We start from the raw sequence: 72,089 nt of genomic DNA, 5'->3' as shown, positions 1-72,089 counted from the left end.
CTGAGTCGTTAAGTCATCGTTAGTCGTTACATGTAAGTGTTGTTTTGAAACCTTTAGGTTAACGATCTTGTTAAATGTTGTTAATCCAATGTTTATAATATCAAATGAGATTTTAAATTAATATATTATCATGATATTATCATGTATGAATATCTCTTAATATGATATATATACATTAAATGTATTTACAACGATAATCGTTACATATATGTCTCGTTTAAAAATCATTAAGTTAGTAGTCTTGTTTTTACATATGTAGTTCATTGTTAATATACTTAATGATATGTTTACTTATCATAGTATCATGTTAACTATATATATATCCATATATATGTCATCATATAGTTTTTACAAGTTTTAACGTTCGTGAATCACCGGTCAACTTGGGTGGTCAATTGTCTATATGAAACATATTTCAATTAATCAAGTCTTAACAAGTTTGATTGCTTAACATGTTGGAAATATTTAATCAAGTAAATATCAATCTCAATTAATATATATAAACATGGAAAAGTTCGGGTCACTACAGTACCTACCCGTTAAATAAATTTCGTCCCGAAATTTTAAGCTGTTGAAGGTGTTGACGAATCTTCTGGAAATAGATGCGGGTATTTCTTCTTCATCTGATCTTCACGCTCCCAGGTGAACTCGGGTCCTCTACGAGCATTCCATCGAACCTTAACAATTGGTATCTTGTTTTGCTTAAGTCTTTTAACCTCACGATCCATTATTTCGACGGGTTCTTCGATGAATTGAAGTTTTTCGTTGATTTGGATTTCATCTAACGGAATAGTGAGATCTTCTTTAGCAAAACATTTCTTCAAATTCGAGACCTGGAAAGTGTTATGTACAGCCGCGAGTTGTTGAGGTAACTCAAGTCGGTAAGCTACTGGTCCGACACGATCAATAATCTTGAATGGTCCAATATACCTTGGATTTAATTTCCCTCGTTTACCAAATCGAACAACGCCTTTCCAAGGTGCAACTTTAAGCATGACCATCTCTCCAATTTCAAATTCTATATCTTTTCTTTTAATGTCAGCGTAGCTCTTTTGTCGACTTTGGGCGGTTTTCAACCGTTGTTGAATTTGGATGATCTTCTCGGTAGTTTCTTGTATAATCTCCGGACCCGTAATCTGTCTATCCCCCACTTCACTCCAACAAATCAGAGACCTGCACTTTCTACCATAAAGTGCTTCAAACGGCGCCATCTCAATGCTTGAATGGTAGCTGTTGTTGTAGGAAAATTCTGCTAACGGTAGATGTCGATCCCAACTGTTTCCGAAATCAATAACACATGCTCGTAGCATGTCTTCAAGCGTTTGTATTGTCCTTTCACTCTGCCCATCAGGTTGTGGATGATAGGCAGTACTCATGTCTAGACGAGTTCCTAATGCTTGCTGTAATGTCTGCCAGAATCTTGAAATAAATCTGCCATCCCTATCGGAGATAATAGAGATTGGTATTCCATGTCTGGAGACGACTTCCTTCAAATACAGTCGTGCTAACTTCTCCATCTTGTCATCTTCTCTTATTGGCAGGAAATGTGCTGATTTGGTGAGACGATCAACTATTACCCAAATAGTATCAAAACCACTTGCAGTCCTTGGCAATTTAGTGATGAAATCCATGGTAATGTTTTCCCATTTCCATTCTGGGATTTCAGGTTGTTGAAGTAGACCTGATGGTTTCTGATGCTCAGCTTTGACCTTAGAACACGTCAAACATTCTCCTACGTATTTAGCAACATCGGCTTTCATACCCGGCCACCAAAAATGTTTCTTGAGATCCTTGTACATCTTCCCCGTTCCAGGATGTATTGAGTATCTGGTTTTATGAGCTTCTCTAAGTACCATTTCTCTCATATCTCCAAATTTTGGTACCCAAATCCTTTCAGCCCTATATCGGGTTCCGTCTTCCTGAATATTAAGATGCTTCTCCGATCCTTTGGGTATTTCATCCTTTAAATTTCCCTTTTTTAAAACTCCTTGTTGCGCCTCCTTTATTTGAGTAGTAAGGTTATTATGAATCATTATATTCATAGATTTTACTCGAATGGGTTCTCTGTCCTTCCTGCTCAAGGCATCGGCTACCACATTTGCCTTCCCCGGGTGGTAACGAATCTCAAAGTCGTAATCATTCAATAATTCAATCCACCTACGCTGCCTCATATTCAGTTGTTTCTGATTAAATATGTGTTGAAGACTTTTGTGGTCGGTATATATAATACTTTTGACCCCATATAAGTAGTGCCTCCAAGTCTTTAATGCAAAAACAACCGCGCCTAATTCCAAATCATGCGTCGTATAATTCTGCTCGTGAATCTTCAATTGTCTAGACGCATAAGCAATCACCTTCGTTCGTTGCATTAATACACAACCGAGACCTTTCTTTGATGCGTCACAATAAATCACAAAATCATCATTCCCTTCAGGCAATGACAATATAGGTGCCGTAGTTAGCTTTTTCTTCAATAACTGAAATGCTTTCTCTTGTTCATCATTCCATTCAAATTTCTTCCCTTTATGCGTTAATGCAGTCAAGGGTTTTGCTATTCTGGAAAAGTCTTGGATGAACCTTCTGTAGTAACCAGCTAGTCCTAAAAACTGGCGTATGTGTTTCAGAGTTTTTGGGGTTTCCCACTTTTCAACAGTTTCTATCTTTGCCGGATCCACCTTAATACCTTCTTTGTTCACTATGTGACCGAGGAATTGAACTTCTTCCAACCAAAATGCACACTTTGAAAACTTAGCGTACAATTCTTCCTTCCTCAATACTTCTAACACCTTTCTCAAATGTTCACCGTGTTCTTGGTCATTCTTTGAGTAAATAAGTATGTCATCAATGAAAACAATGACAAACTTGTCAAGGTATGGTCCACACACTCGGTTCATAAGGTCCATGAACACAGCTGGTGCATTAGTTAAACCAAACGGCATGACCATAAACTCGTAATGACTGTAACGTGTTCTGAAAGCAGTCTTTGGAATATCATCTTCTTTCACCCGCATTTGATGATACCCGGAACGTAAGTCAATCTTTGAATAAACAGACGAGCCTTGTAGTTGATCAAATAAGTCATCGATTCTCGGTAGTGGGTAGCGGTTCTTGATGGTAAGTTTGTTCAACTCTCAGTAGTCGATACACAACCTGAATGTACCATCTTTCTTCTTGATAAACAAAACAGGAGCTCCCCACGGTGATGTGCTTGGTCGAATGAAACCACGCTCTAAAAGTTCTTGTAATTGGCTTTGCAGTTCTTTCATCTCGCTGGGTGCAAGTCTGTAAGGAGCACGAGCTATTGTTGCAGCTCCTGGTACAAGATCTATTTGAAATTCAACGGATCGATGTGGGGGTAATCCCGGTAATTCTTTCGGAAATACATCGGGAAATTCTTTTACAATGGGAACATCATTGATGCTCTTTTCTTCAGTTTGTACTTTCTCGACGTGTGCTAGAACAGCATAGCAACCTTTTCTTATTAGTTTATGTGCCTTCAAATTACTAATAAGATGTAGCTTCGTGTTGCCCTTTTCTCCGTACACCATTAAGGGTTTTCCTTTTTCTCGTATAATGCGAATTGTATTTTTTGTAACAAACGATCTCTGCTTTCACTTCTTTCAACCAGTCCATACCAATTATCACATCAAAACTCCCTAACTCTACTGGTATCAAATCAATCTTAAATGTTTCGCTAACCAGTTTAATTTCTCGATTCCGACATATATTATCTGCTGAAATTAATTTACCATTTGCTAATTCGAGTAAAAATTTACTATCCAAAGGCGTCAATGGACAACTTAATTTAGCACAAAAATCTCTACTCATATAGCTTCTATCCGCACCCGAATCAAATAAAACGTAAGCAGATTTATTGTCAATAAGAAACGTACCCGTAACAAGCTCCGGGTCTTCCTGTGCCTCTGCCGCATTAATATTGAAAACTCTTCCGCGGCCTTGTCCATTCGTGTTCTTCTGGTTCGGGCAATTTCTAATAATGTGGCCCGGTTTTCCACATTTATAACAAACTACATTGGCATAACTTGCTCCGACACTACTTGCTCTGACACTACTTGCTCCGCCATTACTTGTTCCGACACCATTTGTTCCTTTCGTTCTATTAACCCCTGGTCCGTAGACCTCACACTTCGCCGCGCTATGACCATTTCTTTTACACTTGTTGCAAAATTTGGTGCAGAACCCCGAGTGATACTTTTCACACCTTTGGCATAGCTGCTTCTGATTGTTGTTGTTGTTGCGGTTATTATTGTTATTGGGATGATTGTTGTAGTTGTTGTTGTTGTTGTTGTTGTTGGGCCATTTGTTGTAGTTGCGATTGATGTTGCGATTGTTGGGATAATTGTTGCGATTATTGTTGTAATTGCTGTTGTTGTTGTATTGGTGATTCTTATCACCGTTTTCCTCCCACTTTCTTTTGACTTGCTTCACATTGGCCTCTTCAGCAGTCTGTTCTTTAATTCTTTCTTCAATCTGGTTCACTAGTTTGTGAGCCATTCTACATGTCTGTTGTATGGAGGCGGGCTCGTGTGAACTTATATCTTCTTGGATTCTTTCCGGTAATCCTTTCACAAACGCGTTGATCTTCTCTTCCTCATCTTCGAATGCTCCCGGACACAATAGGCACAATTCTGTGAATCGTCTTTCGTACGTGGTAATATCAAATCCTTGGGTTCGTAACCCTCTAAGTTCTGTCTTGAGCTTATTGACCTCGGTTCTGGGACGGTACTTCTCGTTCATCAAGTGCTTGAATGCTGACCACGGTAGTGCGTACGCATCGTCTTGTCCCACTTGCTCTAGATAGGTATTCCACCATGTTAACGCAGAACCTGTGAAGGTATGCGTAGCGTACTTCACTTTGTCCTCTTCAGTACACTTACTTATGGCAAACACCGATTCGACCTTCTCGTTCCACCGTTTCAATCCGATCGGTCCTTCGGTTCCATCAAATTCCAAAGGTTTGCAGGCAGTGAATTCTTTGTAGGTGCATCCTACAAGATTTCCTGTACTGCTAGATCCAAGGTTATTGTTGGTATGTAACGCAGCCTGTACTGCGGCTATGTTTGAAGCTAGAAAAGTACGGAATTCCTCTTCATTCATATTCACGGTGTGTCGAGTAGTCGGTGCCATTTCCTTCAAAATAGTCAAATGGAACAAGTTAATCATACAGAATATTAAGAGTAGTTAATAGTATTTCGTAGCATAATATGAACTCATTTATAAAAGCTTTTTCTTCATATTAGCGTTTTATAAGTTTAAATTCGGGTAGTACCTACCCGTTAAGTTCATACTTAGTAGCTAATATACAATTCAACAACTACAATTCTATATGAAAAACTGATTATAATAATATTTCGCGTTCAAACTTTTACACAATATTTTACAAACTTACAATACCGCTTATTTTACATATAGCATGAAATATAGCACACAATAAATTTGATACAAGATGGTTGTGAAGATAATTCTAGCTAGTACACAAGTTGTTCAGCAAAGGCAATAAAGACACGTAATTCATACGTCCAGAAACAAGTCATGCATTCTGGTTTTACTAGGATTACTTCCCATCCTTGGTCTTGTGGAACATAACCGTTATGGCCGTTGATAAGACAGCGTGTTGTAACGTCGTCAAAGGGACGAGGGTTACGTAATGTCCAACAGTCCCGTAATAATCTAAAAACCTCATTTCTTACCCCAATTACCGACTCCGTCACTTGTGGGAACATTTTGTTTAATAGTTGTAGCCTTATGTTCTTGTTCTCACTTTGGTGAGAAGCGAACATTACTAATCCGTAAGCATAACATGCTTCTTTATGTTGCATGTTAGCAGCTTTTTCTAAATCACGAAGTCCAATATTCGGATATATTGAGTCAAAATAATTTCTTAACCCATTGCGTAAAATAGCATTTGGGTTCCCCGCAATATATGCGTCAAAGTAAACACATCGTAACTTATGGATTTCCCAATGTGATATCCCCCATCTTTCGAACGAAAGCCTTTCATAAACCAAGGCATTCTTGGAACGTTCTTCGAATGTCTTACAAACTGATCTCGCCTTAAATAGTTGTGCCGAAGAATTCTGACTGACTCTAGACAAGATTTCATCAATCATGTCTCCGGGTAGGTCTCTTAAAATATTGGGTTGTCTATCCATTTTGTGTTTTTATACTGTAAAATAGACAAGAGTTAGATTCATAAAAAAAAATACTTATTAATACAAGCAATTTTTACATATATCATAAAGCATAAGCACACTATATTACATATATTACACCACACGAATACAACAATCTTATTTCGACTCGCTTGTTTCTTCTTCTTCGGTTTTGGTTCGTTTTGCCAAGTTTCTAGGGATATATGATGTTCCCCTAATACGAGCCGTCGTTTTCCACATTGGTTTAGAAAAACCTGGTGGTTTAGAGGTTCCCGGGTCATTGTTACAACTTAAGGACTTCGGGGGTTGACGATACATATAAAGTTCATCGGGGTTGGAATTAGATTTCTATATTTTTATGCCCTTTCCCTTATTATTTTCTTTTGCCTTTTTAAATTCAGTTGGGGTAATTTCTATAACATCATCGGAATTCTCGTCGGAATCCGATTCATCGGAGAATTGGTAATCCTCCCAATATTTTGCTTCCTGGGCAGAAACACCATTGACCATAATTAACCTTGGTCGGTTGGTTGAGGATTTTCTTTTACTTAACCGTTTTATTATTTCCCCCACCGGTTCTATTTCTTCATCCGGTTCCAATTCTTCTTTCGGTTCCGATTCTTCTTCCGGTCCCGACTCTTCTTCTGGTTCCTCTTCGGGAACTTGTGAATCAGTCCACGAATCATTCCAATTTACATTTGACTCTTCATTATTATTAGGTGAGTCAATGGGACTTGTTCTAGAAGTAGACATCTATCACATAATATCAAACGCGTTAAGAGATTAATATATCACATAATATTCACATGTTAAAAATATATAGTTTCCAACAAAATTTGTTAAGCAATCATTTTTCAAGTAAACACGGTCGAAGTCCAGACTCACTAATGCATCCTAACAAACTCGATAAGACACACTAATGCAAAATTCTGGTTCTCTAAGACCAACGCTCAGATACCAACTGAAATGTCCCGTTCTTATTGATTAAAAACGTTCCATATTAATTGATTTCGTTGCGAGGTTTTGACCTCTATATGAGACGTTTTTCAAAGACTGCATTCATTTTAAAACAAACCATAACCTTTATTTCATCAATAAAGGTTTAAAAAGCTTTACGTAGATTATCAAATAATGATAATCTAAAATATCCTGTTTACACACGACCATTATATAATGGTTTACAATACAAATATGTTACAACAAAATAAGTTTCTTGAATGCAGTTTTTACACAATATCATACAAGCATGGACTCCAAATCTCGTCCTTATTTAAGTATGCGATAGCGGAAGCTCTTAATAATCACCTGAGAATAAACATGCTTAAAACGTCAACAAAAATGTTGGTGAGTTATAGGTTTAACCTATATATATCAAATCATAATAATAGACCACAAGATTTCATATTTCAATACACATCCCATACATAGAGATAAAAATCATTCATATGGTGAACACCTGGTAACCGACATTAACAAGATGCATATATAAGAATATCCCCATCATTCCGGGACACCCTTCGGATATGATATAAATTTCGAAGTACTAAAGCATCCGGTACTTTGGATGGGGTTTGTTAGGCCCAATAGATCTATCTTTAGGATTCGCGTCAATTAGGGTGTCTGTTCCCTAATTCTTAGATTACCAGACTTAATAAAAAGGGGCATATTCGATTTCGATAATTCAACCATAGAATGTAGTTTCACGTACTTGTGTCTATTTTGTAAATCATTTATAAAACCTGCATGTATTCTCATCCCAAAAATATTAGATTTTAAAAGTGGGACTATAACTCACTTTCACAGATTTTTACTTCGTCGGGAAGTAAGACTTGGCCAATGGTTGATTCACGAACCTATACCAATATATACATATATATCAAAGTATGTTCAAAATATATTTACAACACTTTTAATATATTTTGATGTTTTAAGTTTATTAAGTCAGCTGTCCTCGTTAGTAACCTACAACTAGTTGTCCACAGTTAGATGTACAGAAATAAATCGATAAATATTATCTTGAATCAATCCACGACCCAGTGTATATGTATCTCAGTATTGATCACAACTCAAACTATATATATTTTGGAATCAACCTCAACCCTGTATAGCTAACTCCAACATTCACATATAGAGTGTCTATGGTTGTTCCGAAATATATATAGATGTGTCGACATGATAGGTCGAAACATTGTATACATGTCTATGGTATCTCAAGATTACATAATATACAATACAAGTTGATTAAGTTATGGTTGGAATAGATTTGTTACCAATTTTCACGTAGCTAAAATGAGAAAAATTATCCAATCTTGTTTTACCCATAACTTCTTCATTTTAAATCCGTTTTGAGTGAATCAAATTGCTATGGTTTCATATTGAACTCTATTTTATGAATCTAAACATAAAAAGTATAGGTTTATAGTCAGAAAAATAAGTTACAAGTCGTTTTTGTAAAGGTAGTCATTTCAGTCGAAAGAACGACGTCTAGATGACCATTTTAGAAAACATACTTCCACTTTGAGTTTAACCATAATTTTTGGATATAGTTTCATGTTCATAATAACAATCATTTTCTCTGAATAACAACTTTTAAATCAAAGTTTATCATAGTTTTTAATTAACTAACCCAAAACAGCCCGCGGTGTTACTACGACGGCGTAAATCCGGTTTTACGATGTTTTTCGTGTTTCCAGGTTTTAAATCATTAAGTTAGCATATCATATAGATATAGAACATGTGTTTAGTTGATTTTAAAAGTCAATTTAGAAGGATTAACTTTTGTTTGCGAACATGTTTAGAATTAACTAAACTATGTTCTAGTGATTACAAGTTTAAACCTTCGAATAAGATAGCTTTATATGTATGAATCGAATGATGTTATGAACATCATTACTACCTTAAGTTCCTTGGATAAACCTACTGGAAAAGAGAAAAATGGATCTAGCTTCAACGGATCCTTGGATGGCTCGAAGTTCTTGAAGCAGAATCATGACACGAAAACAAGTTCAAGTAAGATCATCACTTGAAATAAGATTGTTATAGTTATAAAAATTGAACCAAAGTTTGAATATGATTATTACCTTGTATTAGAATGATAACCTACTGTAAGAAACAAAGATTTCTTGAGGTTGGATGATCACCTTACAAGATTGGAAGTGAGCTAGCAAACTTGAAAGTATTCTTGATTTTATGTAACTAGAACTTGTAGAATATATGAAGAACACTTAGAACTTGAAGATAGAACTTGAGAGAGATCAATTAGATGAAGAAAATTGAAGAATGAAAGTGTTTGTAGGTGTTTTTGGTCGTTGGTGTATGGATTAGATATAAAGGATATGTAATTTTGTTTTCATGTAAATAAGTCATGAATGATTACTCATAATTTTGTAATTTTATTAGATATTTCATGCTAGTTGCCCAATGATGGTTCCTACATGTGTTAGGTGACTCACATGGGCTGCTAAGAGCTGATCATTGGAGTGTATATACCAATAGTACATACATCTAAAACTGTGTATTGTACGAGTACGAATACGGGTGCATACGAGTAGAATTGTTGATGAAACTGAACGAGGATGTAATTGTAAGCATTTTTGTTAAGTAGAAGTATTTTGATAAGTGTATTGAATTCTTTCAAAAGTGTATAAATACATATTAAAACACTACATGTATATACATTTTAACTGAGTCGTTAAGTCATCGTTAGTCGTTACATGTAAGTGTTGTTTTGAAACCTTTAGGTTAACGATCTTGTTAAATGTTGTTAATCCAATGTTTATAATATCAAATGAGATTTTAAATTATTATATTATCATGATATTATCATGTATGAATATCTCTTAATATGATATATATACATTAAATGTCTTTACAACGATAATCGTTACATATATGTCTCGTTTAAAAATCATTAAGTTAGTAGTCTTGTTTTTACATATGTAGTTCATTGTTAATATACTTAATGATATGTTTACTTATCATAGTATCATGTTAACTATATATATCCATATATATGTCATCATATAGTTTTTACAAGTTTTAACGTTCGTGAATCACCGGTCAACTTGGGTGGTCAATTGTCTATATGAAACATATTTCAATTAATCAAGTCTTAACAAGTTTGATTACTTAACATGTTGGAAATATTTAATCAAGTAAATATCAATCTCAATTAATATATATAAACATGGAAAAGTTCGGGTCACTACAGCTATAACCCATAATTTCCTTAACTTCGACTCATTCAAAAAAACTATCTTGAAATCACTCGGACAGCACTCCGTCGTAATATTTTATGTATACTAATAATATCTTGAAATAATACAGAGCAAATATATATATATATATATATATATATATATATATATATATATATATATATATATATATATATATCGATTGAGAGAGTTTAGAGAAATATATTTTCAAGTTTCTATGAAATAATGAAACCTACTGAATTCTATTTATAATAGATTTTTGAATTATTAAAGTGAATTATTAAAGTATGAATTATTAAAATGAATTATTAAAGTGAATTATTAAAGTATGAATTATTAAAGTGAATTATTAAAGTATGAATTATTAAAGTGAATTATTAAAGTATGAATTATTAAAGTGAATTATTAAAGTATGAATTATTAAAGTGAATTATTAAAGTTAAAGTAAAGTAAAAGTAAAGTAAAGGTAAAGTTAAAGTATAGTAAAAGTATAAAAACTATGTATGTATAATACGCGTATAATGAAAATGTCCCGTTCTTATTGATTAAAAACGTTCCATATTAATTGATTTCGTTGCGAGGTTTTGACCTCTATATGAGACGTTTTTCAAAGACTGCATTCATTTTTAAAACAAACCATAACCTTTATTTCATAAATAAAGGTTTAAAAAGCTTTGCGTAGATTATCAAATAATGATAATCTAAAATATCCTGTTTACACACGACCATTACATAATGGTTTACAATACAAATATGTTACATCGAAATCAGTTTCTTGAATGCAGTTTTTACACAATATCATACAAACGTGCACTCCAAATCTTGTCCTTATTTTAGTATGCAACAGCGGAAGCTCTTAATATTCACCTGAGAATAAACATGCTTTAAACGTCAACAAAAATGTTGGTGAGTTATAGGTTTAATCTATATATATATATCAAATCGTAACAATAGACCACAAGATTTCATATTTCAATACACATCCCATACATAGAGATAAAAATCATTCATATGGTGAACACCTGGTAACCGACATTAACAAGATGCATATACAAGAATATCCCCATCATTCCGGGACACCCTTCGGATATGATATAAATTTCGAAGTACTAAAGCATCCGGTACTTTGGATGGGGTTTGTTAGGCCCAATAGATCTATCTTTAGGATTCGCGTCAATTAGGGTGTCTGTTCCCTAATTCATAGATTACCAGACTTAATAAAAAGGGGCATATTCAATTTCGATAATTCAACCATAGAATGTAGTTTCACGTACTTGTGTCTATTTTGTAAATCATTTATAAAACCTGCATGTATTCTCATCCCAAAAATATTAGATTTTAAAAGTGGGACTATAACTCACTTTCACAGATTTTTACTTCGTCGGGAAGTAAGACTTGGCCACTGGTTGATTCACGAACCTATAACAATATATACATATATATCAAAGTATGTTCAAAATATATTTACAACACTTTTAATATATTTTGATGTTTTAAGTTTATTAAGTCAGCTGTCCTTGTTAGTAACATACAACTAGTTGTCCACAGTTAGATGTACAGAAATAAATCGATAAATATTATCTTGAATCAATCCACGACCCAGTGTATACGTATCTCAGTATTGATCACAACTCAAACTATATATCTTTTGGAATCAACCTCAACCCTGTATAGCTAACTCCAACATTCACATATAGAGTGTCTATGGTTGTTCCGAAATATATATAGATGTGTCGACATGATAGGTCGAAACATTGTATACGTGTCTATGGTATCTCAAGATTACATAATATACAATACAAGTTGATTAAGTTATGGTTGGAATAGATTTGTTACCAATTTTCACGTAGCTAAAATGAGAAAAATTATCCAATCTTGTTTTACCCATAACTTCTTCATTTTAAATCCGTTTTGAGTGAATCAAATTGCTATGGTTTCATATTGAACTCTATTTTATGAATCTAAACAGAAAAAGTATAGGTTTATAGTCGTAAAAATAAGTTACAAGTCATTTTTGTAAAGGTAGTCATTTCAGTCGAAAGAACGACGTCTAGATGACCATTTTAGAAAACATACTTCCACTTTGAGTTTAACCATAATTTTTGGATATAGTTTCATGTTCATAATAAAAATCATTTTCTCAGAATAACAACTTTTAAATCAAAGTTTATCATAGTTTTTAATTAACTAACCCAAAACAGCCCGCGGTGTTACTACGACGGCGTAAATCCGGTTTTACGGTGTTTTTCGTGTTTCCAGGTTTTAAATCATTAAGTTAGCATATCATATAGATATAGAACATATGTTTAGTTGATTTTAAAAGTCAAGTTAGAAGGATTAACTTTTGTTTGCGAACAAGTTTAGAATTAACTAAACTATGTTCTAGTGATTACGAGTTTAAACCTTCGAATAAGATAGTTTTATATATATGAATCGAATGATCTTATGAACATCATTACTACCTCAAGTTTAGTAGGTAAACCTACTGGAAGTGACAAGAAATGATCTAGCTTCAAAGGATCTTGGATGGCTTGAAAGTTCTTGAAGTAGGATCATGACACAAAAACAAGTTCAAGTAAGATTTTTACTCGAATTAAGATAGTTTATAGTTATAGAAATTGAATCAAAGTTTGAATATGAATATTACCTTGAATAAGAAAGATAACCTACTGTATATAACAAAGGTTTCTTGATCTTAGATGATTACTTGGAATGGATTAGAAAGCTTGGAAGTAAATTAGTAAACTTGAAGGTATTTTTGAAGTGTTCTTGAAGTGTTCTTCCTATGATGATTATAGCTTGATTCTTGAAGTGATTTTTGATGAAGATGATGATTAACTACTGGAAAAATACGTTCATAATAGTGTGTGTGTGTTGAGAGAGAATTAGAAGTGAAATGGAGTGAATGATGAGTGGTAATTGGTGAGTGGTGAGTGGGGTTAAAAGGAGTTCTAGTTAGTTGACTAGCTCATGGTAGAAGTTAAAATTGTTTAGTCATACATGACATAATCAAGAGTGGAATCCCATGCTAGTTCCTATTGGTATATACCCATAGTAAGTACGTTTTGAAGCTGTGTATAATACGGGTAAGAATACGACTAGAATTCTTGATGAAAGAAAAGAATGGGAAAGTAACTGTAACCATTTTCGTTAAGTATGAGTGTTTTGATATATGTCTTGAAGTCTTCCAAAAGTATTTTAATACATCTAAATACACTACATGTATATACATTTTAACTGAGTCGTTAAGTCATCGTTAGTCGTTACATGTAAGTGTTGTTTTGAAACCTTTAAGTTAACGATCTCAATTAATGTTGTTAACCCATTGTTTATTATATCTAATGAGATGTTAAATTATTATATTATCATGATATTATGATATATTAATATATCTTAATATGATATATATACATTTAAATGTCGTTACAACGATAATCGTTACATATATGTCTCGTTTCGAAATCCTTAAGTTAGTAGTCTTGTTTATATGTATATAACTCATTGTTAATATACTTATGGAGATACTTACTTATCATAATCTCATGTTAACCATATGTATATCCATATATATATATCGTCATGTCGTTTTTACAAGTTTTAACGTTCGTGAATCGCCGGTCAACTTGGGTGGTCAATTGTCTATATGAAACATATTTCAATTAATCAAATCTTAACAAGTTTGATTGCTTAACATGTTGGAAACATTTAATCATGTAAATATCAATCTCAATTAATATATATAAACATGGAAAAGTTCGGGTCACTACCGTACCTACCCGTTAAATAAATTTCGTCCCGAAATTTTAAGCTGTTGAAGGTGTTGACGAATCTTCTGGAAATAGATGCGGGTATTTCTTCTTCATATGATCTTCACACTCCCATATGAACTCGGGTCCTCTACGAGCATTCCATTGAACCTTAACAATTGGTATCTTGTTTTGCTTAAGTCTTTTAACCTCACGATCCATTATTTCGACGGGTTCTTCGATGAATTGGAGTTTTTCGTTGATTTGGATTTCATCTAACGGAATAGTGAGATCTTCTTTAGCAAAATATTTCTTCAAATTCGAGACGTGGAAAGTGTTATGTACAGCCGCGAGTTGTTGAGGTAACTCAAGTCGGTAAGCTACTGGTCCGACACGATCAATAATCTTGAATGGTCCAATATACCTTGGATTTAATTTCCCTCGTTTACCAAATCGAACAACGCCTTTCCAAGGTGCAACTTTAAGCATGACCATCTCTCCAATTTCAAATTCTATATCTTTTCTTTTAATGTCAGCGTAGCTCTTTTCGACTTTGGGCGGTTTTCAACCGTTGTTGAATTTGGATGATCTTCTTGGTAGTTTCTTGTATAATCTCCGGACCCGTAATCTGTCTATCCCCCACTTCACTCCAACAAATCGGAGACCTGCACTTTCTACCATAAAGTGCTTCAAACAGCGCCATCTCAATGCTTGAATGGTAGTTGTTGTTGTAGGAAAATTCTGCTAACGGGAGATGTCGATCCCAACTGTTTCCGAAATCAATAACACATGCTCGTAGCATGTCTTCAAGCGTTTGTATCGTCCTTTCGCTCTGCCTATCAGTTTGTGGATGATAGGCAGTACTCATGTCTAGACGAGTTCCTAATGCTTACTGTAATGTCTGCCAGAATCTTGAAATAAATCTGCCATCCCTATCAGAGATAATAGAGATTGGTATTCCATGTCTGGAGACGACTTCCTTCAAATACAGTCGTGCTAACTTCTCCATCTTGTCATCTTCTCTTATTGGCAGGAAGTGTGCTGATTTGGTGAGTTTATCAACTATTACCCAAATAGTATCAAAACCACTTGCAGTCCTTGGCAATTTAGTGATGAAATCCATGGTAATGTTTTCCCATTTCCATTCCGGGATTTCTAGTTGTTGAAGTAGACCTGATGGTTTCTGATGCTCAGCTTTGACCTTAGAACACGTCAAACATTCTCCTACGTATTTAGCAACATCGGCTTTCATACCCGGCCACCAAAAATATTTCTTGAGATCCTTGTACATCTTCCCCGTTCCAGGATGTATTGAGTATCTGGTTTTATGAGCTTCTCTAAGTACCATTTCTCTCATATCTCCAAATTTTGGTACCCAAATCCTTTCAGCCTTATACCGGGTTCCGTCTTCCCGAATATTAAGATGCTTCTCCGATCCTTTGGGTATTTCATCCTTTAAATTTCCCTCTTTTAAAACTCCTTGTTGCGCCTCCTTTATTTGAGTAGTAAGGTTATTATGAATCATTATATTCATAGATTTTACTCGAATGGGTTCTCTGTCCTTCTTGCTCAAGGCATCGGCTACCACATTTGCCTTCCCCGGGTGGTAATGAATCTCGAAGTCGTAATCATTCAATAATTCAATCCACCTACGCTGCCTCATATTCAGTTGTTTCTGATTAAATATGTGTTGAAGACTTTTGTGGTCGGTATATATAATGCTTTTGACCCCATATAAGTAGTGCCTCCAAGTCTTTAATGCAAAAACAACCGCGCCTAATTCCAAATCATGCGTTGTATAATTTTGTTCGTGAATCTTCAATTGTCTAGACGCATAAGCAATCACCTTCATTCGTTGCATTAATACACAACCGAGACCTTGCTTTGATGCGTCACAATAAATCACTAAATCATCATTCCCTTCAGGCAATGACAATATAGGTGCCGTAGTTAGCTTTTTCTTCAATAACTGAAACGCTTTCTCTTGTTCATCATTCCATTCAAATTTCTTCCCTTTATGCGTTAATGCAGTCAAGGGTTTTGCTATTCTGGAAAAGTCTTGGATGAACCTTCTGTAGTAACCAGCTAGTCCTAAAAACTGGTGTATGTGTTTCGGAGTTTTCGGGGTTTCCCACTTTTCAAAAGTTTCTATCTTTGCCGGATCCACGTTAATACCTTTTTTTGTTCACTATGTGACCGAGGAATTGAACTTCTTCCAACCAAAATGCACACTTTGAAAACTTAACGTACAATTCTTCCTTCCTCAATACTTCTAACACCTTTCTCAAATGTTCACCATGTTCTTGGTCATTCTTTGAGTAAATAAGTATGTCATCAATGAAAACAATGACAAACTTGTCAAGGTATGGTCCACACACTCGGTTCATAAGGTCCATGAACACAGCTGGTGCATTAGTTAAACCAAATAGCATGACCATAAACTCATAATGACCGTAACGTGTTCTGAAAGCAGTCTTTGGAATATCATCTTCTTTCACCCGCATTTGATGATACCCGAAACGTAAGTCAATCTTTGAATAAACAGACGAGCCTTGTAGTTGATCAAATAAGTCGTCGATTCTCGGTAGTGGGTAGCGGTTCTTGATGGTAAGTTTGTTCAACTCTCGGTAGTCGATACACAACCTGAATGTACCATCTTTCTTCTTGACAAACAAAACAGGAGCTCTCCACGGTGATGTGCTTGGTCGAATGAAACCACGCTCTAAAAGTTCTTGTAATTGGCTTTGCAGTTCTTTCATCTCGCTGGGTGCGAGTCTGTAAGGAGCACGAGCTATTGGTGCAGCTCTTGGTACAAGATCTATTTGAAATTCAACGGATCGATGTGGGGGTAATCCCGGTAATTCTTTCGGAAATACATCGGGAAATTCTTTTGCGACGGAAACATCATTGATGCTCTTTTCTTCAGTTTGTACTTTCTCGACGTGTGCTAGAACAGCGTAGCAACCTTTTCTTATTAGTTTTTGTGCCTTCAAATTACTAATAAGATGTAGCTTCGTGTTGCCCTTTTCTCCGTACACCATTAAGGGTTTTCCTTTTTCTCGTATAATGCGAATTGCATTTTTGTAACAAACGATCTCTGCTTTCACTTCTTTCAACCAGTCCATACCGATTATCACATCAAAACTCCCTAACTCTACTGGTATCAAGTCAATCTTAAATGTTTCGCTAACCAGTTTAATTTCTCGATTCCGACATATATTATCTGCTGAAATTAATTTACCATTTGCTAATTCGAGTAAAAATTTATTATCCAAAGGCATCAATGGACAACTTAATTTTGCACAAAAATCTCTACTCATATAGCTTCTATCCGCACCCGAATCAAATAAAACGTAAGCAGATTTATTGTCAATAAGAAACGTACCCGTAACAAGCTCCGGGTCTTCCTGTGCCTCTGCCGCATTAATATTGAAAACTCTTCCGCGGCCTTGTCCATTCGTGTTCTCCAGGTTCGGGCAATTTCTAATAATGTGGCCCAGTTTTCCACATTTATAACAAAGTACATTGGCATAACTTGCTCCGACACTACTTGCTCCGCCATTACTCGTTCCGACACCATTTGTTCCTTTCGTTCTATTAACCCCTGGTCCGTAGACCTCACACTTCGCCGCGCTATGACCATTTCTTTTACACTTGTTGCAAAATTTGGTGCAGAACCCCGAGTGATACTTTTCACACCTTTGGCATAGCTGCTTCTGATTGTTGTTGTTGTTGCGGTTATTATTATTGTTGGGATGATTGTTGTAGTTGCTGTTGTTGTTGTTGTTGTTGTTGTTGTTGTTGGGCCGTTTGTTGTAGTTGCGATTGATGTTGCGATTGTTGGGTTAATTGTTGCGATTATTGTTGTAATTGCTGTTGTTGTTGTATTGGTGATTCTTATCACCGTTTTCCTCCCACTTTCTTTTGACTTGCTTCACATTGGCCTCTTCAGCAGTCTGTTCTTTAATTCTTTCTTCAATCTGGTTCACTAGTTTGTGAGCCATTCTACATGCCTGTTGTATGGAGGCGGGCTCGTGTGAACTTATATCTTCTTGGATTCTTTCCGGTAATCCTTTCACAAACGCGTCGATCTTCTCTTCCTCATCTTCGAATGCTCCCGGACACAATAGGCACAATTCTGTGAATCGTCTTTCGTACGTGGTAATATCAAATCCTTGAGTTCGTAACTCTCTAAGTTCTGTCTTGAGCTTATTGACCTCAGTTCTGGGACGGTACTACTCGTTCATCAAGTGCTTGAATGCTGACCACGGTAGTGCGTACGCATCGTCTTGTCCCACTTGCTCTAGATAGGTATTCCACCATGTTAACGCAGAACCTGTGAAGGTATGCGTAGCGTACTTTACTTTGTCCTCTTCAGTACACTTACTTATGGCAAACACCGATTCGACCTTCTCGGTCCACCGTTTCAATCCGATCGGTCCTTCGGTTCCATCAAATTCCAAAGGTTTGCAGGCAGTGAATTCTTTGTAGGTGCATCCTACATGATTTCCTGTACTGCTAGATCCAAGGTTATTGTTGGTATGTAGCGCAGCCTGTACTGCGGCTATGTTTGAAGCTAGAAAAGTACGGAATTCCTCTTCATTCATATTCACGGTGTGTCGAGTAGTCGGTGCCATTTCCTTCAAAGTAGTCAAATGGAACAAGTTAATCATACAGAATATTAAGAGTAGTTAATAGTATTTCGTAGCATAATATGAACTCATTTATAAAAGCTTTTTCTTCATATTAGCGTTTTATAAGTTTAAATTCGGGTAGTACCTACCCGTTAAGTTCATACTTAGTAGCTAATATACAATTCAACTACTACAATTCTATATGAAAAACTGATTATAATAATTTTTCGCGTTCAAACTTTTATACAATATTTTACAAACTTACAATACCGCTTATTTTATATAAAGCATGAAATATAGCACACAATAACTTTGATACAAGATAGTTGTGAAGATAATTCTAGCTAGTACACAAGTCGTTCAGCAAAGGCAATAAAGACACGTAATTCATACGTCCAGAAACAAGTCATGCATTCTGGTTTTACTAGGACTACTTCCTATCCTTGGTCTTGTGGAACATAACCGTTATGGCCGTTGATAAGACAGCGTGTTGTAACGTCGTCAAAGGGACGAGGGTTACGTAATGTCCAACAGTCCCGTAACAATCTAAAAACCTCATTTCTTACCCCAATTACCGACTCCGTCACTTGTGGGAACGTTTTGTTTAATAGTTGTAGGCTGATGTTCTTGTTCTCACTTTGGTGAGAAGCGAACATTACTAATCCGTAAGCATAACATGCTTCTTTATGTTGCATGTTAGCCGGTTTTTCTAAATCACGAAGTCCAATATTCGGATATATTGAGTCAAAATAATTTCTTAACCCATTGCGTAAAATAGCATTTGGGTTCCCCGCAATATATGCGTCAAAGTAAACACATCGTAACTTATGGATTTCCCAATGTGATATCCCCCATCTTTCGAACGAAAGCCTTTTATAAACCAAGGCATTCTTGGAACGTTCTTCGAATGTCTTACAAACTGATCTCGCCTTAAATAGTTGTGCCGAAGAATTCTGACCGACTCTAGACAAGATTTCATCAATCATGTCTCCGGGTAGGTCTCTTAAAATATTGGGTTGTCTATCCATTTTGTGTTTTTATACTGTAAAATAGACAAGAGTTAGATTCATAAAAAAAATACTTATTAATACAAGCAATTTTTACATATATCATAAAGCATAAGCACACTATATTACATATATTACACCACACGAATACAACTATCTTATTCCGACTCGCTTGTTTCTTCTTCTTCGGTTTTGGTTCGTTTTGCCAAGTTTCTAGGGATATATAATGTTCCCCTAATACGAGCCGTCGTTTCCACATTGGTTTAGAAAAACCTGGTGGTTTAGAGGTTCCCGGGTCATTGTTACAACTTAAGGACTTCGGGGGTTGACGATACATATAAAGTTCATCGGGGTTGGAATTAGATTTCTCTATTTTTATGCCATTTCCCTTATTATTTTCTTTTGCCTTTTTAAATTCAGTTGGGGTAATTTCTATAACATCATCGGAATTCTCGTCAGAATCCGATTCATCGGAGAATTGGTAATCCTCCCAATATTTTGCTTCCTTAGCGGAAACACCATTGACCATAATTAACCTTGGTCGGTTGGTTGAGGATTTTCTTTTACTCAACCGTTTTATTATTTCCCCCACCAGTTCTATTTCTTCATCCGGTTCCGATTCTTCTTCCGGTTCCGATTCTTCTTCCGGTTCCGATTCTTCTTCTGGTTCCGACTCTTCTTCCGGTTCTTCTTCGGGAACTTGTGAATCAGTCCACGAATCATTCCAATTTACATTTGACTCTTCATTATTATTAGGTGAGTCAATGGGACTTGTTCTAGAGGTAGACATCTATTATATAATATCAAACGCGTTAAGAGATTAATATATCACATAATATTCACATGTTAAAAATATATAGTTTCCAACAAAATTTGTTAAGCAATCATTTTTCAAGTAAACACGGTCGAAGTCCAGACTCACTAATGCATCCTAACAAACTCGATAAGACACACTAATGCAAAATTCTGGTTCTCTAAGACCAACGCTCGGATACCAACTGAAATGTCCCGTTCTTATTGATTAAAAACGTTCCATATTAATTGATTTCGTTGCGAGGTTTTGACCTCTATATGAGACGTTTTTCAAAGACTGCATTCATTTTTAAAACAAACCATAACCTTTATTTCATAAATAAAGGTTTAAAAAGCTTTACGTAGATTATCAAATAATGATAATCTAAAATATCCTGTTTACACACGACCATTACATAATGGTTTACAATACAAATATGTTACATCGAAATCAGTTTCTTGAATGCAGTTTTTACACAATATCATACAAACGTGGACTCCAAATCTTGTCCTTATTTTAGTATGCAACAGCGGAAGCTCTTAATATTCACCTGAGAATAAACATGCTTTAAACGTCAACAAAAATGTTGGTGAGTTATAGGTTTAACCTATATATATATATCAAATCGTAACAATAGACCACAAGATTTCATATTTCAATACACATCCCATACATAGAGATAAAAATCATTCATATGGTGAACACCTGGTAACCGACATTAACAAGATGCATATATAAGAATATCCCCATCATTCCGGGACACCCTTCGGATATGATATAAATTTCGAAGTACTAAAGCATCCGGTACTTTGGATGGGGTTTGTTAGGCCCAATAGATCTATCTTTAGGATTCGCGTCAATTAGGGTGTCTGTTCCCTAATTCTTAGATTACCAGACTTAATAAAAAGGGGCATATTCGATTTCGATAATTCAACCATAGAATGTAGTTTCACGTACTTGTGTCTATTTTGTAAATCATTTATAAAACCTGCATGTATTCTCATCCCAAAAATATTAGATTTTAAAAGTGGGACTATAACTCACTTTCACAGATTTTTACTTCGTCGGGAAGTAAGACTTGGCCACTGGTTGATTCACGAACCTATAACAATATATACATATATATCAAAGTATGTTCAAAATATATTTACAACACTTTTAATATATTTTGATGTTTTAAGTTTATTAAGTCAGCTGTCCTTGTTAGTAACATACAACTAGTTGTCCACAGTTAGATGTACAGAAATAAATCGATAAATATTATCTTGAATCAATCCACGACCCAGTGTATACGTATCTCAGTATTGATCACAACTCAAACTATATATCTTTTGGAATCAACCTCAACCCTGTATAGCTAATTCCAACATTCACATATAGAGTGTCTATGGTTGTTCCGAAATATATATAGATGTGTCGACATGATAGGTCGAAACATTGTATACGTGTCTATGGTATCTCAAGATTACATAATATACAATACAAGTTGATTAAGTTATGGTTGGAATAGATTTGTTACCAATTTTCACGTAGCTAAAATGAGAAAAATTATCCAATCTTGTTTTACCCATAACTTCTTCATTTTAAATCCGTTTTGAGTGAATCAAATTGCTATGGTTTCATATTGAACTCTATTTTATGAATCTAAACAGAAAAAGTATAGGTTTATAGTCGGAAAAATAAGTTACAAGTCATTTTTGTAAAGGTAGTCATTTCAGTCGAAAGAACGACGTCTAGATGACCATTTTAGAAAACATACTTCCACTTTGAGTTTAATCATAATTTTTGGATATAGTTTCATGTTCATAATAAAAATCATTTTCTCAGAATAACAACTTTTAAATCAAAGTTTATCATAGTTTTTAATTAACTAACCCAAAACAGCCCGCGGTGTTACTACGACGGCGTAAATCCGGTTTTACGGTGTTTTTCGTGTTTCCAGGTTTTAAATAATTAAGTTAGCATATCATATAGATATAGAACATGTGTTTAGTTGATTTTAAAAGTCAAGTTAGAAGGATTAACTTTTGTTTGCGAACAAGTTTAGAATTAACTAAACTATGTTCTAGTGATTACGAGTTTAAACCTTCGAATAAGATAGTTTTATATATATGAATCGAATGATGTTATGAACATCATTACTACCTCAAGTTTAGTAGGTAAACCTACTGGAAGTGACAAGAAATGATCTAGCTTCTGAAAGGACCCGTTCATATATATTATAAACGATTCACAATAGTTGATTACATCGCGAGGTATTTGACCTCTATATGATACATTTTACAAACATTGCATTCGTTTTTAAAAGACAAACTTTCTTTACAACGAAAGTTGACGGCATGCACACCATTTGATAATACATCCAACTATAATTGACATAATAATAATCTTGATGAACTCAATGACTCGAATGCAACGTCTTTCAAAATATGCCATGAATGACTCCAAGTAATATCCTTAAAATGAGCTAATGCACAGCGGAAGATTTCTTTAATACCTGAGAATAAACATGCTTTAAAGTGTCAACCAAAAGGTTGGTGAGTTCATAGGTTTATTATAACAATCATTTCAATATATTAATAGACCACAAGATTTTCGTTTATAAATATATGTACACTCGCAAGTGTATAAAAGTATTCTATAAGTTGTAGGCACCTGGTAATGAAGTACACCAGATCAGGTGTGTTTAAAATAACCTCGAAGTACTAAAGCATCCCATAGTCAGGATGGGGTTTGTCAGGCCCAATAGATCTATCTTTAGGATTCGCGCCTACCGTACATAGACAAGTAGTTTAATGTTACCAAGCTAAGGGTATATTTCTGGTTTAAACCCACGTAGAATTAGTTTTAGTACTTGTGCCTATTTCGTAAAACATTTATAAAAACAGCGCATGTATTCTCAGTCCCAAAAATATATATAAAATGGAGCAAATAAAACTCACCATACTGTATTTCGTAGTAAAAATACATATAACGTCATTTAACAAGTGCAAGGTTGGCCTAGGATTCACGAACCTATATTAATTATATATATTTATATGTTGGTCAATATTTGTCTAACAATTTTTGGTCAAGTCATAGTGTACCACAATCCTAATGCTCGAGACTAATATGCAAAAGTCAACAAAAGTCAACTTGACCCAAAATGACTTCTAAAATTTATACGTGTTTATTATATAACTTAACTATAGTCGTTTTATATATTTAAATATATTTATTAGATTTTATAATAATAAAAGTCATTTATTAATAAAAATTTATATTAACGTTTATATATAATAAAATATACTTTTATATATCTTAAGTAGTAAAATTTATAAAGTTCACTTAATATCGTAAAACTATAGTGGTAAGTATTATTAATGTAATTATATTACGCGTAGTGAAAAATATCTTTGTATCCCCTATTTATTTGATAAAATAATATTGATCATAATAATAATAAGTAAAAGTTGTATTATTTTGTAATAATAATTATTATTATTCTATAACAATATTTATATTTACTAAAAATGATATTATGATAAAATGATAATACTAACATAATAGTAATAATGATATTTTATAATAACAATGATATTTTTATTAAAATAATAACGACGATAGTAAAAATAATCATTTTAACAATAATACTAAAATTCAGTTGACTATAACTTCTAATCCGTTCATCGAAACCATTCGATATCTAAATGAAAAGTTCTTAATTCTTCACTAGCTTTCCAATGACATGCATATCATATACCCTATCTCAGTAGCATATGTATCTAATTCAGGATTCAACAAACCTATCTAAGGACAAAATCGAATGTACAAGCATGCATAATCCTATATACTCGAGCACTAGTCAGAGATACACTATTGATATATAAAAGTTAAGTTATGAGTGCTCACGTATCAATATTGAGATTCAATATTGCAGGAAAGTACGTAGACGCAACGGAGATGATAAACACTAGATTCACCTCACGAGCATACCCATGAACCATACCCATCACCTTCATAGCTATAACCCATAATTTCCTTAGCTTCGACTCATTCAAAAAACTATTTTGAAATCACTCGGACATCACTCCGTCGTAATATTTTATGTATACTAATAATATCTTGAAATAATACAGAGCAAATATATATATATATATATATATATATATATATATATATATATATATATATATATATATATATATATATATATATAAATCGATTGAGAGAGTTTAGAGAAATATATTTTCAAGTTTCTATGAAATAATGAAACCTATTGAATTCTATTTATAATAGATTTTTGAATTATTAAAATGAATTATTAAAGTATAAATTATTAAAGTGAATTATTAAAGTATGAATTATTAAAGTGAATTATTAAAGTATGAATTATTAAAGTAAATTATTAAAGTATGAATTATTAAAGTGAATTATTAAAGTATGAATTATTAAAGTGAATTATTAAAGTATGAATTATTAAGGTGAATTATTAAAGTATGAATTATTAAAGTGAATTATTAAAGTATGAATTATTAAAGTGAATTATTAAAGTTAAAGTAAAGTAAAAGTAAAGTAAAGGTAAAGTTAAAGTATAGTAAAAGTATAAAAACTATGTATGTACAATACGCGTATAAATATATATAATATTAATTTAAATCGTTATATATATTTAATGAAATAAAATATAAATATCGTTATATTTATTATACTGGTTAAGTAATGAGTTGTCAAAAGTGATTCTAGATATTTATAAAAGTTATATACGTTTTAATAATAAAGTTCTTTTTAAACTGAAAATGTTTTTGTACGTTTGAAAATAGATTAATAGAATATTATGGAAACCAATTTTCCACTAGCTTTTGTCTAACTTTCGTAAATGTCACTTTTTATTTTTATTTATAAATAGCTTTACAAATTATTCTGAATATCGTTAAGAGGAATAGATTTTCTCAAATCATAGTGGACCTCTCAACAGAGACTTGTAATCATAATTCAATGTTTCTGATAATTCAATCATTTAATATATATATTTTTAATTTCGTCGATAATCATATTGAAACAAATACGTTCATATAAAGCATTATACATTTAAATACTTTGTTGACATTTTTAATTTATAACATATACACATATACATACATATTCATATATGTTCATTTAATGGTTCGTGAATCATTGGAATTTGGTCGAGGTTTAAATGAATGTATAAACATAGTTTAAAATCCTTGAGGTTTAACTTAACAAACATTGCTTATCGTGTCAGAATAATATAAAGATAAAGTTTAAATTTAGTCGGAAATTTCTGGGTCGTCACAGCTTCAAAGGATCTTGGATGGCTTGAAAGTTCTTGAAGTAGGATCATGACACAAAAACAAGTTCAAGTAAGTTTTTTACTCGAATTAAGATAGTTTATAGTTATAGAAATTGAATCAAAGTTTGAATATGAATATTACCTTGAATAAGAAAGATAACCTACTGTATATAACAAAGGTTTCTTGATCTTAGATGATTACTTGGAATGGATTAGAAAGCTTGGAAGTAAATTAGTAAACTTGAAGGTATTTTTGAAGTGTTCTTGAAGTGTTCTTCCTATGATGATTATAGCTTGATTCTTGAAGTGATTTTTGATGAAGATGATGATTAACTACTGGAAAAATACGTTCATAATAGTGTGTGTGTGTTGAGAGAGAATTAGAAAGAGAATTGGAAGTGAATGGAGTGAATGATGAGTGGTAATTGGTGAGTGGTGAGTGGGGTTAAAAGGAATTCTAGTTAGTTGACTAGCTCATGGTAGAAGTTAAAATTGTTTAGTCATACATGACATAATCAAAAGTGGAATCCCATGCTAGTTCCTATTGGTATATACCCATAGTAAGTACGTTTTGAAGCTGTGTATAATACGGGTAAGAATACGACTAGAATTCTTGATGAAAGAAAAGAATGGGAAAGTAACTGTAACCATTTTCGTTAAGTATGAGTGTTTTGATATATGTCTTGAAGTCTTCCAAAAGTATTTTAATACATCTAAATACACTACATGTATATACATTTTAACTGAGTCGTTAAGTCATCGTTAGTCGTTACATGTAAGTGTTGTTTTGAAACCTTTAAGTTAACGATCTCAATTAATGTTGTTAACCCATTGTTTATTATATCTAATGAGATGATAAATTATTATATTATCATGATATTATGATATATTAATATATCTTAATATGATATATATACATTTAAATGTCGTTACAACGATAATCGTTACATATATGTCTCGTTTCGAAATCCTTAAGTTAGTAGTCTTGTTTATATGTATATAACTCATTGTTAATATACTTATGGAGATACTTACTTATCATAATCTCATGTTAACCATATGTATATCCATATATATATCGTCATGTCGTTTTTACAAGTTTTAACGTTCGTGAATCGCCGGTCAACTTGGGTGGTCAATTGTCTATATGAAACATATTTCAATTAATCAAATCTTAACAAGTTTGATTGCTTAACATGTTGGAAACATTTAATCATGTAAATATCAATCTCAATTAATATATATAAACATGGAAAAGTTCGGGTCACTACATATAAATATATATAATATTAATTTAAATCGTTATATATATTTAATGAAATAAAATATAAATATCGTTATATTTATTATACTGGTTAAGTAATGAGTTGTCAAAAGTGATTCTAGATATTTATAAAAGTTATATACATTTTAATAATAAAGTTCTTTTTAAACTGAAAACGTCTTTGTACGTTTGAAAATAGATTAATATAATATTATGGAAACCAATTCTTCACTAACTTTTGTCTAACTTTCGTAAATGACACTTTTTGTTTTTATTTATAAATAGCTTTACAAATTATTCTAAATATCGTTAAGAGGAATAGATTTTCTCAAATCATAATGGATCTCTCAACAGAGACTTGTAATCATAATTCAATGTTTCTGATAATTCAATCATTTAATATATTTTTTTATTTCGTTGAAAATCATATTGAAACAAATACGTTCGTGTAAAGTATTATACGTTTAATACTTTATTAATATTCTCAAGTTATAATATATATATATATATATATATATATATATATATATATATATATATATATATATACATATACATATACATATCTATTTATATATAACGGTTCGTGAATCGTCGGAATTTGGTCGAGGCTATAATGAATGTATGAACACAGTTTAAAATTCTTGAGATTTAACTTAACAAACTTTGCTTATCATGTCGGAATAATATAAAGATTAAAGTTTAAATTTGGTCGAAAATTTCCGGGTCATCACAGTACCTACCCGTTAAAGAAATTTTGTCCCCGAAATTTGATAGAGGTCGTCATGACTAACAATGAGAATGTTATTATAACGATTATAGAGTTTTATCATGTTCAAGAAGAATGGATAAAATAATTCGATTACTAGAAGCGTGTTAGTGAAGTTATCATAAATGAATGAAATAAGATAATAGTGATTCATTGTATCTTTTGACGTCATCATGATTGATCTCCGAAAAGAAAATCTTTGTAATATATATTGGATTTGATTATTTGGCGATTAAGGAAATTATGATCCTCTTCGAATTAATGCGATAATCCATTTTGATTTCTCTGTCGAATATTTCACTATAAATCCACCTCATTTGTTTTCTTACAACTCACACCTTCTCAACTCATATTTTAAAGTATTTGTCAATATCCTTCATCCAGTGCTGATTCTTGATATACTCCTCACTTTCATATCTGTCGCTCTTCTTTTTCATCTGCCTCCGGAATAATCTATTTACTTCTACTATACTCTTGGTTTTATAGTGTTTTTAGTTCTCCCGTGTCTTTATATTGCTATATGCATTGATATATACAGTTTGTGATTTCTGGGTTGTTGTTGGGTTTTATATCTTCCCTTATATTTCAAAGTCCTTGCTTCTTCTATAATCATTGTCATCCACAGTTAATGCTCTCTTCTATTTGCTATGATTTATACTCCCATTTCTAGTTCGGAGCTTTGTCCTTTCGTTTCTTCTTCTTGCGATTAAGCACCGCTTGTAATGGTCCAGAATTCGTAGATATAAATTTCGGAATGAACATTGTTAATGTTCTAGGAAGGAAATTGTAATGGCACGATCTTGACTTGTCAAATTACCAGAATACCTCGGAAAAGGCCGAATCATCAAGAAATATTTTCTTGATATTTAGAGATAAAAGAGAATACAAGAGTCGTGTAACATAGCACATGATGATGTTATGATCTGTGAATCATCATGTTCCATTTAGAAAGTCAGCATGAATTACTGTTGTAGTGACCCGAACTTTTCCATGTTTATATATATTAATTGAGATTGATATTTACATGATTAAATGTTTCCAACATGTTAAGCAATCAAACTTGTTAAGACTTGATTAATTGAAATATGTTTCATATAGACAATTGACCACCCAAGTTGACCGGTGATTCACGAACGTTAAAACTTGTAAAAACTATACGATGACATATATATGGTTATATATATAGTTAACATGTTTTTATTATAAGTATGTATCTCATTAGGTATTTTAACAATGAGTTATATACATAAAAATGAGACTATTAATTTAAGAAACTCGAAAACGATATATATAACGATTATCGTTATAACAACGTCTTACTAGGTACATATGAATCATATTAAGATATTGATACACTTGGTTAATTATGTTAAATGATAAGTAAATATATTATTAAGTGTATTAACAATGAAATACATATGTAAAAATAAGACTACTAACTTAATGATTTCGAAACGAGACATATATGTAACGATTATCGTTGTAACGACATTTAACTGTATATACATCATACTGAGATATATTATATATCATAATATCATGATAATATAACAATTTAACATCTCATTTGTTATAATAAACAATGGGTTAACAACATTCAACAAGATCATTAACCTAAAGGTTTCAAAACAACATTTACATGTAACGACTAACGATGACTTAACGACTCAGTTAAAATGTATATACATGTAGTGTTTTAATATGTATTCATACACTTTTGAAAGACTTCAAGACACTTATCAAAATACTTCTACTTAACAAAAATGCTTACAATTACATCCTCGTTCAGTTTCATCAACAATTCTACTCGTATGCACCCGTATTTGTACTCGTACAATACACAGCTTTTAGATGTATGTACTATTGGTCTATACACTCCAATGATCAGCTCTTAGCAGCCCATGTGAGTCACCTAACACATGTGGGAACCATCATTTGGCAACTAGCATGAAATATCTCATAAAATTACAAAAATATGAGTAATCATTCATGACTTATTTACATGAAAACAAAATTACATATCCTTTATATCTAATCCATACACCAACGACCAAAAACACCTACAAACACTTTCATTCTTCAATTTTCTTCATCTAATTGATCTCTCTCAAGTTCTATCTTCAAGTTCTAAGTGTTCTTCATAAATTCCAAAAGTTCTAGTTTCATAAAATCAAGAATACTTTCAAGTTTGCTAGCTCACTTCCAATCTTGTAAGGTGATCATCCAACCTCAAGAAATCTTTGTTTCTTACAGTAGGTTATAATTCTAATACAAGGTAATAATCATATTCAAACTTTGGTTCAATTTCTATAACTATAACAATCTTATTTCAAGTGATGATCTTACTTGAACTTGTTTTCGTGTCATGATTCTGCTTCAAGAACTTCGAGCCATCCAAGGATCCATTGAAGCTAGATCCATTTTTCTCTTTTCCAGTAGGTTTATCCAAGGAACTTAAGGTAGTAATGATGTTCATAACATCATTCGATTCATACATATAAAGCTATCTTATTCGAAGGTTTAAACTTGTAATCACTAGAACATAGTTTAGTTAATTCTAAACTTGTTCGCAAACAAAAGTTAATCTTTCTAACTTGACTTTTAAAATCAACTAAACACATGTTCTATATCTATATGATATGCTAACTTAATGATTTAAAACCTGGAAACACGAAAAACACCGTAAAACCGGATTTACGCCGTCGTAGTAACACCGCGGGCTGTTTTGGGTTAGTTAATTAAAAACTATGATAAACTTTGATTTAAAAGTTGTTATTCTGAGAAAATGATTTTTATTATGAACATGAAACTATGTCCAAAAATTATGGTTAAACTCAAAGTGGAAGTATGTTTTCTAAAATGGTCATCTAGACGTCGTTCTTTCGACTGAAATGACTACCTTTACAAAAACGACTTGTAACTTATTTTTCTGACTATAAACCTATACTTTTTCTGTTTAGATTCATAAAATAGAGTTCAATATGAAACCATAGCAATTTGATTCACTCAAAACGGATTTAAAATGAAGAAGTTATGGGTAAAACAAGATTGGATAATTTTTCTCATTTTAGCTACGTGAAAATTGGTAACAAATCTATTCCAACCATAACTTAATCAACTTGTATTGTATATTATGTAATCTTGAGATACCATAGACACGTATACAATGTTTCGACCTATCATGTCGACACATCTATATATATTTCGGAACAACCATAGACACTCTATATGTGAATGTTGGAGTTAGCTATACAGGGTTGAGGTTGATTCCAAAATATATATAGTTTGAGTTGTGATCAATACTGAGATACGTATACACTGGGTCGTGGATTGATTCAAGATAATATTTATCGATTTATTTCTGTACATCTAACTGTGGACAACTAGTTGTAGGTTACTAACGAGGACAGCTGACTTAATAAACTTAAAACATCAAAATATATTAAAAGTGTTGTAAATATATTTTGAACATACTTTGATATATATGTATATATTGTTATAGGTTCGTGAATCAACCAGTGGCCAAGTCTTACTTCCCGACGAAGTAAAAATCTGTGAAAGTGAGTTATAGTCCCACTTTTAAAATCTAATATTTTTGGGATGAGAATACATGCAGGTTTTATAAATGATTTACAAAATAGACACAAGTACGTGAAACTACATTCTATGGTTGAATTATCGAAATCGAATATGCCCCTTTTTATTAAGTCTGGTAATCTAAGAATTAGGGAACAGACACCCTAATTGACGCGAATCCTAAAGATAGATCTATTGGGCCTAACAAACCCCATCCAAAGTACCGGATGCTTTAGTACTTCGAAATTTATATCATATCCGAAGGGTGTCCCGGAATGATGGGGATATTCTTATATATGCATCTTGTTAATGTCGGTTACCAGGTGTTCACCATATGAATGATTTTTATCTCTATGTATGGGATGTGTATTGAAATATGAAATCTTGTGGTCTATTGTTACGATTTGATATATATAGGTTAAACCTATAACTCACCAACATTTTTGTTGACATTTAAAGCATGTTTATTCTCAGGTGAATATTAAGAGCTTCCGCTGTTGCATACTAAAATAAGGACAAGATTTGGAGTCCATGTTTGTATGATATTGTGTAAAAACTGCATTCAAGAAACTGATTTCGATGTAACATATTTGTATTGTAAACCATTATGTAATGGTCGTGTGTAAACAGGATATTTTAGATTATCATTATTTGATAATCTACGTAAAGCTTTTTAAACCTTTATTTATGAAATAAAGGTTATGGTTTGTTTTAAAAATGAATGCAGTCTTTGAAAAACGTCTCATATAGAGGTCAAAACCTCGCAACGAAATCAATTAATATGGAACGTTTTTAATCAATAAGAACGGGACATTTCAGTTGGTATCCGAGCGTTGGTCTTAGAGAACCAGAAAATTTGCATTATTGTGTCTTATCGAGTTTGTTAGGATGCATTAGTGAGTCTGGACTTCGACCGTGTTTTCTTTAAAAATGATTGCTTAACATTTTTGTTGGAAACTATATATTTTTAACATATGAATATTATGTGATATATTAATCTCTTAACATGTTTGATATTATGTGATAGATGTCTACCTCTAGAACAAGTCCCATTGACTCACCTAATAATAATGAAGAGTCAAATGTAAATTGGAATGATTCGTGGACTGATTCACAAGTTTCCGAAGAGGAACCGGAAGAAGAGTCGGAACCAGAAGAAGAATCGGAACCGGAAGAAGAATCGGAACCTGAAGAAGAAATAGAACCGGTGGGGGAAATAATAAAACGGTTAAGTAAAAGAAAATCCTCAACCAACCGACCAAGGTTAATTATGGTCAATGGTGTTTCCGCCAAGGAAGCAAAATATTGGGAGGATTACCAATTCTCCGATGAATCGGATTCCGACGAGAATTCCGATGATGTTATAGAAATTACCCCAACTGAATTTAAAAAGGCAAAAGAAAATAATAAGGGAAAGGGCATAAAAATAGAGAAATCTAATTCCAACCCCGATGAACTTTATATGTATCGTCAACCCCCGAAGTCCTTAAGTTGTAACAATGACCCGGGAACCTCTAAACCACCAGGTTTTTCTAAACCAATGTGGATCACGACGGCTCGTATTAGGGGAACATCATATATCCCTAGAAACTTGGCAAAACGAACCAAAACCGAAGAAGAAGAAACAAGCGAGTCGGAATAAGATAGTTGTATTCGTGTGGTGTAATATATGTAATATAGTGTGCTTATGCTTTATGATATATGTAAAAATTGCTTGTATTAATAAGTATATTTTTTTTTTATGAATCTAACTCTTGTCTATTTTACAGTATAGAAACACAAAATGGATAGACAACCCAATATTTTAAGAGACCTACCCGGAGACATGATTGATGAAATCTTGTCTAGAGTCGGCCAGAATTCCTCGGCACAACTATTTAAGGCGAGATCAGTTTGTAAGACATTCGAAGAACGTTCCAAGAATGTCTTGGTTTATAAGAGACTTTCGTTTGAAAGATGGGGGATATCACATTGGGAAACCCATAAGTTACGATGTGTTTACTTTGACGCATATATTGCGGGGAACCCAAATGCTATTTTACGCAACGGATTAAGAAATTATTTTGACTCAATATATTCGAATATTGGACTTCGTGATTTAGAAAAAGTGGCTAACATGCAACATAAAGAAGCATGTAATGCTTACGGATTAGTAATGTTCGCTTCTCACCAAAGTGAGAACAAGAACATCGGGCTACAACTATTAAACAAAACGTTTCCACAAGTGACGGAGTCGGTAATTGGGGTAAGAAATGAGGTTTTTAGATTATTACGGGACTGTTGGACATTACGTAACCCTCGTCCCTTTGACGACGTTACAACACGCTGTCTTATCAACGGCCATAACGGTTATGTTGCACAAGACCAAGGATGGGAAGTGGTCCTAGTAAAACCAGAATGCATGACTTGTTTCTGGACGTATGAATTACGTGTCTTTATTGCCTTTGCTGAACGACTTGTGTACTAGCTAGAATTATCTTCACAACTATCTTGTATCAAAGTTATTGTGTGCTATATTTCATGCTTTATGTAAAATAAGCGGTATTGTAAGTTTGTAAAATATTGTGTAAAAGTTTGAACGCGAAATATTATTATAATCAGTTTTTCATATAGAATTGAAGTAGTTGAATTGTATATTAGCTACTAAGTATGAACTTAACGGGTAAGTACTACCCGAATTTAAACTTATAAAATGCTAATATGAAGAAAAAGCTTTTATAAATGAGTTCATATTATGCTACGAAATACTATTAACTACTCTTAATATTCTGTATGATTAACTTGTTCCATTTGACTATTTTGAAGGAAATGGCACCGACTACTCGACATACCGTGAATATGAATGAAGAGGAATTCCGTACTTTTCTAGCTTCAAACATAGCCGCAGTACAGGCTGCGCTACATACCAACAATAACCTTGGATCTAGCAGTACAGGAAATCGTGTAGGATGCACCTACAAAGAATTCACTGCCTGTAAACCTTTGGAATTTGATGGAACCGAAGGACCGATCGGATTGAAACGGTGGACCGAGAAGGTCGAATCGGTGTTTGCCATAAGTAAGTGTACTGAAGAGGACAAAGTGAAGTACGCTACGCATACCTTCACAGGTTCTGCGTTAACATGGTGGAATACCTATCTAGAGCAAGTGGGACAAGACGATGCGTACGCACTACCGTGGTCAGCATTCAAGCACTTGATGAACGAGAAGTACCGTCCGAGAACCGAGGTCAATAAGCTCAAGACAGAACTTAGAGGGTTACGAACCCAAGGATTTGATATTACCACGTACGAAAGACGATTCACAGAATTGTGCCTATTGTGTCCGGGAGCATTCGAAGATGAGGAAGAGAAGATCGACGCATTTGTGAAAGGATTACCGGAAAGAATCCAAGAAGATATAAGTTCACACGAGCCCGCCTCCATACAACAGGCATGTAGAATGGCTCACAAACTCGTGAACCAGATTGAAGAAAGAATTAAAGAACAGACTGCTGAAGAGGCCAATGTGAAGCAAGTCAAAAGAAAGTGGGAGGAAAACGGTGATAAGAATCACCAATACAATAACAACAGCAATTACAACAATAATCGCAACAATTATCCCAACAATCGCAACATCAATCGCAACTACAACAAACGGCCCAACAACAACAACAATAATAACAACAGCAACTACAACAATCATCCCAACAACAATAATAACCGCAACAACAACAACAATCAGAAGCAGCTATGCCAAAGGTGTGAAAAGAATCACTCGGGGTTCTGCACCAAATTTTGCAACAAGTGTAAAAGAAATGGTCATAGCGCGGCGAAGTGTGAGGTCTACGGACCAGGGGTTAATAGAACGAAAGGAACAAATGGTGTCGGAATGAGTAATGGCGGAGCAAGTAGTGTAGGAGCAAGTTATGCCAATGTAGTTTGTTATAAATGTGGAAAACCGGGCCACATTATTAGAAATTGCCCGAACCAGGAGAACATGAATGGACAAGGCCGTGGAAGAGTTTTCAATATTAATGCGGCAGAGGCACAGGAAGACCCGGAGCTTGTTACGGGTACGTTTCTTATTGACAATAAATCTGCTTACGTTTTATTTGATTCGGGTGCGGATAGAAGCTATATGAGTAGAGATTTTTGTGCTAAATTAAGTTGTCCATTGACGCCTTTGGATAGTAAATTTTTACTCGAATTAGCAAATGGTAAATTAATTTCAGCAGATAATATATGTCGGAATCGAGAAATTAAACTGGTTAGCGAAACATTTAAGATTGATTTGATACCAGTAGAGTTAGGGAGTTTTGATGTAATAATCGGTATGGACTGGTTGAAAGAAGTGAAAGCGGAGATCGTTTGTTACAAAAATGCAATTCGCATTATACGAGAAAAAGGAAAACCCTTAATGGTGTACGGAGAAAAGGGCAACACGAAGCTACATCTTATTAGTAATTTGAAGGCACAAAAACTAATAAGAAAAGGTTGCTATGCTGTTCTAGCACACGTCGAGAAAGTACAAACTGAAGAAAAGAGCATCAATGATGTTCCCGTCGCAAAAGAATTTCCTGATGTATTTCCGAAAGAATTACCGGGATTACCCCCACATCGATCCGTTGAATTTCAAATAGATCTTGTACCAGGAGCTGCACCAATAGCTCGTGCTCCTTACAGACTCGCACCCAGCGAGATGAAAGAACTACAAAGCCAATTACAAGAACTTTTAGAGCGTGGTTTCATTCGACCAAGCACATCACCGTGGGGAGCTCCTGTTTTGTTTGTCAAGAAGAAAGATGGTACATTCAGGTTGTGTATCGACTACCGAGAGTTGAACAAACTTACCATCAAAAACCGCTACCCACTACCGAGAATCGATGACTTATTTGATCAACTACAAGGCTCGTCTGTTTATTCAAAGATTGACTTACGTTCCGGGTATCATCAAATGCGGGTGAAAGAAGATGATATTCCAAAGACTGCTTTCAGAACACGTTACGGTCATTACGAGTTTATGGTCATGCCGTTTGGTTTAACTAATGCACCAGCTGTGTTCATGGACCTTATGAACCGAGTGTGTGGACCATACCTTGACAAGTTTGTCATTGTTTTCATTGATGACATACTTATTTACTCAAAGAATGACCAAGAACACGGTGAACATTTGAGAAAGGTGTTAGAAGTATTGAGGAAGGAAGAATTGTACGCTAAGTTTTCAAAGTGTGCATTTTGGTTGGAAGAAGTTCAATTCCTCGGTCACATAGTGAACAAAGAAGGTATTAAGGTGGATCCGGCAAAGATAGAAACTGTTGAAAAGTGGGAAACCCCGAAAACTCCAAAACACAAACGCCAGTTTTTAGGACTAGCTGGTTACTACAGAAGGTTCATCCAAGACTTTTCCAGAATAGCAAAACCCTTGACTGCATTAACGCATAAAGGGAAGAAATTTGAATGGAATGATGAACAAGAGAAAGCGTTTCAGTTATTGAAGAAAAAGCTAACTACGGCACCTATATTGTCATTGCCTGAAGGGAATGATGATTTTGTGATTTATTGTGATGCATCAAAGCAAGGTCTCGGTTGTGTATTAATGCAACGAACGAAGGTGATTGCTTATGCGTCTAGACAATTGAAGATTCACGAACAAAATTATACGACGCATGATTTAGAATTAGGCGCGGTTGTTTTTGCATTAAAGACTTGGAGGCACTACTTATATGGGGTCAAAAGTATTATTATATATACCGACCACAAAAGTCTTCAACACATATTTAATCAGAAACAACTGAATATGAGGCAGCGTAGGTGGATTGAATTATTACGACTTTGAGATTCGTTACCACCCGGGGAAGGCAAATGTGGTAGCCGATGCCTTGAGCAGGAAGGACAGAGAACCCATTCGAGTAAAATCTATGAATATAATGATTCATAATAACATTACTACTCAAATAAAGGAGGCGCAACAAGGAGTTTTAAAAGAGGGAAATTTAAAGGATGAAATACCCAAAGGATCGGAGAAGCATCTTAATATTCGGGAAGACGGAACCCGGTATAGGGCTGAAAGGATTTGGGTACCAAAATTTGGAGATATGAGAGAAATGGTACTTAGAGAAGCTCATAAAACCAGATACTCAATACATCCTGGAACGGGGAAGATGTACAAGGATCTCAAGAAACATTTTTGGTGGCCGGGTATGAAAGCCGATGTTGCTAAATACGTAGGAGAATGTTTGACGTGTTCTAAGGTCAAAGCTGAGCATCAGAAACCATCAGGTCTACTTCAACAACCCGAAATCCCGGAATGGAAATAGGAAAACATTACCATGGATTTCATCACTAAATTGCCAAGGACTGCAAGTGGTTTTGATACTATTTGGGTAATAGTTGATCGTCTCACCAAATCAGCACACTTCCTGCCAATAAGAGAAGATGACAAGATGGAGAAGTTAGCACGACTGTATTTGAAGGAAGTCGTCTCCAGACATGGAATACCAATCTCTATTATCTCTGATAGGGATGGTAGATTTATTTCAAGATTCTGGCAGACATTACAGCAAGCATTAGGAACTCGTCTAGACATGAGTACTGCCTATCATCCACAAACTGATGGGCAGAGTGAAAGGACGATACAAACGCTTGAAGACATGCTACGAGCATGTGTTATTGATTTCGGAAACAGTTGGGATCGACATCTACCGTTAGCAGAATTTTCCTACAACAACAGCTACCATTCAAGCATTGAGATGGCACCGTTTGAAGCACTTTATGGTAGAAAGTGCAGGTCTCCGATTTGTTGGAGTGAAGTGGGGGATAGACAGATTACGGGTCCGGAGATTATACAAGAAACTACCGAGAAGATCATCCAAATTCAACAACGGTTGAAAACCGCCCAAAGTCGACAAAAGAGCTACGCTGACATTAAAAGAAAAGATATAGAATTTGAAATTGGAGAGATGGTCATGCTTAAAGTTGCACCTTGGAAAGGCGTTGTTCGATTTGGTAAACGAGGGAAATTAAATCCAAGGTATATTGGACCATTCAAGATTATTGATCGTGTCGGACCAGTAGCTTACCGACTTGAGTTACCTCAACAACTCGCGGCTGTACATAACACTTTCCACGTCTCGAATTTGAAGAAATGTTTTGCTAAAGAAGATCTCACTATTCCGTTAGATGAAATCCAAATCAACGAAAAACTTCAATTCATCGAAGAACCCGTCAAAATAATGGATCGTGAGGTTAAAAGACTTAAGCAAAACAAGATACCAATTGTTAAGGTTCGATGGAATGCTCGTAGAGGACCCGAGTTCACCTGGGAGCATGAAGATCAGATGAAGAAGAAATACCCGCATCTATTTCCAGAAGATTCGTCAACACCTTCAACAGCTTAAAATTTCGGGACGAAATTTATTTAACGGGTAGGTACTGTAGTGACCCGAACTTTTCCATGTTTATATATATTAATTGAGATTGATATTTACATGATTAAATGTTTCCAACGTGTTAAGCAATCAAACTTGTTAAGACTTGATTAATTGAAATATGTTTCATATAGACAATTGACCACCCAAGTTGACCGGTGATTCACGAACGTTAAAACTTGTAAAAACTATACGATGACATATATATGGTTATATATATAGTTAACATGTTTTTATTATAAGTATGTATCTCATTAGGTATTTTAACAATGAGTTATATACATAAAAATGAGACTATTAATTTAAGAAACTCGAAAACGATATATATAACGATTATCGTTATAACAACGTCTTACTAGGTACATATGAATCATATTAAGATATTGATACACTTGGTTAATTATGTTAAATGATAAGTAAATATATTATTAAGTGTATTAACAATGAAATACATATGTAAAAATAAGACTACTAACTTAATGATTTCGAAACGAGACATATATGTAACGATTATCGTTGTAACGACATTTAACTGTATATACATCATACTGAGATATATTATATATCATAATATCATGATAATATAACAATTTAACATCTCATTTGTTATAATAAACAATGGGTTAACAACATTCAACAAGATCATTAACCTAAAGGTTTCAAAACAACATTTACATGTAACGACTAACGATGACTTAACGACTCAGTTAAAATGTATATACATGTAGTGTTTTAATATGTATTCATACACTTTTGAAAGACTTCAAGACACTTATCAAAATACTTCTACTTAACAAAAATGCTTACAATTACATCCTCGTTCAGTTTCATCAACAATTCTACTCGTATGCACCCGTATTTGTACTCGTACAATACACAGCTTTTAGATGTATGTACTATTGGTCTATACACTCCAATGATCAGCTCTTAGCAGCCCATGTGAGTCACCTAACACATGTGGGAACCATCATTTGGCAACTAGCATGAAATATCTCATAAAATTACAAAAATATGAGTAATCATTCATGACTTATTTACATGAAAACAAAATTACATATCCTTTATATCTAATCCATACACCAACGACCAAAAACACCTACAAACACTTTCATTCTTCAATTTTCTTCATCTAATTGATCTCTCTCAAGTTCTATCTTCAAGTTCTAAGTGTTCTTCATAAATTCCAAAAGTTCTAGTTTCATAAAATCAAGAATACTTTCAAGTTTGCTAGCTCACTTCCAATCTTGTAAGGTGATCATCCAACCTCAAGAAATCTTTGTTTCTTACAGTAGGTTATCATTCTAATACAAGGTAATAATCATATTCAAACTTTGGTTCAATTTCTATAACTATAACAATCTTATTTCAAGTGATGATCTTACTTGAACTTGTTTTCGTGTCATGATTCTGCTTCAAGAACTTCGAGCCATCCAAGGATCCATTGAAGCTAGATCCATTTTTCTATTTTCCAGTAGGTTTATCCAAGGAACTTAAGGTAGTAATGATGTTCATAACATCATTCGATTCATACATATAAAGCTATCTTATTCGAAGGTTTAAACTTGTAATCACTAGAACATAGTTTAGTTAATTCTAAACTTGTTCGCAAACAAAAGTTAATCCTTCTAACTTGACTTTTAAAATCAACTAAACAAATGTTCTATATCTATATGATATGCTAACTTAATGATTTAAAACCTGGAAACACGAAAAACACCGTAAAACCGGATTTACGCCGTCGTAGTAACACCGCGGGCTGTTTTGGGTTAGTTAATTAAAAACTATGATAAACTTTGATTTAAAAGTTGTTATTCTGAGAAAATGATTTTTATTATGAACATGAAACTATATCCAAAAATTATGGTTAAACTCAAAGTGGAAGTATGTTTTCTAAAATGGTCATCTAGACGTCGTTCTTTCGACTGAAATGACTACCTTTACAAAAACGACTTGTAACTTATTTTTCCGACTATAAACCTATAATTTTTCTGTTTAGATTCATAAAATAGAGTTCAATATGAAACCATAGAAATTTGATTCACTCAAAACGGATTTAAAATGAAGAAGTTATGGGTAAAACAAGATTGGATAATTTTTCTCATTTTAGCTACGTGAAAATTGGTAACAAATCTATTCCAACCATAACTTAATCAACTTGTATTGTATATTATGTAATCTTGAGATACCATAGACACGTATACAATGTTTCGACCTATCATGTCGACACATCTATATATATTTCGGAACAACCATAGACACTCTATATGTGAATGTTGGAGTTAGCTATACAGGGTTGAGGTTGATTCCAAAATATATATAGTTTGAGTTGTGATCAATACTGAGATACGTATACACTGGGTCGTGGATTGATTCAAGATAATATTTATCGATTTATTTCTGTACATCTAACTGTGGACAACTAGTTGTAGGTTACTAACGAGGACAGCTGACTTAATAAACTTAAAACATCAAAATATATTAAAAGTGTTGTAAATATATTTTGAACATACTTTGATATATATGTATATATTGTTATAGGTTCGTGAATCAACCAGTGGCCAAGTCTTACTTCCCGACGAAGTAAAAATCTGTGAAAGTGAGTTATAGTCCCACTTTTAAAATCTAATATTTTTGGGATGAGAATACATGCAGGTTTTATAAATGATTTACAAAATAGACACAAGTACGTGAAACTACATTCTATGGTTGAATTATCGAAATCGAATATGCCCCTTTTTATTAAGTCTGGTAATCTAAGAATTAGGGAACAGACACCCTAATTGACGCGAATCCTAAAGATAGATCTATTGGGCCTAACAAACCCCATCCAAAGTACCGGATGCTTTAGTACTTCGAAATTTATATCATATCCGAAGGGTGTCCCGGAATGATGGGGATATTCTTATATATGCATCTTGTTAATGTCGGTTACCAGGTGTTCACCATATGAATGATTTTTATCTCTATGTATGGGATGTGTATTGAAATATGAAATCTTGTGGTCTATTGTTACGATTTGATATATATAGGTTAAACCTATAACTCACCAACATTTTTGTTGACGTTTAAAGCATGTTTATTCTCAGGTGAATATTAAGAGCTTCCGCTGTTGCATACTAAAATAAGGACAAGATTTGGAGTCCATGTTTGTATGATATTATGTAAAAACTGCATTCAAGAAACTGATTTCGATGTAACATATTTGTATTGTAAACCATTATGTAATGGTCGTGTGTAAACAGGATATTTTAGATTATCATTATTTGATAATCTACGTAAAGCTTTTTAAACCTTTATTTATGAAATAAAGGTTATGGTTTGTTTTAAAAATGAATGCAGTCTTTGAAAAACGTCTCATATAGAGGTCAAAACCTCGCAACGAAATCAATTAATATGGAACGTTTTTAATCAATAAGAATGGGACATTTCAACTGTAATATAATCACGTTGATCAAGTGTCATTATATTATACTAACTCATGCTTCAGCTCCCAACACTTCTTTAAGAATATTCCTATTTTAAACTCGAATGTTTCAGAATTTAGAAACTAAAATAGTTTCTTTTATGATATAATACAGATAGCGCGAAGAGGTAAATGATTTCAGATAAGAATAATTATAAAAATATCTTCAGAAGTATGGATGATATTTATAATGAAAGATACGATGATATCTTAGAATGTCTAATATCAGAGGATGATGAAGGATATTGTCCGCAGGGGTTTAGAGTCAGGAGCAAGGTATTCGTTAATGATTTCAGCAAGTACTGAATCATTTGGATTCTTTGAAGGCAGGTTCAGCCTTTGTGATTTGTCCACAGCCTCCTTCATACTTTGCTCAATCCGTTTTCCAATTCCAAAGCTTTTCTTTTTCTAAGCTTTGCCAATATACTATCCTTTATCATCCAACTTTTTACTGTTAAGGTCGTTTACAGTTTTTGCTGCTTCATCAGCATTTTTCAAAATTTCGAGAACTGGTTCGCAGTTTAGGGTGTTTTTCAGAAATTTCTCATTCAAAGAATGTAAGTCTTGGAGGTAGACGTTGTGTGTATATGTAATTGTTGATGTAGACATGCTGTGAGGTTTCAAATACTGATTGCTGATTCACAATAATTGGTATGGCAATTCTTGTTATAAGGTACGAATGAGTATATGATAAGGTTTCGATAATTATAATGATTTTTTTTTTTGGAAAGTCAAAGGTCAGTGAAGTTGTTTGTAAGTTTATTGCTAATGTGGTGAATATAAACGATTCCCCGGTAACGTTAGCGAAAGGGCAACGTATCTATCGAGGTTATAATAAGATTGTTTTGATTGAGAAGTCGAAGTTGACTTGCTGGAGCTGTGACAAAACTGTCTGTTTTGAAATGGAATTGAAAAGTTATTTTAGCTAGTAAATGCCAAAGGGTCTAACACGGATACGTGTCGAACTATGTCTTGGGTTTTGAGAGTTTTTCAGGTGTATAATTGTGGGTAACATGTGGTTGGATCATCATCTCGATTGTTCCTTAGTTGAAGTGTCTTCAGGAATTTCGAAGGGTTTGAGCACATATTGTAATCGTTAATACATATGATGTTCTAACACAGTTTTGAAGTCAAAGTATAGCTTTGAAAGATATAGGAATCTAAGAGTGATGATACTGGTTGTATTTCGAATTGAATTATGCGATTTCAAAATCAGAATATGTAATTGAATTTGAATGAGTATGATTGTTTTGATTTATATGAAAGAATGGATATTGTTGTGAAAGTAGGGAGTATAGTTGATGATTGTTGAATCAGTTTCGAAAAATGTAATCTATTAATTGTGAATTTATATATCTCTCGGGTATTACCTACCTGTTAAAAAAAATTTCACAATTAATATTTTGTACAAAAGAAGTTTATTATAGTCTTTATGAAAATATATGTGTATATTTTCTTTAGATGTAATATAGATTTAATGAGTTAATATTAAATTAAACTCATTTGTTTTATGGTTGGAACTAGAATTAAGTAATCCCTAAAACTTTATAAATTGCATAAGAATTTCTTCAATAATATTGAAATTATGAATCATTACTTTGTTATTTGTTGGTTTTCGTGAAATTCTTGTGAACTTCGCAAGGTACGAATGATGTTATTTGAAAAGTTTCGAGTACATCGATGATGAAAGTGTAAAATCAAACATATATTCGAATAATACACTTGATTTATTATGAATTGGATTTTTATTGAATTGAGACAGAGATTGAAATTAACGATGGTTAAGTTGCGGACGAAGGACGTACATCATTGCATATTTGTAATATGAATTAACTGATGTTGTTAAGATTCACACATAATAGCTTAGTACGGGAAGATTTATTATGGTTTAAAAATTTATACATATAAAATATACATATAAATTTTTCGATTGGAAATGAGTTAATACTTCATAACTCGTTGATACAATATATTTGTTGTTGATTCGTAATGATGTCCACAATGATTCTTGAACTGACAGAGTTTGTGATGTTACAGGTGCTATTGATTCTGACGATACTGACGGCACTGACTGTGTTGATGATGCTACGGTCCTGTTGATGCTGTTGGTAAAACAATTCTAGCTTGTAAATCATACACCATTTTCGATCAAAGTTTCTACTCTATCATCTCCGTTCACTCATCCGATTTACGGTCTGAATTAAATAATCTCTAAGATTTTGGAGATTACATAATTGCCGCAGAGATATCTCTTCAATGAAGTTTATGAATTAATACTTCATCGTTTGTTGTTATTGATATTCCTGGATATTTACAGGGCGTATGACGTTGATGTTTGAGATACAGATTGTGATGTTACGGTGTGGGATGTGGATGTTGTTGTTGGTGGTGGTGATGGTACTGTTGGTGTTTCTGATGGTGGTACTGTTTATGCTGCTGGTGCTGCTGCTGGTGTATGTAACCTTTGCACCATATTCTCCAAAGCCACTACACGAGCGCGAAGCTCGTTGACTTCTTCTATTACACCGGGGTGATTGTCGGTTCGGACGAGCGGATAAATAAAATCTAGAATTTGGTGTAGTATGTAATCGTGACGAGATACTCTAGAAATAAGAGAGAAAATGGTGTTTCGGATAGGTTCGCCGGTAAGTGCTTCAGGTTCTTCGCCAAGAGGGCAATGTGGTGGATGGAAAGGATCACCTTCTTCTTGTCTCCAATGATTAAGGAGGCTACGAACCCATCCCCAATTCATCCAGAATAGATGATGACTAATTGGTTGATCCATTCCGGTCACACTGCTTTCGGAACTTGAGTGGGATTCCATTTCGGAATCCGAGGGACTTGAACTAATGACGAATTCCATTTCGTACGATTGAATAAAGAATTTTTCGATATGAAATAATTTTCCGGCTATCGGGTGGTATTCTAATTATATAGAGCAAAAGGTTTCGTAGATTACAGAGGAATTTACGGAATATGTCAGGCAAAGTTTACAGTAACAGATACGCTAAGATATGAATTAGCAGATACGCTAAGATATGAATTTTGTCTATACACTATTCATGCAATCAATGCAATAAGATGTGTCTAGACTAAGAATGATAAGCAGGTAATTTCCGAAAAAAATGATGAGCAAAACTTTTGACATGCATACACGGTCGAAGTCCAGACTCACTAATGCATCCTAACGACTATCAGTTAGACACACTAATGCAGACCTGGTTCGCTAAGACCACCGCTCTGATACCAACTGAAAGGACCCGTTCATATACATTATAAACGATTCACAATAGTTGATTACATCGCGAGGTATTTGACCTCTATATGATACATTTTACAAACATTGCATTCGTTTTTTAAATACAAACTTTCTTTACAATGAAAGTTGACGGCATGCACACCATTTGATAATACATCCAACTATAATTGACATAATAATAATCTTGATGAACTCAATGACTCGAATGCAACGTCTTTCAAAATATGCCATGAATGATTCCAAGTAATATCCTTAAAATGAGCTAATGCACAGCGGAAGATTTCTTTAATACCTGAGAATAAACATGCTTTAAAGTATCAACCAAAAGGTTGGTGAGTTCATAGGTTTATCATAACAATCATTTCAATATATTAATAGACCACAAGATTTCCGTTTATAAATATATGTACACTCGCAAGTGTATAAAAGTATTCTATAAGTTGTAGGCACCCGGTAACAAGCCTTAACGTTCATGTTTTACCCTCTAAAGTACACCAGACCAGGTGTGTTTAAAATAACCTCGAAGTACTTAAGCATCCCATAGTTAGGATGGGGTTTGTCAGGCCCAATAGATCTATCTTTAGGATTCGCGCCTACCATGCATAGACAAGTAGTTTAATGTTACCAAGCTAAGGGTATATTTCAGGTTTAAACCCACATAGAATTAGTTTTAGTACTTGTGCCTATTTCATAAAACATTTATAAAACAGCGCATGTATTCTCAGCCCAAAAATATATTGCAAAAGCAAATAAAAAGGGAGTAAATGAAACTCACCATACTGTATTTCGTAGTAAAAATACATATAACGTCATTTAACAAGTGCAAGGTTGGCCTCGGATTCACGTACGTATCAATATTGAGATTCAATATTGCAGGAAAGTACGTAGACGCAACGGAGATGATAAACACTAGATAACCTCACGAGCATACCCATGAACCATACCCATCACCTCCATAGCTATAACCCATAATTTCCTTAGCTTCGACTCATTCAAAAAAACTATTTTGAAATCACTCGGACAGCACTCCGTCGTAATATTTTATGTATACTAATAATATCTTGAAATAATACAGAGCAAATATATATATATATATATATATATATATATATATATATATATATATATATATATATATATATATATATATATATATATATATATATATATATATAAATCGATTGAGAGAGTTTAGAGAAATATATTTTCAAATTTCTATGAAATAATGAAACCTACTGAATTCTATTTATAATAGATTTTTGAATTATTAAAGTGAATTTTTAAAGTATGAATTATTAAAATGAATTATTAAAGTGAATTATTATTGTATGAATTATTAAAGTGAATTATTAAAGTATGAATTATTAAAGTGAATTATTAAAGTATGAATTATTAAAGTGAATTATTAAAGTATGAATTATTAAAGTGAATTATTAAAGTTAAAGTATAGTAAAAGTATAAAAACTATGTATGTATAATACGCGTATAAATATATATAATATTAATTTAAATCGTTATATATATTTAATGAAATAAAATATAAATATCGTTATATTTATTATACTGGTTAAGTAATGAGTTGTCAAAAGTGATTCTAGATATTTATAAAAGTTATATACATTTTAATAATAAAGTTCTTTTTAAACTGAAAACGTCTTTGTACGTTTGAAAATAGATTAATATAATATTATGGAATCCAATTCTTCACTAACTTTTGTCTAACTTTCATAAATGACAATTTTTGTTTTTATTTATAAATAGCTTTACAAATTATTCTGAATATCGTTAAGAGGAATAGATTTTCTCAAATCATAGTGGACCTCTCAACAGAGACTTGTAATCATAATTCAATGTTTCTGATAATTCAATCATTTAATATATTTTTTTTATTTCGTCGAAAATCATATTGAAACAAATACGTTCGTGTAAAGTATTATACGTTTAATACTTTATTAATATTCTCAAGTTATAATATATATATATATATATATATATATATATATACATATACTTATCTATTTATATATAACGGTTCGTGAATCGTCGGAATTTGGTCGAGGCTATAATGAATGTATGAACACAGTTTAAAATTCTTGAGATTTAACTTAACAAACTTTGCTTATCATGTCGGAATAATATAAAGATTAAAGTTTAAATTTGGTCGAAAATTTCCGGGTCGTCACAAATGGGTTCTCTGTCCTTTCTGCTCAAGGCGTCGGCTACCACATTTGCCTTCCCCGGGTGGTAACGAATCTCAAAGTCGTAATCATTCAACAATTCAATCCACCTACGCTGCCTCATATTCAGTTGTTTCTGATTAAATATGTGTTGAAAACTTTTGTGGTCAGTATATATAATACTTTTGACCCCATATAAGTAGTGCCACCAAGTCTTTAATGCAAAAACAACCGCGCCTAATTCCAAATCATGCGTCGTATAATTCTGTTCGTGAATCTTCAATTGTCTAGACGCATAAGTAATTACTTTCGTTCGTTGCATTAATACACAACCGAGACCTTGCTTTGAGGCGTCACAATATATCACAAAATCATCATTCCCTTCAGGTAATGACAATATAGGTGCCGTAGTTAACTTTTTCTTTAACAATTGAAATGCTTTCTCTTGTTCATCTTTCCATTCAAATTTCTTCCCTTTATGCGTTAATGCAGTCAAGGGTTTTGCTATTCTGGAAAAGTCTTGGATGAACCTTCTGTAGTAATCAGCTAGTCCTAAAAACTGGCGTATGTGTTTCGGAGTTTTTGGGATTTCCCACTTTTCAAAGATTTCAATCTTTGCTGGATCCTCCTGAATACCTTCTTTGTTCACTATGTGACCAAGGAATTGAACTTCTTCCAACCAAAATGCATACTTTGAAAACTTAGCGTACAGTGTTTCTTTTCTCAGCAACTCTAGCACTTTTCTCAAATGTTCTTCTTGCTCTTGATCATTCTTCGAGTAAATAAGTATGTCATCGATGAAAACAATGACAAACTTGTCAAGATATGGCCCACACACTCGGTTCATGAGGTGCATGAACACAGCTGGTGCGTTAGTCAATCCAACCGGCATAACCATAAACTCGTAATGATCGTAACGCGTCCTAAAAGCAGTCTTTGGTATATCATCCTCCTTCACCCGCATTTGATGATATCCAGAACATAAATCGATTTTCGAATAAACAGACGAGCCTTGTAGTTGATCAAATAAGTCGTTGATTCTCGGTAGTGGGTAGCGGTTCTTGATGGTAAGTTTGTTCAACTCTCGGTAGTCGATACACAACCTGAATGTACCATCTTTCTTCTTTACAAACAGAACAGGAGCTCCCCATGGTGATGTACTTGGTCGAATGAAACCACGCTCTAAAAGTTCCTGTAACTGACTTTGTAATTCTTTCATTTCACTGGGTGCGAGTCTGTATGGAGCACGAGCTATTGGTGCAGCTCCTGGTACAAGGTCTATTTGAAATTTAACGGATCGATGTGGGGGTAATCCCGGTAATTCTTTCGGAAATACATCAAAAAATTCTTTTGCGACGGGAACATCACTGATGTTCTTTTCTTCAGGTTTAACTTCCTCGATGTGTGCTAGAATGACGTAACAACCTTTTCTTATTAGTTTTTGCGCCTTCAAACTACTAATAAGATTTAACTTCGCGTTGTTCTTTTCTCTGTACACCATTAAAGGTTTTCCTTTTTCACGCATAATGCGAATCGCATTTTTGTAACAAACGACCTCTGCTCTTACCTTCTTCAACCAATCTGAAAGGACCCGTTCATATACATTATAAACGATTCACAATAGTTGATTACATCGCGAGGTATTTGACCTCTATATGATACATTTTACAAACATTGCATTCGTTTTTAAAAGATAAACTTTCTTTACAACGAAAGTTGACGGCATGCACACCATTTCATAATACATCCAACTATAATTGGCTTAATAATAATCTTGATGAACTCAATGACTCGAATGCAACGTCTTTCAAAATATGCCATGAATGACTCCAAGTAATATCCTTAAAATGAGCTAATGCACAGCGGAAGATTTCTTTAATACCTGAGAATAAACATGCTTTAAAGTGTCAACCAAAAGGTTGGTGAGTTCATAGGTTTATCATAACAATCATTTCAATATATTAATAGACCACAAGATTTCCGTTTATAAATATATGTACACTCGCAAGTGTATAAAAGTATTCTATAAGTTGTAGGCACCTGGTAACAAGCCTTAACGTTCATGTTTTACCCTCTAAAGTACACCAGATCAGGTGTGTTTAAAATAACCTCGAAGTACTAAAGCATCCCATAGTCAGGATGGGGTTTGTCAGGCCCAATAGATCTATCTTTAGAATTCGCGCCTACCGTACATAGACAAGTAGTTTAATGTTACCAAGCTAAGGGTATATTTCTGGTTTAAACCCACATAGAATTAGTTTTAGTACTTGTGCCTATTTCGTAAAACATTTATAAAATAGCGCATGTATTCTCAGTCCAAAAATATATATTGCAAAAGCAATTAAAAAGGGAGCAAATGAAACTCACAATACTGTATTTCGTAGTAAAAATACGTATAACGTCATTTAACAAGTGCAAGGTTGGCCTCAGATTCACGAACGTATCAATATTGAGATTCAATATTGCAGGAAAGTATGTAGACGCAACGAAGATGATAAACACTAGATTGATCTCACGAGCATACCCATGAACCATACCCATCACCTCCATAGCTATAACCCATAATTTCCTTAGCTTCGACTCATTCAAAAAAAACTATTTTGAAATCACTCGGACAGTACTCCGTTGTAATATTTTGTGTATACTAATAATATCTTGAAATAATACAGAGCAATATATATATATATATATATATATATATATATATATATATATATATATATAAATCGATTGAGAGAGTTTAGAGAAATATATTTTCAAGTTTCTATGAAATAATGAAACCTATTGAATTCTATTTATAATAGATTTTTGAATTATTAAAGTGAATTATTAAAGTATGAATTATTAAAGTGAATTATTAAAGTATGAATTATTAAAGTATAAATTATTAAAGTATAAATTATTAAAGTATGAATTATTAAAGTATGAATTATTAAAGTGAATTATTAAAGTATGAATTATTAAAGTGAATTATTAAAGTATGAATTATTAAAGTGAATTATTAAAGTTAAAGTAAAGTAAAGGTAAAGTTAAAGTATAGTAAAAGTATAAAAACTATGTATGTATAATACGCGTATAAATATATATAATATTAATTTAAATTGTTATATATATTTAATGAAATAAAATATAAATATCGTTATATTTATTATACTGGTTAAGTAATGAGTTGTCAAAAGTGATTCTAGATATTTATTAAGTTATATACGTTTTAATAATAAAGTTCTTTTTAAACTGAAAACGTCTTTGTACGTTTGAAAATAGATTAATAGAATATTATGGAAACCAATTCTCCACTAACTTTTGTCTAAATTTCGTAAATGATACTTTTTGTTTTTATTAATAAATAGCTTTACAAATTATTCTGAATATCGTTAAGAGGAATAGATTTTCTCAAATCATAGTGGACCTCTCAACAGAGACTTGTAATCATAATTCAATGTTTCTGATAATTCAATCATTTAATATATATATTTTTTTAATTTCGCCGAAAATCATATTGAAACAAATACGTTCGTCTAAAGTATTATACGTTTAATACTTTATTAATATTCTCAAGTTATAATATATATATACATATACATATCTATTTATATATAACGGTTCGTGAATCGTCGGAATTTGGTCGAGGTTATAATGAATGTATGAACACAGTTTAAAATTCTTGAGATTTAACTTAAAAAACTTTGCTTATCGTGTCGGAATAATATAAAGATTAAAGTTTAAATTTGGTCGGAAATTTCCGGGTCGTCACAGTACCTACCCGTTAAAGAAATTTCGTCCCCGAAATTTGATAGAGGTCGTCATGACTAACAATGAGAATGTTTTTATAACGATTATAGAGTTTTTTCATGTTCAAGAAGAATGGATAAAATAATTCGATTACTCGAAGCGTGTGAGTGAAGTTATCGTAAATGAATGAAATAAGATAATAGTGATTCGTCGTATCTTTTGACGTCATCACGATTGATCTCCGAAAATAAAATCTTTGTAATCTATATTGGATTTGATTATTCGGTGATTAAGGAAATTATGATCCTCTTCGAATTAATGCGATAATCCATTTTGATTTCTCTGTCGGATATTTTACTATAATTCCACCTCATTTGTTTTCTTACAACTCACACCTTCTCAACTCATATTTTAAAGTATTTGTCAATATGCTTCATCCAGTGTTGATTCTCGATATACTCCTCACTTTCATATCTGTCGTTCTTCTTTTTCATCTACCTCCAGAAGAATCTATTTACTTCTACTATACTCTTGGTTTTATAGTGTTTTTAGTTCTCCCGTGTCTTTATATTGCTATATGCATTGATATATACGGTTTGTGATTTCTGGGTTGTTGTTGGGTTTTATATCTTCCCTTATATTTCAAAGTCCTTGCTTCTTCTATAATCATTGTCATCCACAGTTGATGCTATCTTCTATTTGCTATGATTTATACTCCCATTTCTAGTTCGGAGCTTTGTCCTTTCGTTTCTTCTTCTTGCGATTAAGCACCGCTTGTAATGGTCCAGAATTCGCAGATATAAATTTTGAATGAACATTGTTAATGTTCTAGGAAGGAAATTGTAATGGCACGATCTTGACTTGTCAAATTACCAGAATACCTCGGAAAAGGCCGAATCATTAAGAAATATTTTCTTGATATTTAGAGATCAAAGAGAATACAAGAGTCGTGTAACATAGCACATGATGACGTTATGATCTGTGAATCATCATGTTCCATTTAGAAACTCAGCATGAATTACTGTAATACAATCACGTTGATCAAGTGTCATTATATTATATTAACTCATGCTTCAGCTCCCAACACTTCTTCAAGAATATTTCTATTTTAAACTCGAATGTTTCAGAATTTAGAAACTAAAATAGTTTCTTTTATGATATAATACAGATAGCGCGAAGAGGTAAATGATTTCAGATAAGAATAATTATAAAAATATCCTCAGAAGTATGGATGATATTTATAATGAAAGATACAATGATATCTTAGAATGTCTAATATCATAGGATGATGAAGGATATTGTCCGCAGTGGTTTAGAGTCAGGAGCAAGGTATTCGTTAATGACTTCAGCAAGTACTGAATCATTTGGATTCTTTTAAGGCAGGTTCAGCCTTTGTGATTTGTCCACAGCCTCCTTCATACTTTGCTCAATCCGTTTTTCAGTTCCAAAGCTTCTCTTTTTCTGAGCTTTGCCAATATACTATCCTTTATCATCCAACTTTTTACTGTTAAGGTCGTTTACAGTTTTTGCTGCTTCATCAGCATTTTTCAAAATTTCGAGAACTGGTTCGAAGTTTAGGGTGTTTTTCAGAAATTTCTCATTCAAAGAATGTAAGTCATGGAGGTAGACGTTGTGTGTATATGTAATTGTTGATGTAGACATGCTGCGAGGTTTCAAAATACTGATTGCTGATTCTCAATAATTGGTATGGCAATTCTTGTTATAAGGTACGAATGAGTATATGATAGGGTTTCAATAATTATAATGATTTTTTTTTTGAAAGTCAAAGATCAGTGAAGTTGTTGGTAAGTTTATTGCTAATGTGGTGAATATAAACGATTCCCCGGTAACGTTGGCTAAAGGGCAACGTATCTATCGAGGTTATAATAAGACTGTTTTGATTGAGAAGTCGAAGTTGACTTGCTGAAGCTGTGACAAAACTGTCTATTTTGAAACGGAATTGAAAAGTTATTTTAGCTAGTAAATGCCAAAGGGTCTAACACGGATACGTGTCGAACTATGACTTGGGTTTTGAGAGTTTTTCAGGTGTATAACTGTGGGTAACATGTGGTTAGATCATCATCTCAATTGTTCCTTAGTTGAAGTGTCTTCAGGAATTTCGAAGGGTTTGAGCACATATTGTAATCGTTAATACATATGATGTTCTAACACAGTTTTGAAGTCAAAGTATAGCTTTGAAAGATATAGGAATCTAAGAGTGATGATACTGGTTATATTTCGAATTGAATTATGCTATTTCAAAATCAGAATATGTAATTGAATTTGAATGAGTATGATTGTTTTGATTTATATGAAAGAATGGATATTGTTGTGAAAGTAGAGATTATAGTTGATGATTACTGAATCAGTTTCGAAAAATGTAATATATTAATTGTGAATTTATATATCTCTCGGGTATTACCTACCCGTTAAAAAAATTTTTCACAATTAATATTTTGTACAAAAGAAGTTTATTACAGTCTTTATGAAAATATATGTGTATATTTTCTTTAGATGTAATATAGATTTAATTAGTTAATATTATATTAAACTCATTTGTTTTATGGTTGGAACTAGAATTGAGTAATCCCTAAAACTTTATAAATTGCATAAGTATTTCTTCAATAATATTGAAATTATGAATCATTACTTTGTTATTTGTTGGTTTTCGTGAAATTCTTGTGAACTTCGCAAGGTACGAATGATGTTATTTGAAAAGTTCCGAGTACATCGATGATGAAAGTGTAAAATCAAACATATATTCGAATAATACACTTGATTTATTATGAATTGGATTTTTATTGAATTGAGACAGAGATTGTAATTAACGATGGTTAAATTGCGGACGAAGGACGTACATCATTGCATATTTGTAATATGAATTAACTGAGTAGTTAAGATTCACACATAATAGCTTAGTACGGGAAGATTTATTATGGTTTAAAAATTTATGCATATAAAATATACATATGAATCTTTCGATTGGAAATGAGTTAATATTTCATAACTCGTTGATACAATATATTTGTTGCTGATTCGTAAGGATGTCCACAATGATTCTTGAACTGACAGAGTTTGTGATGTTACAGGTGCTGTTGATTCTGACGATACTGACGGCACTGACTGTGTTGATGATGCTACGGTCCTGTTGATGCTGTTAGTAAAACAAATCTAGCTTGTAAATTGTACACCATTTTCGATCAAAGTTTCTACTCTGCCATCTCCGTTCACTCATCCGATTTACGGTCAGAATTAAATAATCTCTAAGATTTTGGAGATTACATAACTGCCGCAGAGATATCTCTTCAATGAAGTTTATGAATTAATACTTCATCGTTTGTTGTTGTTGATATTCCTGGATATTTACAGGGCGTATGACGTTGATGTTTGAGATACAGATTGTGATGTTGCGGTGTGGGATGTGGATGTTGTTGTTGGTGGTGGTGATGGTACTGTTGGTGTTGCTGATGGTGGTACTGTTTATGCTGCTGGTGCTGCTGCTGGTGTTTGTAACCTTTGCACCATATTCTCCAAAGCCACTACCCGAGCGCGAAGCTCGTTGACTTCTTCTTTTACACCGGGGTGATTGTCGGTTCGGACGAGCGGATAAATAAAATCTAGAATTTGATGTAGTATGTAATCGTGACGAGATACTCTAGAAATAAGAGAGAAAATGGTGTTTCGGATAGGTTCGCCGGTAAGTGCTTCAGGTTCTTCGCCAAGAGGGTAATGTGGTGGATGGAAGGGATCACCTTCTTCTTATCTCCAATGATTAAGGAGGCTACGAACCCATCCCCAATTCATCCAGAATAGATGATGACTAATTGGTTGATCCATTCCGGTCACACTGCTTTCGGAATTTGAGTGGGATTCCATTTCGGAATCCGAGGGACTTGAACTAATGAAGAATTTCATTTCGTACGATTGAATAAAGAATTTTTCGATATGAAATGATTTTCCGGCTATCGGTTGGTATTCTAATTATATAGAGCAAAAGGTTTCGTAGATTACGGAGGAATTTACTGAATATGTCAGGCAAAGTTTACAGTAACAGATACGCTAATATATGAATTAGCAGATACGCTAAGATATGAATTTTGTCTATACACTATTCATGCAATCAATGCAATACGATGTGTCTAGACTAAGAATGATAAGCAGGTAATTTCTGACAAAAATGATGATCAAAACTTTTAACATGCAGACACGGTCGAAGTCCAGACTCACTAATGCATCCTAACGACTATCAGTTAGACACACTAATGCAGACCTGGTTCACTAAGACCACCGCTCTGATACCAACTGAAAGGACCCGTTCATATACATTATAAACGATTCACAATAGTTGATTACATCGCGAGGTATTTGACCTCTATATGATACATTTTACAAACATTCCATTCGTTTTTAAAAGATAAACTTTCTTTACAATGAAAGTTGACGGCATGCACACCATTTCATAATACATCCAACAATAATTGGCTTAATAATAATCTTGATGAACTCAATGACTCGAATGCAACGTCTTTCAAAATATGCCATGAATGACTCCAAGTAATATCCTTAAAATGAGCTAATGCACAGCGAAAGATTTCTTTAATACCTGAGAATAAACATGCTTTAAAGTGTCAACCAAAAGGTTGGTGAGTTCATAGGTTTATCATAACAATCATTTCAATATATTAATAGACCACAAGATTTCCGTTTATAAATATATGTACACTCGCAAGTGTATAAAAGTATTCTATAAGTTGTAGGCACCTGGTAACAAGCCTTAACGTTCATGTTTTACCCTCTAAAGTACACCAGATCAGGTGTGTTTAAAATAACCTCGAAGTACTAAAGCATCCCATAGTCAGGATGGGGTTTGTCAGGCCCAATAGATCTATCTTTAGAATTCGCGCCTACCGTACATAGACAAGTAGTTTAATATTACCAAGCTAAGGGTATATTTCTGGTTTAAACCCACATAGAATTAGTTTTAGTACTTGTGCCTATTTCGTAAAACATTTATAAAATAGCGCATGTATTCTCAGCCCAAAAATATATATTGCAAAAGCAATTAAAAAGGGAGCAAATGAAACTAACAATACTGTATTTCGTAGTAAAAATACGTATAACGTCATTTAACAAGTGCAAGGTTGGCCTCGGATTCACGAACGTATCAATATTGAGATTCAATATTGCAGGAAAGTACGTAGACGCAACGGAGATGATAAACACTAGATTGACCTCACGAGCATACCCATGAACCATACCCATCACCTCCATAGCTATAACCCATAATTTCCTTAGCTTCGACTCATTCAAAAAAAACTATTTTGAAATCACTCGGACAGTACTCCGTCGTAATATTTTATGTATACTAATAATATCTTGAAATAATACAGAGCAAATATATATATATATATATATATATATATATATATATATATATATATATATATATATATATATATATATATATATATATATATAAATTGATTGAGAGAGTTTAGAGAAATATATTTTCAAGTTTCTATGAAATAATGAAACCTATTGAATTCTATTTATAATAGATTTTTGAATTATTAAAGTGAATTATTAAAGTATGAATTATTAAAGTGAATTATTAAAGTATGAATTATTAAAGTGAATTATTAAAGTATGAATTATTAAAGTATGAATTATTAAAGTATGAATTATTAAAGTGAATTATTAAAGTATGAATTATTAAAGTGAATTATTAAAGTATGAATTATTAAAGTGAATTATTAAAGTTAAAGAAAAGTAAAAGTAAAGTAAAGGTAAAGTTAAAGTATAGTAAAAGTATAAAAACTATGTATGTATAATACGCGTATAAATATATATAATATTAATTTAAATTGTTATATATATTTAATGAAATAAAATATAAATATCGTTATATTTATTATACTGGTTAAGTAATGAGTTGTCAAAAGTGATTCTAGATATTTATAAAAGTTATATACGTTTTAATAATAAAGTTCTTTTTAAACTGAAAACGTCTTTGTACGTTTGAAAATAGATTAATAGAATATTATGGAAACCAATTCTCCACTAACTTTTGTCTAAATTTCGTAAATGATACTTTTTGTTTTTATTTATAAATAGCTTTACAAATTATTCTGAATATCGTTAAGAGGAATAGATTTTCTCAAATCATAGTGGACCTCTCAACAGAGACTTGTAATCATAATTCAATGTTTCTGATAATTCAATCATTTAATATATATATTTTTTTAATTTCTTCCAAAATCATATTGAAACAAATACGTTAGTCTAAAGTATTATACGTTTAATACTTTATTAATATTCTCAAGTTATAATATATATATATACATATACATATCTATTTATATATAACGGTTCGTGAATCGTCGGAATTTGGTCGAGGTTATAATGAATGTATGAACACAGTTTAAAATTCTTGAGATTTAACTTAAAAAACTTTGCTTATCGTGTCGGAATAATATAAAGATTAAAGTTTAAATTTGGTCGGAAATTTCCGGGTCGTCACACAATCCATGCCAATTATTACATCAAAACTCCCTAACTCGATGGGTATTAAATCAATCTTAAACGTTTCATCACCCAGTTTAATTTCTCTATCCCGACATATATTATCTGCTGAAATTAATTTACCATTTGCTAATTCGAGTAAAAATTTATTATCCAAAGGCGTCAATGGGCAACTTAATTTAGCACAAAATTCTCTACTCATATAGCTTCTATCTGCACCCGAATCAAATAAAACATAAGCAGATTTATCGTCAATAAGAAACGTACCCGTAACAAGCTCCGCGTCTTCCTGTGCTTCTGCCGCATTAATATTGAAAACTTTTCTACGGCCCTGCCCATTAGTATTCCCCTGATTCGGGCAATTTCTAATAATGTGGCCCGATTTTCCACATTTATAACAAACAACGTTCGTATTACTTGCTCTGACACTATTCGTTTCGGCATTACTTGTTCTGACATTATTTGTTCCTTTAGTTCTGTTAAAATTTGGTCTGTAGACCTCACACTTTATCGCGCTATGACCATTTCTTTTACACCTGTTGTAAAATGTCGTGCAAAACCCCTGATGATTTTCTTCACACCTATGACATGGCTGTTTTTGGTTTTTGTTGCCGTTGTTGTTATTGAGGTTGTTGTTGGGATTGTTATTGTTATTGAAACGGTTGTTGTAGTGGTTGTTGTTGTTGGGATGTTTGTTGTAGTTATTGTTAGGATTGCGGTTATTGTTGCGATTGTTGTTGCTGTTGTTGGGACAGTTGTTGCGATTGTGGTTGTAATTGTTGTTGTTGTTGTTGTTGTTGTACTGGTGACTCTTGTCACCGTTTTCCTCCCACTTCCTCTTGAGTTGTTTTGTGTTGGCTTCTTCGGCCGCCTGCTCTTTAATTCTTCCCTCAATCTGATTTATGAGTTTATGAGACATTCGACTTGCCTTCTGTATAGAAGCGGGCTCGTGTGAACTCACATCTTCTTGAATTCTTACTGGTAACCCTTTTACAAATGCGTCGATCTTCTCTTCTTCATCTTCGAATGCTCCCAGACACAATAGGCACAACTCTGTGTATCGTCGTTCATATGTGGTAACATCGAACCCTTGTGTTCGTAACTATCTAAGTTCTGCCTTGAGTTTATTGACTTCGTTTCTAGGACGGTACTGCTCGTTCATCAATTGTTTGAATGCCGACCACGGTAGTGCGTAAGCAGTATTTTGTCCTACCTGTTCAAGATAGGTGTTCCACCACGTTAACGCAGTACCTGTGAAGGTATGCGTAGCATACTTAACTTTATCCTCTTCAGTACACTTACTTATGACAAACACCGATTCGACTTTCTCGGTCCACCGTTTCAATCCAATTGGTCCTTCAGTTCCATCAAATTCCAAAGGTTTGCCGGCAGGGAATTCTTTGTAGGAGCATCCTACACGATTTCTTGTGCCGTTAGCTGCATTGCTAGATTCAGAGTTATTGTTGGTATGTAGCGCAGCCTGTACTGCGGCTATGTTTGCAGCAAGAAAGGTACGAAATTCCTCTTAGCTCATATTCATGGTGTGTCGAGTAGTCAGTGCCATTTCCTTCAAAATAGCCAATTGAATCGAGTTAATCATACAGAATATTAAGAGTACTCAATAGTATTACGTAGCATAATATGAACTCATTTATAAAAGCTTTTTCTTCATATTAGCGTTTTATAAGTTTAAATTCGGGTACTACCTACCCGTTAAGTTCATACTTAGTAGCTAATATACAATTCAACTACTACAATTCCATATGAAAAACTGATTATAATAATATATCACATACAAATATTCTTCAAACTTACAACTTCGCTATATTACATATAACATGAAATATAGTACACTTTGATACAGGACAGTTTTTGAAGATAAACCTAGTTAATACGCAAGTTGTTCAGCAAAGGAAATAAAGACACATAGTTTATAAGTCCAGAAACAAGTCATGCATTCTGGTTTTACTAAGACGACTTCCCATCCTTGGTCTTGTGGAAAATAACCGTTATGACCATTGGCTAGGCAGCATGTTGTAATGTTGTCAAAAGGACGAGGGTTTCGTAATGTCCAACAGCCCCGTAATAATCTAAAAACCTTGTTTCTCACCCCAACTACTGAATCCGTCACTTATGGGAAGGTTTTATTTAAAAGCTGCATTCCGATGTTCTTTTTCTCACTTTGGTAAGAAGCGAACATCACTAACCCGTAAGCATAACATGCTTCTTTATGTTGCATGTTAGAAGCTCTTTCTAATTCACGAAATCCTATGTTGGGATATGTTGAGCCAAAATAGGTTCTTAACCCGTAGCGTAAAATTGCATTTGGGTTCCCCGCATTTAACACTTTAAAGAAAACACGGCGTAACTTACGGTCTCCCCAATGTGATATACCCCACCTATCAAAGGAAAGCCTTTTATAAACTAAGGCATTTCTGAAAAGTCTTTCAAATGTTTGACAAGTTAATTTTGCCATAATTAATTGTGCTGATGAATTCTGACCGACTCTAGACAAGATTTCCTCAATCATATCCTCTGGTAGATCTTCTAAAATATTCGGTTGTCTACCCTTAACGTCCATTTTGTTTTTATACTGTAAAATAGACAAGGATTAGATTCGTAAAAGATAATTAACAAATAATACAAGCAATTTTTACATAGAACATAAAAGTACAAGCACACTACAATACATATAATATACAACATGATTACAACCCTCTAATCTGAATCACTGGTTTCTTCTTCTTCAGGCTTGGTTCGTTTTCCTAATTTTCTAGGAATATATGGTGTTCCTCTAATACGAGCCGTCGTTTTCCACAATGGTTTAGAAAAACCTGGTGGTTTAGAGGTTCCCGGGTCATTGTTACATTTTAGTAAATACGGATGTTACCGATACATATAAAGTCCATCGGGGTTGGAATCGGGTTTCTCTATTTTTATACCTTTTCCTTTATTATTTTCTTTCGCTTTATTAAATTGGGTCGAGGTAATTTCTATAACATCATCGGAATCCTCATCGGGATCCGATTCATTGGAAAATTAGTAATCTTCCCAATATTTTGCTTCCTTGGCGGAAACATCATTGACCATTATTAACTTTGGTCCGTTGGTTGAGGATTTTATTTTATTTAATCGATTTACTATAGGTATCAATATTTCTTCCTCCGGAACCTCTTCTTCTTCCAGTTCCTCCTCTTCCGGTTACTCTTCTTTCGGTTCTTCTTCGGGAATTTGTGGATCTTCCCAAAATATATTCGACTCTTCATTATTATTAGGTGAATCGATGGGATTTGTACTAGTGGTAGACATCTATCACACAATATCAAATACATTAAGAGGTTAATATATCACATAATATTTACATATTAATAATATATAGTTTCCAACAAAAGTGTTAAGCAATCATTTTTAAAGAAAATACGGTCGAAGTCCAGACTCACTAATGTATCCTAACAAACTCGATAAGACACACTAATGCAAATTTATGGTTCTCTAAGACCAACGCTCTGATACCAACAGAAATGTCCCGTTTATATTGATTATAAACGTTCCATATTAATTGATTTCGTCGCGAGGTTTTGACCTCTATATGAAACGTTTTTCAAAGACTGCATTCATTTTTAAAACAACTATAACCTTTATTTTATCTATAAAGGTTTAAAAAGCATTACGTAGATTATCAAATAATGATAATCTAAAATATACCGTTTACACACGACCATTACATAATGGTTTACAATAAGAATATATTACATCAAAAATAAGTTTCTTGAATGCATTTTTTACATAATATCATACAAGCATGGACTCCAAATCTTGTCCTTATTTTAGTATGCAATAGCGGAAGCTCTTAATAATCACCTGAGAATAAACATGCTTTAAACGTCAACAAAAATGTTGGTGAGTTATAGGTTTAACCTATATATTATCAAATCATAATAATAGACCACAAGATTTCATATTTCAATATACATCCCATACATAGAGATAAAATTCATTCATATGGTGAACACCTGGTAACCGACATTAACAAGATGCATATAAGAATATCCCCTATCATTCTGGGAAATCCTTCGGACATGATAAAAACGAATTCGAAGTACTAAAGCATCCGGTACTTTGGATGGGGTTCGTTAGGCCCAATAGATCTATCTTTAGGATTCGCGTCAATTAGTAGATCGGTTTACTAATTCTTAGATTACCAAGCAAAAGGGGTATATTTGGCTTCGATCATTCACCCATATAATGTAGTTTAAATTACTTGTGTCTATTTCGTAAAACATTTATAAAACTGCATGTACTCTCATCCCAAAATATTTGATTTTAAAAGTGGGATTATAACTCACTTTCACAGATTTTTACTTCGTCGGGAAGTAAGACTTGGCCACTGGTCAATTCACGAACCTATAACAAATATGTACATATATATCAAAGTATGTTCAAAATATATTTACAACACTTTTAATACATTTTTATGTTTTAAGTTTATTAAGTCAGCTGTCCTCGTTAGTAACCTACAACTAGTTATCCATAGTTAAATGTACAGAAATAAATTGATATATATTATCTTGAATCAATCCACGACCCAGTGTATACACGTCTCAGGCTAGATCACAACTCAAAGTATATATATTTTTGGAATCAACCTCAACCATGTATAGCTAACTCCAACATTACTGCATATAGAGTGTCTATGGCTGTTCCAAATAATATATATAGATAGGTCGATATGATATGTCAAAACATTTGCATACGTGTCTATGGTATCCCAAGATTACATAATATATTAGAATACATGTATAATAAAATATAAGTTAGCTAGGATATAATTTGTATAGAATTGTTACAATATTTCCCGTAGCTACAACAATAAAAAAATATCCAATCTTGTTTTACCCATAACTTCTTCGTTTTAAATCTTTTTTGAGTGAATCAAATTGCTATGGTTTCATATTGAACTCTATTTTATGAATCTAAACAGTAAAAGTATAGGTTTATAGTCGGAAATATAAGTCACAAGTCATTTTTGTAAGAGGTAGTCATTTCAGTCGAAAGAACGACGTCTTGATGACCATTTTCAAAAACATACTTCGACTTTGAGTTTAACCATGATTTTTGGATACAGTTTCATATTCATAAGAAAAATAATTTTCCCAGAAGAACAACTTTTAAATCAAAGTTTATCATAGTTTTTAATTATCAAAACCAAAACAGCCAGCGGTGTTACTACAACAGCGTATGTCCGGTTTTACGGTGTTTTTTGTGTTTTCAGGTTTTAAATCATTAATTTAGCATATCATATAGATATATAACATGTGTTTAGTTGATTTTAAAAGTCAAGTTAGAAGGATTAACTTTTGTTTGCGAACAAGTTTAGAATTAACTAAACTATGTTCTAGTGATTTGAAGTTTAAACCTTCGAATAAGGTAGTTTTATATATATGAATCGAGTGATGTTATGAACATCATTACTACCTCAGGTTTTTTGGATAAACCTACCGAAAATGAGAAAAATTGATCTAGCTTAAAAGGATCCTTGGATGGGTTGAAAGTTCTTGAAGCAGAATCATGACACGAAAACAAGTTCAAGTAAGATTTTCACTCGAAATAAGATTGTTATAGTTATAGAAATTGAATCAAAGTTTGAATATGAGTATTACCTTGTATTAGAAAGATATCTTACTATAAATAAGAAAGATTTCTTGAGGTTGGATGATCATTTTACAAGATTGGAAGTAAGCTAGCAAACTTGGAAGTATTCTTGATTTTATGAAACTAGAACTTATAGAATTTATGAAGAACACTTAGAACTTGAAGATAAAACTTGAGAGAGATCAATTAGATGAAGAAAATTGAAAAATTAAAGTGTTTATAGGTATTTTTGGTCGTTGGTATATGGATTAGATATAAAGGATGTGTAATTTTGTTTACATATAAATAAGTCATGAATGATTACTAATATTTTTGTGATTTTATGAGATATTTCATGCTAGTTGCCAAATGATGGTTCCCACATGTGTTAGGTGACTCACATGGGCTACTAAGAGCTGATCATTGGAGTGTATATACCAATAGTACATACATCTAAAAGCTGTGTATTGTACGAGTACGAATACGGGTGCATACGAGTAGAATGCTTGATGAAGCTGAACGAGGATGTAATTGTAAGCATTTTTGTTAATTAGAAGTATTTTGATAAGTGTATTGAAGTCTTTCAAAAGTGTATGAATACATATTAAAACACTACATGTATATACATTTTAACTGAGTCGTTAAGTCATCGTTAGTCATTACATGTAAATGTTATTTTGAAACCTTTAGGTTAACGATCTTGTTAAATGTTGTTAACCCATTGTTTATTATATCTAAAGAGATGTTAAATTATTACATTATCAAGATATTATGATATATTAATATATCTTAGTATGATATATATACAGTTAAATGTTGTTACAACGATAATCGTTACATATATGTCTCGTTTCGAAATCATTAAGTTAGTAGTCTTGTTTTTACATATGTAGTTCATTGTTAATACAATTAATGACATGTTTACTTATCATTTATCATGATTAAACATAGTGTATCAATATCTTAATATGATTCATATGTATTTAGTAAGACGTTGTTATAACGATAATCGTTATATATATCGTTTCGAGTTTCTTAATTCAATAACTCAATTTTAAGTATATAACTCATTGTTAAAATACCTAATGAGATACTTACTTAACATAATATCATGTTAACTATATATATAATCATATATATGTCATCATATAGTTTTTACAAGTTTTAACGTTCGTGAATCACCGGTCAACTTGGGTGGTCAATTGTCTATATGAAACCTATTTCAATTAATCAAGTCTTAACAAGTTTGATTGCTTAACATGTTGAAAACGCTTAATCATGTAAATAACAATTTCATTTAATATATATAAACATGGAAAAGTTCGGGTCACTACACTATCTCACCACTAGCTACAAAACGTTGCTTCTTTTATAAAGTCTTGTTTTTATTATTTGAGTATTTTTAGTCGCTTTTTTATTTCTCTAGATTCATAACCTTATTTTTGTTTTTGTTTCTATATTTCATATTGAATACGAATATATGAGAGTGTAGTTTTGTTTTGATGATAATTAATGGCCGCAAAACACATATTTTAAGTCACTACATTCCACACAAAATCGAGCAAATTTTTGTGAAGAATTTTCTAAAAAAATTTCAATTTTAGATTAGGCCCATTTTTGAAAGATAACTAGAAAATGGCGCTATGAGCAAGACTTTCTTAGGGCGTTCCCCCGTTTGAAGCAATTTAGATGCCAAAAATGATATTTTACTATTTTTAAAGTTGAATTTTGCACTTTTAGATCTTACGATAAGTAATACCTTCACATATGAATTGTTGTACCACTTTAAATACCACTATGATATTTGTTTTTATTGATAATTATATTTAGGTACATCGAGAATCATGTTGGAGATATTATCTCACCACTAACTACAAAACGTTGCTGCTTTTATAACGTTTTGGTTTTATTGTTTGAGTATAGCCGCTTTTTTATTTCTCGAGATTCATAACCTTACTCTTGTTTTTGTTTCTATATTTCATATTTAATGCGAATATATGAGAGTGTAGTTTCATTTTAATGATAATTAATGGCCGCAAAACGTATATTTTAAGTCACTACATTCCTCACAAAATCGAGCAAATTTTTGTGGAGAATTTTTCGAAAAATTTTCAATTGGAGATTAGGCCCATTTTTACAAAAAAAAAAACTAGAAAACGGCGCTACGAGCAAGACTTCCTTGAGGCATTCCCTCGTTCAAAGCAATTTAGATGCCTAAAATGACATTTTACTATTTTTAAAGGTGAATTTTGCACTTTTAGATCTTACGATAAGTAATACCTTCACATGTGAATTATTGTGCCTCTTTAAATACCACTATGATATTTTTTTTATTTAATATTGTATTTAGGTACATCGAGAATCATGTTGGGGCTAGTATCTCACCACTAACTACAAAACGTTGCTGCTTTTATAACGTCTTGGTTTTATTGTTCGAGTCTTTTTAGCCGCTTTTTTATTTCTCTAAATTCATAACCTAACTTTTGTTTTTGTTTCTAAATTTCATATTGAATGCGAATATATGAGTGTGTAGTATCTTTTTAATGATAATTAATGGCCGCAAAACACATATTTGTAGTCACTACATTCCCCACAAAATCGGGCAAATTTGTGCGAATATATGATCGTGTAGTTTTGTTTTGATGATAATTAATGGCCGCAAAACACATATTTTAAGTCAATACATTTCCCACAAAATCGGGAAAAATCTTGTGGAGGATTTTTCGAAAAATTTTCAATTGCAGATTAGGCCCATTTTCGCAAGACTTCCTAGAGGCGTTCCCCCGTTCAAAGCAGTTTAGATGTCAAAAATGACATTTGACTATTTTTAAAGGTGAATTTTGCACTTTTAGTTTTTACGATAAGTAATACATTCAGAAGTGAATTGTTGTGCCAGTTTAAATACCACTATGATACTTGTTTTTATTTAATATTGTAATTTGGTACATCGAAAATAATATTGGGGCTACTATCTCACCACTTGCTACAAAAAGTTGATGCTTTTATAACGTCTTTGTTTTATTATTCGAGTATTTTTAGCCGCTTTTTTCTTTCTTTAAATTCATAACCTTATTTTTTTTTTGTTTCTAAATTTAATATTGACTACGAATATATGAGAGTGTATTTTCATTTTGTTGATAATTAATTACCACAAAACACATATTTGAAGTCACTACATTCCCCACAATATCTGGCAAAATTTTGTGAAGAATTCTTCGAAAAAATTTCAATTGCTGATTAGGTCCATTTTCGCAAGATAACTATAAAACTGCGCTACAAGCAAGTCTTCCTTAAGGCCTTCCCTCGTTCCAAGCAGTTTAGATGCCGAAAATGACATTTTACTATTTTTAAAGGTGAATTTCACACTTTTAGATCTTACGTTAAGTAATACCTTCACATGTGAATTGTTGTGCCTGTTTAAATGTCACTATAATACTTGTTTTTATTTAATATTATATTTAGGTACATCGAGAATCATGTTGGGCTACTATCTCACCACTAGCTACAAACGTTGCTGCTTTATAACGTCTTGGTTTTATTGTTCGAGTATTTTTAGCCGCTTTTTTATTTCGCTAGATTCATACCCTTATTTTTGTTTTTGTTTCTAAATTTTATTTTGAATGTGAATATATGAGATGTAGTTTCATTTTGATGAAAATTAATGGCTGCAAAACACATATTTGAAATCACTACATTCCCAACAAAATCGGGCAAAATCTTGTGGAGAATTTTCCGAAAAATTTTCAATTGCAGATTATGCCCATTTTTGCAAGATAACTAGAAAACAGCACTACTAGCAAGACTTCCTTAAAGATTTCCCCCGTTCGATGCAGTTTAGATGCCGAAAATGACATTTTACAATTTTAAAGGTGAATTTTGCTTTTTTAGATCTTTCTATAAGTAATACCTTCACATGTGAATTGTTGTGCCTGTTTAAATACCATTATGATACTTTTTATTTAATATTGTATTTAGGTAAATCGAGAATCATGTTGGGGCTACTATCTCACCACTAGCTACAAAACGTTGCTACTTTTATAACGTCTTGGTTTTATTGTTCGAGTATTTTTAGCCGCATTTTTATTTCTTTAGATTTATAACCTTATTTTTATTTTTGTTTCTAAATTTCATATTGAATGTGAATATATGAGAGTGTAGTTTTGTTTTGATGACAATTAATGGCCGCAAAACACATATTTGAAGTCACTAAATTCCCCACAAAATCGGCAAAATCTTGTGGAAAATTTTCCGCAAAATTTTCACTTTCAGATTAGGCTCATTTTCGCAAGATAACTTGAAAATGGTACTACGAGAAATACTTCCATAAAGCTTTCCCCATTCGAAGCAGTTTAGAAGTCGAAAATGACATTTTACTATTTTTAAAGGTGAATTATGCACTTTTAGATCTTACGATAAGTTATACCTTCACATGTGAATTGTTGTGCCTGTTTAAATACGACTATGATACTTGTTTTTAATCAATATTGTATTTAGGTACATCGAAAATCATGTTGGGGCTACTATCTCACCACTAGCTACAAAACGTTGCTACTTTTATAACGTATTGGTTTTATTGTTCGCCTATTTTTAGCCGCTTTTTTTTTCTCAAGATTCATAACCTTAATTTTGTTTTTCTTTCTAAATTTCATCTTGAATGCGAATATATGATAGTGTAGTTTTGTTTTGATGATAATTAAGGCCGCAAAACACATATTTGAAGTCACAACATATATTCCCCACAAAATCGGGCAAAATTTTGTGGAGAATTTATCAAAATATTTTCTACTGCAGATTAGGCCCATTTAAACGGCGCTACGAGCAAGTCTTTCTTAAGGCTTTCCCCCGTTCAAAGCAGTTTAGATGACGAAAATGACATTTTACTATTTTTAAAGGTGAATTTTGCACTTTTAACTCTTACGATAAGTAATACATTCACATGTGAATTGTGTGCCTATTTAAATACCACTATGATACTTTTTATTTATTTAATATTATATTTAGGTACATCGTGAATCATGTTGGGGCTACTATCTCACTACTAGCTACAAAACGTTGCTGCTTTTATAAAGTCTTGGTTTTATTATTCGAGTATTTTTAGCCGCTTTTTTATTTCTCTAGATTCATAACCATATTTTTGTTTTTGTTTCGAAATTATATTTTGAATGTGAATATATGAGAGTGTAGTTTCGCTTTGATGAAAATTAATGGCCGCAAAACACATATTTAAAGTCACTACATTCCTTACAAAATTGGGCAACATCTGGTGGAGAATTTTCTGAAAAATTTTCAATTGCAGATTACACCCATTTTCGCAAGATAACTAGAAAACGGCGGTACGAGCAAGACTTCCTTACGGCTTTCCCCCGTTCGAAGAAGTTTAGGTTCCGAAAATGACATTTTACTAATTTTAAAGGTTAACTTTGCACTTTAAGATCTTACGATATGTAATACTTTCACATATGAATTGTTGTGCCTAATTAAATACGACTATGATACTTGTTTTTATTTAATATTTTATTTAGGTACATCGAGAATCATGTTGGGGCTACTATCTCACCACTAGCTACAAAACGTTGCTACTTTTATAACGTCTTGGTTTTATTGTTCGAGTATTTTTAGCCACTTTTTTACTTCTCTAGATTCATAACCTTATTTTTGTTTTTGTTTCTAAATTTCATATTGAATGAGAATATATGAGAGTGTAGTTTCTTTTTTATGATAATAAATGGTCGCAAAACAAATATTTGTAGTCACTACATTTTTCACAAAATCGGGCAAAATTTTGTGGTGAATTTTCTGAAATATTATCAATGGCAACTAGACTTACGAGGTAACTAGAAATCGGTGCTACGAGAAAATCTTCCTTAAGTCTTTCCCCCGTTCGAAGCAGTTTAGATGCCAAAAATGACATTTTACTATTTTTAAAGGTGAATTTTGAACTTTTAGATCTTACGATAAGTAATACATTCAGATGTGAATTGTTGTGTCTGTTTAAATACCACTATGATACATGTTTTTATTTAATATTGTATTTAGGTACATCGTGAATCATGTTGGGGCTACTATATTCCCACTAACTACAAAACGTTGCTGCTTTTATAACGTTTTTGTTTTATTGTTCGAGTATTTTTAGCCGCTTTTTTATTTCTCTAAATTCATAACCTTATTTTTGTTTATGTTTCTAAATTTCATATTGAATGAAAATATATGAGAGTGTAATTTCATTTTGATGATAATTAATGGCCGCAAAACACATATTTGAAGTCACTACATTCCCCACAAAATCGGGCAAAATTTTGTGGAAGATCTTCTGAAAAATTTTCATTTGTAGATTAGGCCCATTTTCGCAAGATAACTAGAAAACGGTGCTACAAGCAAGGCTTTCTTAAGGCTTTCCCCCGTTCGAAGCGGTTTAGATATCGAAAATGACATTTTACTATTTTTAAAGGTAAATTTTGCACTGTTAGATCTTACGATAATTAATACCTTCACATATACACTGTTGTGACTGTTAAATACTACTATGATACTTGTTTTTATTTAATATTGTATTCAGGTACATCGAGAATCATGTTGGGGCTGCTATCTCACCACTAGCTACAAAACGTTGCTGCTTTTATAACGTTTTGGTTTTATTGTTCGAGTATTTTTCGCAGCTTTTTTATTTATCTCGATAACCTTATTTTTGTTTTTGTTTCTAAATTTCATATTGAATGCGAATATATGAGAGTGTAGTTTCATTTTGATGATAATTAATGACCGCAAAACACATATTTGAGGTTACTACATTCTCCACAAAATCGGGCAAAATTTTGTGAAGAATTTTTAGAAAAATTTTTAATTGCAGATTAGGCCCATTTTTGCAAGATAACTAGAAAACGGCACTACGAGCAAGACTTCCTTAAAGCTTTCCCCTGTTCAAAGCGGTTTAGATGCCGACAATGACATTTTACTATCTTTAAAGGTGAATTTTGCACTTTTAGATCATACGGTAAGTAATACCTTCACATGAGAATTTTTGTGACAGTTTAAATACCCCCATAATACTTTTTTTTATTTAATATTGTATTTAGGTACATCAAGAATCATGTTGGGGCTACTATCTCACAACTAGCAACAAAACCTTGCTGCTTTTTTAACGTCTTGGTTTTATTTTTTGAGTATTTTTAGCTTCTTTTTTATTTCTCAAGATTCATAACCTTATTTTTGTTTTTATTTCCAAATTTTATATTGAATGCGAATATATGAGAGTGTAGTTTCGTTTTAATGATAATTAATGGCTGCAAAACACATATTGGAAGTCACTACATTCCCCAATAAATCTGGCAAAATTTTGTGAAGAATTCTTCAAAAAAATTTCAATTGTAGATTAGGCTCATTTTCTCAAGATAACTAGAAAAGGGCGCTACGAGCAAGACTTCCTTAAGGCTTTCCCTCGTTCGAAGTAGTTTAGATGCCGATAATGACATTTATTATTTTTAAAGGTGAATTTTGCACGTTTAGATCTTACGATAAGTAATACATTCACATGTGAATTGTTGTGCCTGTTTAAATACCACTATGATAATTGTTTTTATTTAATATTGTATTTAGTACATCTAGAATCATGTTGGGGCTACTATCTCACCACTGGCTACAAAACGTTGCTACTTTTATAATGTGTTTATCTTGTTGTTCGAGTAATTTTAGCCTTTTTTTTTATTTCTCTAGATTCATAACCTTATTTTTGTTTTTGTTTCTAAAGTTCATATTGAATGCGAATATATAAGGGTGTAGTTTCGTTTTGATGATAGTTAATGGCTGTAAAACACATATGTGAAGTCACTACATTCTCCACAAAATCGAACAAACTTATGTGGAGAATTTTTCAAGAAGGTTTCAACTACAGACTAGGCCTTGTTTTCACAAGATAACTAGAAAAGGGCTCTACGAGCAAGAATTACTTAAGGCTTTCCCCTGTTCGAAGTAGTTTAGATGCCGAAAATAACATTTTTACTATTTTTAAAGGTGAACTTTGCACTTTTAGATCTTACGATAAGTAATACATTCACATGTGAATTGTTGTGCCTGTTTAAATTCCACTTTGATACTTGTTTTTATTTAGGTACATCGAGAATCATGTTGGGGCTACTATCTCACCACTAGGGATGAGATCGGTTCCGGAACCGTACCGAACCGTACCGAAACCGGTTAGTACCGGTACCGAAATTGGGTTAAATGGAGAACCGAAACCGTACCGAAATTTCAATACGGTACCGGTTTCGGTACCGGTATGTTTTGGTTTTTTACCCACTTGGTACCGCAATTTTTTAACAAGGGTGTAGATAATACGAGGGACGTGGTATGATTCATTTGCATGTGTATTATTTACCTGTTTGGTAAAAATGATGAAAATGTAACACTTAATGTACTTATATCAATTGCA

The sequence above is a fragment of the Rutidosis leptorrhynchoides genome, chromosome 8, assembly GCF_046630445.1.
Source record: "Rutidosis leptorrhynchoides isolate AG116_Rl617_1_P2 chromosome 8, CSIRO_AGI_Rlap_v1, whole genome shotgun sequence".
In the NCBI taxonomy this organism is placed as follows: Eukaryota; Viridiplantae; Streptophyta; class Magnoliopsida; order Asterales; family Asteraceae; genus Rutidosis; species Rutidosis leptorrhynchoides.
The sequence above is the reverse complement of the archived record's forward strand: the minus strand, read 5'-3'. Positions refer to the sequence as shown.